We start from the raw sequence: 72,089 nt of genomic DNA on the forward strand, positions 1-72,089 counted from the left end.
AGAAGTTCCCACAGCAACACTGTTGTGAACATAGTTGAGCACATGTCCTTGTGGTATGACTGAGCATTCTTTGGGTATACCCCAAAGTGGTATTTCTGGGTCTTGAGGTAGGTTGTTTCCTAATTTTCTGAGAAATCGCCATACTGATATCCAAGGGGTTGTAACAGCTTGCATTCCCACCAGCAATGCAGAAGTGTTCCCTTTACCTCAGTCCTCTCCAGCATAAGTTTTCATCAAGTTTGATCTTGGCTATTCTTGCAGATAGGAATCTCGGAGTTGTTTTGATTTGTATTTCTCTGATGGCTAAGGATGTTGAGCATTTCCTTAAGTGTCTTTCAGTCATTTTAGATTCATCTTTTGAGAGTATTTAAATTGGATTATTTGTTCTTTTGATGACCAATTTCTTGAGTTCTTTGTATATTTTGGAGATCAGTTCTCTGTTCAATGCGGGGTTGGTGAAGATCTTTTCCCATCCTGTAGGCTGCTGTTTTGTCTTGTTGACTGTGTCCTTTGCTTTACAGAAACTTCTCAGTTTCAGTAGGTCCCATTTATTAATTGTTTCTCTCAGTGTCTATGCTACTGGGGTTATATTTAGGAAGTGGTCTCCTGTGCCAATACATTCAAGCATACTTCCCACTTTCTCTTTTATGAGATTCAGTGCTGTTGGCTTTATGTTGAGGACTTTGATCCATTTGGACTTGAGTTTTATGCATGGTGATAGATTTTCATTCTTCTACACGTTGATATCCAGTTATGCCAGCACCATTTGTTGAATATGCTATCTTTTTTCCAGTTTATATTTTTTGCTTCTTTGTCAAAAATCAGGTGTTTGTAGATGTGTGGATTGATATCCAGGTCTTCTATTTGGTTCCATTGGTCCTCTTGTCTGTTTTTAATGCCAATATCCGGCTGTTTTCAGTACTGTAGCTCTGTAGTAGAGTTTGAAGTCAGGGACTGTGATGCTTCTAGAAGTTCCTTTATTGTACAGGATTGTTTTGGCTATCTTGGGTTTTTTGCTTTCCATATGAAGTTTAGTATTGTTCTTTTGAGGTCTGTGAAGAATTTTACTGGGATTTTGATGGGCATTGCATTGAATCTGTAGATTTATTTTGGTAAGATTGCCATTTTTACTATGTTAATTCTGCCTATCCAAGAGCATGTTAGATTTTTCCACTTTCTGGTGTCTTCTTCAATTTTTTCTTCAAAGATTTAAAGTTCTTGTCTTACAAGTCTTCCACTTGTTTGGTTAGAGTCACTCCAAGATATTTTATGCTATTTGTGGCTATTGTAAAGGGTGATGTTTCTCTGATTTTTTTCCTCAGCCCATTTACTATCTGTGTGAAGGAGGGCTACTGATTTTTTTTTCAAGTTAATCTTGTATCCTGCTACATTATTGAAGGTGTTTATGAGTTGTAGATGTTCCTTGGTAGAATTTTTGGGGTCACTTATGTAAACTATCATATCATTAGCAAATAGTGAGAGTTTGACTTCTTCTTTTCCGACCTGTATCCTTTTGATCTTCTTTTGTTGTTGTGTTAGGAGCGGCAGGCTACTTTCCCGGCACCCTGCCGCCCGCATGGCTAGCTTTACCCGAAATAATTACACGGAAACTGTATTCTTTTAAACACTGCCTGGCCCATTAGTTCCAGCCTTTTATTGGCTAGCTCTTACATATTGACCTAACCCATTTCTAATAATCTGTGTAGCCCACGAGGTGGCTTACCAGGGAAGATCTTAACCTGCGGCTGTCTGGAGTGGGAGAATCATGGCGACTCCCTGACTCAGCTTCTTTCTCCCAGAATTCTGTTCTGTTTACTCCACCCACCTAAGGGTGGGCCTATCAAATGGGCTAAGGCAGTTTCTTTAGTAATTAACCAATGAAAGCAACAGATTAGAAAGAAGTCACTCCCACATCATTTTGTTGTCTTATTGCTCTAGCTAGAACCTCAAGCAATATGGAGATAGTGGAGTGGACAACCTTGTCTTGTTCCAGATTTTAGTGGGATCGCTTTGAGTTTTTCTCCATTTAGTTTGATGTTGACTGTTGGCTTGCTGTATATTGCCTTTATTATGTTTAGGTATGTTCCTTGTATCCTTGCTCTCTCCAATACCTTTATCATGAAGGGATTTTGTATTTTGTCGAAAGCTTTTTCAGCATCTAATGAGATGATCATGTGTGTTTTTTTTTTAGCTTGTTTATATGGTCGATTACATTGACAGATTTTCGTATGTTGAATCATCCCTACATCTCTGGGATGAAGCCAACTTGGTCATGGTGGATGATTTTTCTGATGTTGTTCTTGGATTAGGTATGCCAGTATTTTATTGAGTATTTTTGCATCAATGTTCATGAGTGAGATTGGTTTGTAATTCTCTTTCTTAGTAATGTCTTTGTGTGGTTTGGATATCAGGGTAATTGTAGCCTTGTAAAAAGAGTTTGACAGTGTTCCTTCTGTTTCTATTTTGTGGAACAATTTGAGGAGAATTGGTATTAGTTCTTCTTTGAATGTCTTGTAGAATTCTGAACTGAAACCATCTGGTCCTGGGCCTTTTGGTTGGGAGACTTTTGATGATTGTTTCTATTTCTTCAGCAATTATAGATTATTTAATTTGCTTATCTGATCTTGATTCAATTTTGGTAAGTGATATTTATCCAGAAAATTGTCCATTTCCTTTAAGTTTTCTAATTTTGTGGAGTATAAGTTTTTGAAGTATGACCTGATGATTCTCTGTATTTCCTCCATGTCTGTTGTTATGTCCCCCTTTTCATTTCTGATTTTGTTAATTTGGATATTCTCTGTCTGCCTTTTGGTTAGTTTGGATAAAGGTTTGTCTATTTTGTTGATTTTCTCAAAGAACCAACTCTTTGCCTCATTGATTCTTTATATTGTTTTCTTTGTTTCTATTTTGTTAATTTCAGCTCTCAATTTGGATTATTTCCTGCTGGGTGAGTTTGCTTTTGCTGTTGTTGTTGTTCTAGAGTTTTCAGGTGTTCTGTTAACTCACTAGTGTGGGATTTTCCAGCTTCTTTATGTAGGCATTTAATTCTATGAACTTGCCTTTTTCATTATGTTCCATAAATTTGGGTATGTTGTCTGGTCATTTTTATTGAATTTTAGGAAGCCTTTAATTTCTTCTTTTATTTTTTTATTGACCATTGGTGATTCAGGTTTAATTTCCATGTGTTTGCGGGCTTTCTTGAATTAGTGTTGCTATTGCATTCTAATTTTAAGCCATAGTGATCCGATATGATACATGCATTGGGTTATTCCAATTTTTTGTATCTATTAAGGTTTGCTTTGTTACCGAGTATGTGGTCAATTTTTGAGAAGGTTCCATGAGGTGCTGAGAAGAAGTTATATTATTTTATGTTTGGATGGAATGTTCTATAGATGTCTGTTAAGTCCATTTGTACCATGACATCTGTTAGTTCCCTTATTTCTCAAGTTTCTGTTTGGCAGAGCTATCCAATGGTGAAGCACAGCTCCCTAACTAATTTTCCTCAGCATTGATTCCAGTGTCCTTATCTGAACTCTTTCGTGAGCACAGAATCTTCCTAAAAGTCATGGTTTCAGGCTGCAGGGATGGCTTGGTGGTTAAGAGCACTTGCTGTCAGGGCAGAGGATCCAAGTTCATCTGCGAGCACCCACACGGTGGTCCACAACCACCCTTAACTCCAGTTCCAGGGGATCTGATGACTTCTTCTGGCACCAGGGACAAACATGGCAGATGTGCACATAAACACACATGCAGGTAGAACATTCGTTCACATACAAAAGAAAGGAAAACAACAACAGCAAAAGCCGTGGTTTCTTTCGCAGTGAATAGGATTCTGAATTTCAAAATCTTCACACACCCTGTGAGGAAAAGCGACAACAGACTGAAGAATCATAGGAATGAATATTAAAAGAGGGACAAGCGGCAGGAGGGATAGGTCTGTATACATAAGCACTTGCTGTGCAAGTACGAGGACCCGTGTTTAAATTCCCAGTGTCCACATAAAAGTCGGATGCTGTAGCAAGAGAATCTGTAATCCCAGTGTTCCTATGAGGAGATGGGAGCTAGAAAAGGGGAAATTGAAACTGAAATTTATGCCCTGGCAATGCTGAAGCAGGCATGGGCAGCCCATATATGGCGGTTCTGTTGAACTTGTTCATGCTGGGTTTCAGGGTCTAAGTTGGTGAGGACGACTGAACAGGTCTCATCTTCAAGAGGGCACCAGATCTCATTACAGATGGTTGTAAACCATTGTGTGGTTGCTGGAAATGGAACTCAGTACCTTTGGAACAGCAGCCAGTGCTCTTAACTCGTGGAGCCTGGAAAAGGAGATGCCTCAGAAAATACAGTGCCAGCTATCCTGGCATAGGCAGCATAAAAAAAAACAACCTGTGTCAAACAACATGGGAGGTTGTCCTTGGACCTCCACACAGGTGCTAGGACATGCATGTTGCCACATTCACACACGAATGTGCTCACACATTGTAGGTGTAATTTTCTGCCCCACCAGCCAACTCCCAAATAACCACACAGAGATTTGTTATTAATTATAAATGTTCATCTGATAGCTTAGGCTTGTTACTGACTAGCTCTTACAACTTAAATTATCCATATTTCTTATCTACGCTCTACCATGTACTGGTGCCTTTTCTCAGCACAGTATGCTCATCTTAGTTCTGCGTCTCCTGGTGACTCCTCTCTCCTTCTTCCCAGTCTGGTTGTTCTGCCTAACCTCTTCCTGCCTAGCTAATGATCAGTTAGCTCTGTGTTAAACCAATGAAGGAACATATCTTCACAGTGTACTGAAAGATTATTCCACGGCACATCATGTATGTACACACACACATGCACACGCACATGCACACACATACACACACACAATTCTTATAAGACCGAGGCAGGAGGATCACCATAAATTTGAGGCCAGACTGGGTCACATAGTGAGTTTCAGGCCATCCTGAACTACTGTGTAATTCTCTGTATAAAAAGAGGGCTGGGGCAGGGAGGTAGAGGACCTGAACACACAGGCACACAGGAACACACACTCACATACACCTACATATGTAGAACTGGCTTTCATGGCAAAGCAGAGAAGCTGGTGAGTCCTGGGCATGCTCAGAGGACTTCATTCTTCCTGGGAGGCAATTTTAAAACTCAACATATGAAATCCTGGCACAGGACTCCTCTACATTTGACTGAAGCCAAGTGTTACAAAAATTCCTTCCCAAGTCCCCAGCCCAAAAAAGTTCACCCAGGGGAAACCAATGAGTTTACTGGGCTTCCTGACAGAGCTTAGGTGAAGAAGGGTTACTTACAGGTGCCTGTGGATGCTCCTCCATGGATAGGTCGCCCCGAAAAGTCTTCCTGCAGCAGCGAGGAGGGCCTCCTCATGGGCACAACTGCAGAGGATGCTCTGCTAGGCTTCCCAGACTACCCATCCCTTCCCTGAGGTCACAACAGGTGGCAGGGTCTTGTGATCCTTGCCACTGCTCCAGGTGAGGGCCTGACTAGTCAACACAGCCAGCTGGGGTGATCTTTGTAAAGGGGCACAGATGAATGCCCCACGTGGGGTGGTTACTTGTCTTAGAGGACAGTCACTGAACACCAAGGATCTCTGTAAGTCAGGTAGTATCTTCCCCTTGTGAAATTCTCATGGTTTCAACAGCTTCACGGAGGCAAGACTCGTCCATCTCAAAGGGGTGACACTCCACTTGGATTCCAACCTTAGTACCAAAAGTAATGTAGAAAAATAAAGTGCACAAATGTTGGAGAGTTTCACAGTTGTGAAGCCATGATTAATTTTCCATTTTCATCACCCCAAAAGAAAACCTATATGCAGTGGCAGACACTTCCCGTTTCCTTCTGAGGTGTGACATGGCATACAAGTGTGACACATGCAGGTGTGACATGGCATACAAGTGTGATCATAGTGTCTAGTCTTTGGGATTTGCCTCTAGACACTTTTTACTTTTATTTTACATGCATTGGTGTTTTGCCTACATGTATGTCTGTGTGAGGGTGTCAGACCCCCTGGAACTGGAGTTATAGACAGTTGTGAGCTGCCATGTGGGTGCTGGGAACTGAACTGCTGAGCCATCTCTCCAGCCCCCAGGTTTTGTCAAACTTTTTTTTTTTTCAGATCGGGTTTCTCTGAGTAGCCCAGGCTGTCCTAGAATTAGTTCTATAGACCAGGCTGGCCTCAAACTCACAGAGATCCCTCTGTCTCTGCTTCTGGAGTGCTGGGATTAAAGGTGTGCATCATCCCATCCAGCCTTATGATGCGGGTTTTCAACACCACATCTGAGAGAACACGGCCTACCATGTGAGGTCATGCATTCTCCTTAAATCTTGCAGTTAGTTTTAGTCCTTACATGTAGGATCTGAATTACCTTTGTAGATTTAAGAAAGGTGAGTGTTTCTTGCCACATAAATGCAAGTGAACTCTTCTGTAGGTCACGCCAGTCCTTGACTGTAAAATGATGATTAAAACCAATGCTTCCTTGTTTGACGAGTTTCTTTTTTATCTTTAATTATGGATATGTGGGAGTCTGTGCGAGGGGGGGGTGGGGGGGGGGGGGGGTTATGTATGCGTGAGTGCAGGAGCTGGTGGAGGCCAGAAGAGGGCGTTGGAATGCCTTCCAACACGAGTGCTATCACCCAGACTCAGATCCTCTGCAAGAGCTGTACCGCTCTCGACTCCTCAGAGATGTTCCCAATCCTGAGCTTGACGCATTTCAAATGAGGTGATTTTTTTTTTCCGCCCGAGAACTTAACTATTCCTTTTCTAATGTTTGCCCATCACAAATACCTTATTATTTTAGAGGAACAGGGTTGAGTCCCCTTCTGTGTGGTAAAATGACGGATCCACGAGCAGAAGAGGGCACTGCTAGATCGTGGAGCAGCCCCAGCGTCTAAGGAGATCAGATTCCCCGTGGCTCCAGTTCTTCAGCGGTCATCAGAAGCATCTCAGAACCCCATCCAGGAGCCCGGTAGAAAGACAGATTCTTGGGCCCAGGAGGTGACCCTAAGTAGTGTGTGATCCAACAGGAGCTTCCGGTGAGCTGAATGGCCCTTGAGCTTAGTAGCACTGCTGAAAACACCAAGAGTTTTAGGCCTTGGTGACCAGATGGTCTCGAGTGCTTTGTCCTAGGAAGTAGTTGGATCGGGACTCGTGGCCACACAGAACAAAGCAATCCCTGTACTCGGTGTCAGTTCACAGCCGACTCTAAGAACTCAGTCAGAAATATTTAATGTACTCTTCTGAGCCAGACTCCAAAACATGTGTTACATATATGAAGATATGTATTTTAACCTTGGTTTCTATGACTGGGAGCTGGACTATGCTGGAGGGAGAAGCTCCTCCAGACACCTCGCTGGACTCTGTCCTCAGCGCTGGTGTGACAAACGCGCATCACCTTCCCGGCTGCCCCTTCGTGCTGAGGACGGAACCCAGGGCCTCAAGCGCACTGGGCAAGTGCTCGACCATTGAGTCATAACCCCGGCCCCTAACACTTTAATTTAATAGAGCTTATTAGATTTCAGCGTGAAGAATACACATGTTGCTTTAATAAGGCTCTCACTCGCCCAAATGTAAAATGCATGTTCTCATACGAAACCAGGTTTGTTCTTTCTCTTCGCACGCCCTGGTCTTCATTAGATGAGTCCAATTTTAATCCCACACTGAGCATTTAGGAATAGTTCCAGAAGCTCTCTGCTAAACGCATGCAACTACAATTTTAAGCACAGTGCTGAGCAGGAGGACCACGGCAATGATGGGCGTGGATGACTGAAAACTGCTCTGTGGGGGACCCACTCATGACCTCGGAGATGTGAATATTATCACTTGCCAGTAAACTCAGCTGTTCCAAGTCACACTGTAGGGGTTTTTCCACCCAGATTGGCCGGGAACAATCTACCTTCCAACAACACTGCACCAACCAACAGCCACTGGTTACTAGTGCCTCCTATGCAATAAAGCAACAATCGCAGTGGAAGTTATACAAACAGGATTCAAAACTAGTTCTCCGGGAACTGGGAGTTTAGCCGAGACAGTACGTACATCTCAGATAAAGGATCCTGTAAGTCTGCGGAAGTTAACCTTTGCCTTAGAGGATCAGGGAAGCATCACAGGGCGGGAAGGGTCCAGCCAGGCCATTCATTTATTTGTTTACGTTATTGAGATAGCTCGCGTAGCGCAGGCTGGCCGTGAACTTGCTCTGTACTTGAGGATGACTTTGAGCACCAGCTCCTCCTGCCTCTGCCTCTCACTCTGCCTAGGAGTGTCAACAGCACTCCTAGGTGAACTCAGCCTTGAACATCTCAATAGAGGTCAAATAAAATGTCTGTGCTGAGAAAGACAGTTTTCCTCAGAGAAAACTCCTGGTGTTTTCCCTTAAAGAAATGTTCTCTCGTGAGGTCAGCGTCTGGAATTTGGGTCTGAGGTCTAGGCCTGCAGTGTCTTACTCGTCCAGCATTAGCCACTGTGCAGAGAGAGCACCTTTGGATGGTAAGGTGACGAAGGCCATGTGGGTTTTGTCCGCTTACCTGGCAAGGTGCTTGTGGGCTAACATCATCTCCTCACCCTTGGGATATTTCCTCGCTGCTTGTTGGAAATGGCATAGAGCTTTGCTGGACACTCCCCAGATCATGATGGGTTCATGTACCCTGTGGAGTATGCTCTTCACACAGAAGGCTGAATACATGCTGCTGGCAGAGGGATTATCTACAAGAACTATCTGGAAAATCTCTCTGGCCGTCTATTTCAGTACTCAGCAGTGAAGGAAAAAGCCAAGAAGAGGTTTGGGAGGAGGTCAGCTGTGGTTGTGACAGTGCATGTTCTGCTGTAGCTAGTCAACCTGACTTTGGAAGCAAAAGTCAAAATAAGGGTAAAAGAATAATTTTGTGGGTTTTTTCCCCTTGCTTACTAATTTATTTTTGTTTGTTTGTTTGTTTGTTTGTTTATTTTGAGACAGAGCCTCTCTATGAAGCCTTGGTTGGCCTGGAGCTCACTATTCAAACCAGGCTGGCCTCAAACTCTTTTTGCCTCAGCCTCCTGAGCACTGGCATTAAAGGCACGTGCCACCAGGCCGAGCTAATTGTCTATTTTCCATTTTCTGTTGTATGGGATTCTGCATGCATGTATGTCTGTCATCGTATGAATGGTGTGCCTAGAGGCCAGCAGAGGCCATCGGATCCCCTAGAACTAGAGTGACAGATGGCTACAGATCACTTGTGGTTCTGGGAACTGAACCCAGGTGCTGCAAGGGTTAGTGCCATTAACCACTGGGCCCACTCTCCAACCTGTAAACGTATTTTGAGATTTCTTAATATTACACTTTGTGTTTGTGTGTGTGTGTGTGTGTGTGTGTGTGTGGGGAGAGAGAGAGAGAGAGAGAGAGAGAGAGAGAGAGCGAGCTGTGGTACATGTATGGTGATCAGAGAAGAAAGAATGATCTAAGGGAGTGGGGTCTCTCCTTCCACTGTGAGCCCCAGGGATGAGACTTGAGTCGTCAGGCCTGGCTGCTAAACCATCTTGCTGGCCAAATGTGGAATATTTAATACAAGAAAATCTGCATGCAGAGCCAAGTGCACACATGGGGACACAGAGGAAAAGTGACTGGGTCAGACTTGACTTAGGGGAAGCTAGGAGAGGCTCTCTGGAGAAAGGGGCATGCTAGTTGGGTCTCACAGGACTCTGACAGGAAAACTCCCTACAAAGAAACAAAGGACTGATGTCTTTTTTCAGAATGATTTCTCTCAAAATGATTGCATTTACTAGAAAATATATGCTAAATTATAAGAAGTGACAGATGGTGTTTTTTGTTTGTTTGTTTTCAGACAGGGTTTCTCTGTGCAGCCCTGGCTGTCCTGGAACTTGCTCTGTAGACCAGGAGCTTGCCTCTGCCTCCTGAGTGCTGTGATTAAAGGCGTGTGTCAAAGACTTCTTCTTCTTCTTCTTCTTCTTCTTCTTCTTCTTCTTCTTCTTCTTCTTCTTCTTCTTCTTCTTCTTCTTCTTCATCTTTTTATCTTTTTTAAGACTAAGTAACCCAGGTTGGCCTGACCATCCACTTTTCTTGCTTCCATCTCCTGGGTGTTGGGGTTGCGGGTGTGTGCTTCTGTACCCACTTTACATTGTGCTGGAGAGAAAACTGAAGGCCGTGGGCAGGCTAGGTATGAAGTCTACCAACCCAGCCATACCACCAGTTTTGTCTTGTTTTAATGCTGTAGAGACAGCATGACCATAGCAGCTCTTATAAAGGAAAGCATTTAACTGGAGCTCGCTTACAACATCAGAGGTTTAGTCCATTATCATCATGGCAGGAAGCATGGTGGCACACAGGCAGACATGGTGCTGGAGGAGACAAGAGTTCTCCATCTGGATCAGCAGGTGGTAGGAAGAGAGAGAACCTAATACTGGGACCAGCTTGAACATCTGAAACCTCAAAGTCCACCCCCAGTGACACACTTTTTCCAGCAAAGGCCACACCTTGTAAGGGTGCCAATCCCTATGAGTCTATAGAGGACATTTTCATTCAGACCACCACATTCCAGTCCCTGGTCCCCAAAGGCTTATAGACATATCATAATGCAAAAATGCATTCAGGCCAACTTCAGAAGTCTCCATAGTCTATCACAGTCTCAACAATGTTTAAAAGTCTAAAGTTCAGCTAGGTGTGATGAGTCACACCTTTCATCCCAGCACTTGTGAGGTAGAGGCAGGTGGATCTCTGTGAGTTCAAGACTAACTTGGTCTACAGAGCTAGCTAGTTCCAGGACAGCCAGGGTGACAGAAAAAAAACCCTGTCTTGGAAAAAAATTACATACTTCCAACATAAATATACATTACTGTTATGTATTTATGACAGGATATACATTACTGTTCCAAAATGGAGGGAAGGGAGCTCAGTGAGGAAGTACCGGACCGAAACAAGACTGAACCCAGCGGGGCAAACTCCAGACTCTGCGTCTCCATGTCTGATGTCAAAGCGCTCTTTATATCAACTCCTTTCTGCTTTGTTGACTGGGACACACTGCTTTCTCTTGGGCTGGTTCACTCCCTGTTAGCAGCTCTCCTTAGCAGATATCTCATGGCCCTGGCATCTCCAGCATCTTAGGGATCTCCAAGGCAATCCAGGCTTCATAGCTTCATACAATGGCTTTTCTAGGTCTCCATGCAGGGACACCCTGACACACATCTGGCCTCAGTGGCTTTTCTTAGTCACAGAGGGAGAGTTCACAACCCCTTTCTTCTGTCCTTGACTCTAAAGTCAGAACTCCGTGGCTGCAGCTACCAAGTTCTGCTGTTTGCTGGGGCTGGAACACAGCCTCCTTGTTCAAATACATTTCCACCAGCTCTCTGGTTTTGCTGGTTTCCTTCACTGACTAAGCTTGGCTGTCCTGGAACTTGCTCTATGGACCAGGCTAGCCTCCAACTTAGAGATCCACCTGACTCTTCCTCCCAAGTTCTGGGATTAAAGGTGAGCTTTAATTTCTCTTCAGAAACTGGAAGCTTAGCTGGGTGGGGTCTTGCCCTGAAGTCAGCACTCTATCCCATTAGCATCAGGCTTTTCTTCAGTTTGTTGAACTCCTTGAACACAGGATTTGGTGCTCCTTTTCTCCTCAAATTGTACATCTTATATTTTTCCTTGCTCAGCTTGCTCCTTCTTATTATAGATCTGCCCAGTGTGGCCACAGTCAATACAAGGCTGTCTGGAAATCTCCTCTGCCTATGCTGTTAATCCAAAACTCTTCACTTTAGCCTCAGGCAGATTTTTTTGGACAAGAGCAGAAAGCAACTATATACTTTACTAAAATATCACAAGAGTGATCTTAGGCTGCATCCTAATATTCCTCTCTAAAACCTGAGCCAGGTCCCTCAGTTCAAACCCCGCTCAGCACCATTGTCATCCATGCCTCTACGAGTGTGACCCACTAAGCACCACTTCAAGCATTCAACCGCTTTTCTTGCCCAGAGTCCCAAAGTGTTCCATATTCTTCAAAACGAAAGCACGGTCCAGCCTACCACAGTAATACCCTAGTCCCTGGTACCAATTTCTGTTCTAGTTAGAGTTTTATCTCTTGCTATGAAGAGATGCCACACCAGGGCAACTCTCCTAAAGGAAAACAGTTAATTGGGGCTGGCTTATAGTTTCAACTCTCCTAAAGGAAAACAGTTAATTGGGGCTGGCTTATAGCTTCAGAGTTTAGTCATCATGGCAGGAAGCATGGCAGTGCATAGGCAGACATGGTGCTGGAGAAGGAGCCGAGAGTTCTATATCTGAACCAGCAGGCAGCAGCAAGAGAGAGAACCAGACACTAGGACCAGCTTGAATGTTTGAAACCTCAAAGCCCACCCCCACAGTGACACACTTCCTCCGACAAGGCCACACCTACTCCAACAAAGCCAAATCTCCTAATAGACTCCCTGAGTCTATGGGGGGCATTTACATTCAGATCACCACAAGCCTGATAACATATTTTGAAAATTACTTATTATCGTATCTGTGATGTGTGAGTATGAGTGCCTTTAGTCTGTCTCCACATTTAACACTGATATAATTCTAGGCTAGCACAAGGCTCCTTGCAACATTAAGTAAGTTATTACAGAAAAATGAGAGTTCCTACAGTTAATGTCCTGTTAGGATATAACAGAATTGGACCTGGCTTATTGTTTTGTCCTCTTACGAGAAATTCTGGAACCAGCCAATGAAATAAATGTTTTAAAAGATTTCTAAAGCAGTTATTTTTAATTATGTGGCTGTGTGTAGGCTGGTGCTCATGTGTGGGGTGCCTGTGAAGGCCAGGGGCATCAAACTCCCTAGAGCCTGAGTAACAGGCAGTTGTGAGCTGCCTGACACAGGTGCTATGGACTGACCTTGGGTTTCTGCAAGACCAGTGTGAACTCTCTCCAGCCCTCCCCAAACTGTTTTAAACTATTATAACGGTTAAGGAACCTGAAATGAGATGTAACAATAGCATTAATATCATTTAAAATTTTCCTTGTTTTATAAAATGCCTGTAATTAATGTGTATTAACAGAATATAAAATGCACAATTATTTACATGTTGGAAAAGTGGTCTTTGTTCATTTATACAGGGTCTCACTATGTAGCCCAGTCTAGACTCAAATTTGTGTCGATCTCCCTGTCTCCCCTCCCAAGTGCTGAGAATACGGCATGTGCCACTACATTTGGCTGAAATGATCTTATTATAAGTAGCAGTAATAGTTCTGGGACTTTAATCTAAGGACTTAATCATAGCTGCTTATGAAACAATGTTCACATATGAGTTGTCTTGACTCATATCTTCCAGGAAAACAAAAGCAAGAGAAGCTTCCACGTAAACAACTTGTGAAATGGGAAGTGGGAGCCTATGGGGAGGGGGACACAGAGCTCACATGGAGCCTCATCTGGGCACAACCCCTTTAGAAGGAGGAAGGCAAGGCAACCCTGCTATATCTGGCTCAGCCTCAAAGGCTTCCTAGAACCTTGCTGCAAAGTCTCCATGACTCCATAACATGCAAAACCAGCACCGCATGGATGAGGCTGTCAAGTTCTGTTGGCAGCTTCATTGTAGCCCAGCTCCTATCCACCACAGCTGGAATGGCCTTTGAGTACCTTGGTGGCTGAACCTGGAGACTGTAGGACCCAGCCATGACAAGCTTAATAGAGGCCTGAGTTTCAGATTACCTGGTTCCAGAAAAGACCACAAATTGAGAACACCCGGGAACAAACCATCCAAAGGGAGAGTACCTAATGTTCCAAAGGAAACTTCTAACGTTTCAACCATTACAGATAGGCTTACCTGATGCCCCTTAGCCCAGCTCACACCCATCCCCTTCCAGCAGGGCACCCCTAGACACATGTCAGCCAATCAGAGGTCCTGAACCTTAGAAATCCCTCCCTCAATCTCTGCTATTATAAAAATCCTACCCCAACTGAGCTTGGGGTTCTCTGATTGCGCCAGTGCATTGGACACACGGAGAATCCAGGTTTGAACTTGAATAAAGGCTCTCTGCTTTTACATATGGGACTCAGTCTTCTGGTTGGTGTTTGGGTGACTGCGACCTGGGCATAACAGGGACACATCCGGAAGCAGTTACTCTCAAGCAGGGACTATCTTCAGCGCCATTTGCAATTGGGTCTCTCCCCTTTATGGGTGAACGTGCATTTTTACAAGCGCCGGTTGTGGGCGGGATCTTTCCTGTGGTTCCAGTGCTTTGTCTGCCTCTGCCCTGCCCGCAGCTTGAAGTTTATATTCCTTCCCTGCCACACCTCAGGCTTCCCTCTCTTTCTGCTCTGGCTGCTCTGCAGTCCAGGTGAGCGTGAGCAGGAACCACACCACAGCCTCGCACTGTGCTGTCTTGGAATTTGCTCCACCAAACAAGCCAGTCTGCCACTTTTGAATTCAACCTTACCAAGTCCTCAGGGTTCTTTGCCAGAATACAGCATGCATGATGGCCTCGGGTCCAGGTCCCGATGGAGTTCCCGTTCTCCTGACACATCCCGAGCTGGGGATCTCTGTCTGCATTTCTCTTGTTGTCCTGGTCTTTGGCACTCCATTAAGCTCCGCTTACAGTGCTCTGTTTCCTAGCCCTCCCGAAGAAACCAGTCTGGCGGTGACATCAGTGCTGCACTTCTTGGTCCAGCATTCTGTGTGAGTTACTGTCTCACCTCTGTGACCAAATACCCACCACAAACCAAAACAAGGGAAGAGAGGTTTATTTGGACTTATGGTTTGAAGGTGCGTCCTTCACGGAAAAAGCTGAGGTTACGGGAGTGTCAGGGAAGTAGCCACCCTTTATCCACAGTCGTGGGTGGTACAAAAAGGATGCTCCTGCAGCCAGTCCTCTTGATCTAGGGCATCAGTCCATGGGAAGGTGCTACCCATATTTATGGGGAGTTCTCCCCAAGTTGAAACTCTCTGGAGACATTCTCATAGATACATCCAAGGTGTAGCTCTGAGGTGATTCCAAATCCTACCAAGTTGGCATTGAAACCAACCATCACATCTATTTTTATCAACAAATGAAACCCTTTGGCTGCTTTCGGCAACAGAGATTGTGCTCATAACTTTTCTTTATTTGAGTCATGCACGTCCTGTCTCTCCCTTCAGTGTGCTGGGCTTACAGGAGTGTAACATATGCCCATTTAAGCATAGAACCCCAGGGTTTCCTGCATGCTAGGCAGACACTCTACCAACCAAGCCACAACCCCTGCTGATCCTCAGACTTTTTAAACCAATTACTAAATACTTGGTGCTGTGAGGTCAAAGGGGAAACTGTCTCAAATTTAAACTTATATACACATATTTGTTACAGAGACATATAATTTGGCTAAGGCTGATAAAATAATGATCAAAGAAGTAAATCGATTAGATTAAAATTTCATGGGGGAAGAATAGAAATAAAACCAAATAAAAACTAGAACTAATGTAAACTTCTAACTGTTAAACACGAGCTTTACTTCTGAAATTTACTTTGAATTTTTCAGTGTGGCCATATACATGTGCGTTTACTGTGCTAACCATTGTAACTGTGGTAAGTACATACACATCACTGCAAGCAACGTAAGAAATCTTTTCATCTTGCAAAGCTGGAAACATGTACCCATCAAGCAGTTCCTCATTTGCTTCCAGACTGGCAATCACCCTTCTTTTCCCCTTCTGAAATGTAAGTCTTGTTGGGTATATTTCATAAGTATTTCTATCCTAACCTGCTAGTCTGGGGGCTAGCGGGATGGCTCTGTGGTTAGGCGTGCTTGCTTCCCCATCATTAGACATGGAATCTGGGTCCTAGCTTATGTCCTGACCCTGGCATCCCCCACACCTGTAACTGTAACTCCAGAGGACAAAGATGAAGGATTGCTAGGGTTTGCTGGCTCCAACCTAGCAGAGATAATGTAGGTGCCAGATTCAGGGAGAGACCTTGCTTCAAAGGAGCAGGTGGAGAGTAATGGAGGACACCTAGTGCCTTCTTCTGGCCTCAGGTGCACAGAGACACTGGTATACACAAACAAATATACTTAAAATACTAATATATCAGAAATTAATTAATTTGCCATTAATTGAACTAATAATGAAAAATCTGAAAGGGTTTGAATGGATGTATAATTTTCCAAGTTTAGGAAGAATGGGGGTAAAATGAAAGCCCATGATCTTAACTCCGCTCCTTACTCATGGGACAAAGGACACTTATTGCAGTACGGCAGCCGGACTCAAAGCCTGGTTTCTTTAAAGTCATTTGGGCTGAGCCCTGGTTGGCCTGGTACTCTGTAGTTCAGGCTGGCCTCCAATCAAGGCAATCCTACCTTAGCCTCCCACACACTGTGACCACACACATGTCGCAGTGTCCAGCTCAAGAGCTGCAGAGTACTGACAGTCGAGTGTCCACGCCAAGCATAGACTCCATTGCCCACAGATTTTACACATGTGTCTTAGTCAGTGTTCTGTTGCTGTGAAGAGACCCATGACCAAAGTAACTCTCAGAAAGCATTTAATTGAGGCTAGCTTACAGTTCCAGAGGTTTAGTCCATTATTGTCATGGCAGGGAGCCCAGTGACATGCAGACAGACAGACAGACAGACAGACAGACAGACACGGTGCTGAAAAAGTACCTGAGAGTTCTATGTCTGAATCTGTAGGCAACAGGATGAGAGCAATTCTATGTCCAGCTTGGGCTTCTGAAACCTCAAAGGCCACTCCCACTGATGCATTTCTTCCAACACAGCCATACCTCCTAATCCTTCTCAAGTAGTGCCACTCCCTGGTGACTAGACATTCAAATACATGAACCTATGGGGCCATTCTTATTCAAACTACTACATCTATTTAGACTTTCTTCTTTTTTTCCAAAGAAGCTTTATTTAACATTTTGCATGTGGGTTTATGAGAGAGAGAGAGAGAGAGAGAGAGAGAGAGAGAGAGAGAGAGAAGATGTGTGTAAGCCACAGGTCAATGTTGGGTATCTTCCTACATTACTTTCCACTTTATTTTTAATTAATGTATGTATGTATGTATGTATGTATGTATGTATGTATGTATGTATGTGTTCTACATGTGTGTTCAGTGCCCACAGAGGGCAGAAGAGGATAGAGGACACCAGATCCCCGGAACTGGACTTATAGATGGTCGTGAGCTGCCATGTGCATGCTTAGAGTTGAACCCTGGTCCTCTGTAAGGACAGCCAGTGCTCTCAACTGCTGAGCCACCTCTCCAGCCCTCCACTTTTTTTGGCTTTGAGACAAAGTCTCTCACTAAATCTGAGCTCGCCATTGTGGCTAGACTGGCTGGCCAGCAAGCCCCAGGATTTGCCTGTCTCCTTCTGTTTCCATGGCTGGGGACACAAAGGGGAGCCATTGTACTCAGCTTTAAGTGGGTGCTGGGTACCAAACTCAGGTCCTTTGCAGCCTAGTCAATGCCTTACCCACTGAGACATCTCTCCTGACCCTATTTGCTTAGATCTTTCAATACTGTATTTACAACCTTATGCAGGCACACTGTGTGCGGTCAAGAATGCATAGTATGAAAAAGAAAAGAGTACATAGTATTCTGGAATTTATCTGTAGTATGTTAGACTTTTATATAATGGATTCAAATAGATAAGCCTTACTTGGTAATATAACTGCTGTTAAGTAAGACAAAGTGTATCACCCTATAAACGACACCAATAAGGACTCGCAGAGGAAAGGAGCCTTTAGAAGTCATCCAGTCAGAAAAATGTCGAAGAATAAATCAGGGCACAGTCAATTACCTTCCAACGAGGCTCCAGGAATTAGGAACTGCATTGGGGATGTTACAGACAGGATCTGTGTAACCATCCACAAACACTCTTTCATCTTTCACAGAGATCCCTTAAGAAGTCCTGAAATAAATGAATGGAACCCAGTAATTTAAAACTCAAGTACTGTTATTTCTACATCATCTTGGATTACATGTTCATTTGTTCCTCAGAAGAAAAATCACATTTTCATTTCTTATATTTTATTTATATGAGAGTGGGCACTTCACTATTAACTCAAATATCTACCCATTAAATGCAAAAATGTTAATGCAATATTAAAAATGAAATTTAAATGAAAGCAAGGGAATATTACATTAAGGTTTCCATGGAAACACTACCCCACTTGCCAGCTTCTGAACTGTAATAATGTAGTTTAGTACCAAGCTCATATCAAGTGTAATTTTGAAAAAGGCTTAAAGATGTATAGGTTAATGTGTGTCAATTTCAGACCTCTGATGAAACGTAATAGCATCAGATTGAAGATACGCAAAACCTTAGCCTGTATTCCTAATTTACATAAAGCTAGCCAGGACAGAGGCGCACTCCCCGAGTTCTGTATGGGTCCTTGGCACCCACGACAATCACAGCAGTCTACAGTTTCCATTGCAGTAAAACCCAAGTCTCCCACCCTGAAACACTAACAGAGGAATCCTCACACTACAGGGAGAACTTCAAATCACAAACAACAAAGTTTGCTACTCTAGGCAAAAATATAAACTTGCTGGCTCATACAAATTAATTCGCCATAAATTGAATCCTTCAGATTCATGGATGCTGCCCAAACTCGACCTTTATGATGAGCCTGTTTTTCTTACATTTAACTGTAGAGATTACTGTATTGAAAACACAAAGCTGTCAACATCCTCTTAACCAAACAAGAGCCCCCCCCCTTTTAAATTTAAAAGACATAATTGGATTATCACTAAGCCATATATAGGGACTTAGGAAAAATATAAACAAATTCAGAGTCCATCAGTAGGGGTGGGGTAAGCGAACATTAAGCTTTGTAAATGATTGACACATACTGAAAAAATGGAGCGTGATGGTGTACACCTGTGATCCCAGCACACAGGAAGTAACGTAGGAGGAGCAGAAGCTCCAGACCATCTTAGTGAGCTTGAAGATAACTTGGGCTAGGGGGTTCTATCTCAAAAACAAAACAAACAAAAAACAGGGCTCAGAGATGGCTGAGCTAGCGCAGAGCAGACAGAAAGCAAGAGTAGGGACGAGGAGCCAGGGGCTGGGGGAAAGGGCACTGGGTGGCAATTAAGAGGTTATGGAGGGTTGGCTCAGGGCTGAAGAGCATCTACTGTTCTTGCAGAGGGTCTGTTCGCTTCCCTGCAGTCACATGGGAATTAAAGACCAGCTGGATCTCTGGTTACAGAAGCCCTCTCTGGCTTCCACAGGGGTTGCACGTACACACACACACACACACACACACACACACACACACACACACGGAGGCCAAAACATCCATGCATAAAAAATAAACACTAAGAAAATCCTAAAAGAAACTATTCTAAAATGAAATGATTGCACAGCTCTGAACACTAAAGCCATCAAAGTCTGTACTTGTTTGGTTGGTGCCAGGAATCAAACCCAGGGCCATGCATATGTTAAATGTGCCCTACCACTGAGGTAGACGGTGATTAGTGTACTTTAAGTGCATGAGCTCTGTAGTCGATGAAATACGTCCTGTAAGGCTGTCAAAAAGTATTATTTGGGGAGGGACTTGGGGGTTGAGGGTAAGATGGGGGCAGGAGCTAGGAGGGGGTTGCAGCCAGGATATAAAACAAACAAACAAACAAATGCTAAAACCATTCTCAGCCACTGAACCATTTACAAAGGAATGGCAAATTCATTTACTCCATAGCCATGCATGCTCTAGATCATCTGAATTCAATAGAATAAATATTTTTACACTAACAGAAAAAGGGTTACTTTGCCAGGCATGTTAGCAACTCTCCCCTCCCCCAGCTGTTCTTTATATTTTATTACCATTGGATTTGGGTGTCAAGTAAAGATGACTCCCATGGTTGAAGATACCTTGCTAGAAGGTAAAACTTGCCAAGTTTTGCTCAGATATTAATTTATGTTAACAAACTTCAAGTTGCACTTTTTTTGATATTTTCTTTTTTTAAAGAAACGATCTTTTACTTTTGGCGATTATAATTGCATCATTTCCCCCTTCCCTTTCCTGCCTCCAGACCCTCCCACAAACTCCTTGCTCTTTCAAATGGCCATCTTTCATTAATTGCTGTTCCATACACATCTGTCTATACGCATATATTCCTAAATACACAAGTAAAACCTGGTTAGTATATCTGATGTCACTGTCTGTAGGCTTTCAGGGATGAGTATTGGAGATTGGACAAACAATTGTTGTGCTCTTCCCTGGGGAAGGCTACCCCCTCCTACTCCACCCCCAGTCATTCCTTAGCTGTCTTCAGTTCTTTGTGTAGGGTTGAGGCCTCAGGGGCTCTGCTCATCCACTTTAGCAGGTCTATTGTTGTTCAGCTTGGGTTTAAACAGTCTTGTTGGTGACTTATGGATGTAGCTTCTGACATTGCTAGGAAACACAATCTCACAGTAACTCCCCAATCCTCTGGCTCTTAAAAATCTCTTGTTTCTTTCTTTTTTTTTTTTTAATTGAGAATAGGAAAAAAAAGTTTCCACCTCCTCCCAGCCTCCCATTTCCTTCCCCCTCCCCCCACTCATCTCCCCCTCCCCCCACTCCTCTCCCCCTCCCTCTCCAATCCAAAGAGCAGTCAGGGTTCCCTGCCCTGTGGAAAGTCCAAGGTCCTCCCCCCTCCGTCCATGTCTAGGAAGGTGAACATCCAAACTGGCTAGGCTCCCACCAAGCCGGAACATGAAGTAGGATCAAAACCCCTTGCCATTGACCTTGGCTTCTCATCAGTCCTAATTGTTCGCCATGATCAGAGAGTCCGGTATTATCCCATGCTTTTTCAGTCACAGTCCAGCTGGCCTTGGTGAGCTCCCAATAGATCAGCCCCACTGTCTCAGTGGGTGGGTGCACCCCCCATGATCCTGACATCCTTGCTCGTGTTCTCCCTCCATCTGCTCCTCATTGGGACCTTGGGAGCTCAGTCCAGTGCTCCAGTGTGGGTCTCTGTCTCTAACTCCATCCATCACCAGATGAAGGTTCTATGGTGATATGAAAGATATTCGTCAGTATTGCTATAGGATAGGGTCATTTCAGGTTCCCTATCCTCAGCTTCCCAAGGGACTAACTGGGGACCTCGCCTTGGGCTCCTGGGAGCCACTCTAGGTTCAAGTCTCTTGCCAACACTAAGGTGGCTCCCTTTACTAAGATATGTGCTTCCCTGCTCCCCTATCCAACCTTCCTTTATCCCAGTCTTCCTGTTTCCCCAAGTTCCCCCAATCCTCCCCTTCTCACTTTTCTCTCCCCGTCCCCCCTTATCCCAACCCATCCCACCCATTTGTTTTTCAAGACAGGGTTTCTCGGTCTTTTTCAGCTTTAGAGGCTGTCCTGAAACTAGCTCTTGTAGACTAGGCTGGCCTCGAACTCACAGAGATCCACTTACCTCTTTTAGCCTACTCTTCTGAATGACCCGTGAGCCTTAGGTGTGGGAGTCGTTATGCAAATTATCTGTTGGGACTGGGCTCCACAACTCAGCATTTTGATTGGCTGTGGTTTGCTGTAATGGTCTGTCTCTGTTACAGAGAAGTTTCCTTGATGAGGGTAAGAACTGCACTTCTCTGAGGGTGTAAGGACAAAAATCTAAAATACAGTTAGGAATTATGCGATTTTACTACAGTGGAGGTTGCAGGTTCCTCTCCAAGATCCATGACTTCACGAACCTGGGACATTTGCTAGATTTCTAGGCATAGTTCCCTCTTGTTGAGTGGGTCCTAATTCAATCAGAAAGCTGTTGGTTAACATCAAGGTGTGCAGTGACACACTCAGCACTCAAGAGGCAGAGGTAGATGGGTCTCTGTGAGTTCCAGGCCAGTCAGGGATACATTATACCAAATGCATTCTTCTACAATACCCAATAAAAACCTTGAGATTTCTGAGTGTTTGAACAACCTGCCATTGGACCTCACTCTATGAACACCCTGTATGTCTCTCGTTCTGCTGTGGTTTTGGTTCATTTGTCTCTTGCAGTTATAAACAACGCTCATCAGCATATTGCTGTCTTCTCTATGCACAGCAGGATTTCCTTCTTTCTTTTTTTGAGGGGGGGGGGTGTCGAGACAGGGTTTCTCTGTCGCTTTGGAGCCTGTCCTGGAACTAGCTCTTGTAGACCAGGCTGGCCTTGAACTCACAGAGATCTGCCTGCCTCTGCCTCCCGAGTGCTGGGCACAGCAGGATTTAAGGACATCCAGCTAAAGGTCCACGGGTTTAACTTCTGTTTCCCATGGGCTTGAAACAAGCATAGCTCTGCATCCCACCACCCATCAATTGGGGCCTTTCTTCCTGTTATCAGTAGTACACATGGTGGCATCTTATTGAGTTCTTGATACATACTTAAATTTTTTTATTTCATTTCTTCAGTGTGTGTTGGGGGGCGGTGAGGATGCCACCATGAATAAATAAAGGTCAGAGAACAACTTGCAGAAATCACTTCTTTCCTTCTACCACGTGGGTCCTGGGGATAGAACTCAGGCTGGTAACAAGTGCTTTTGTCTTCCAAGCTCTTAATTTTCATTTTTAATTACTGGTGACATTAAATTTTATCTTTATATTTTGAAAAGATTTTACTAATGTATGAGTGTAGTGATATTTTGTTTTTAACAAATAAAGAGAAGATCAGTGTGCAGAGCTAAGCCACTAGTGGTGGCCCACACCTTTAACCCCAGCACTAGGGAGGTGGAGACAGGAAGGCGTGTGGCTGGATGGAGAGAGGAATATAAGGTAGGAGGAGACGGGAGCTCAGTCCAGTCTGAGGTCTGGTGGAGGCAGTTGCAGTCTGGGGATGCAGTCTGAAGCAGTCATTCAGAGGACGCAGTCTGAGGTCAGGATCGCCCCTTTGGTCTGAGGATTCGGTAGAGGTAAAAGGTCTCTCTAGTGGGGGGGCTGCACCGCTTCCCTGATCTCTCAGCTTTCACCCCTAATATCTGACTCCAGGTTTTTATTAAGAACAATTAGAATTTGTACGACATGAGTATTTGCTTGCATGTATGTATGTGCCCATGAATGCCTGGTGCCCACAGATGGCTGTGAGCCCCATGTGGGCGCATCTGCAAGAGCAGCTACTGCTCTCAGCCACCGGTCTCTCTCTAGCCTCATGATTCAGAAACACTTACCACTTTCAGCTGGTAAATTTGTTAAACTTGCAGTCCTAACCATCTCTGTGCAGATGATTTTGGGTTTCCACGCACACAATCATACAATCTTTAAGTAATAACTTCTTTCTTCAGAGGTGAGGTTGAAGCCACCTCACACACACTAAACAATTCTACCTTTGAGCTTAGCCTCTCAGCCTAATAATGATCATTTTGTCCCTTCTTCATGCCTCTCTGAAAGTTTTTATTAGTGTGTATTAATTATATATATATTTTTTATAAAAACTTTTTTTTGTTTTGTTTTGCTTTTCGAGACAGGGTTTCCCTATGTAACCCCAGGACTCAGCTCTGTTCTAAGATCTGTTTTAGGTGCAATAGGATATTGGAAGCATTATTTTCAAATTGTAAGTTTAAGACTAGGCTGGCCTCAAACTCAGAGAACTGCCTGCCTCTGCATCCACAGTGCCTGGCTTATTAAATCTTTTAAAAAATTAAATTTTATTTTATGAGCATTGGTGTTTTACCTTCATGTATGTTTGCGTGAGGGTGTCAGCTACCCTGGAACTGGAGTTACAGTTGTGAGCTGCCATTTGGGTGTTGGGAATCGGGCCTGGGTCTTTTGGAAGCATACCCAGTGCTCTTAACTGCTGAGCCATCTCTCCAGCTCAACTCAACACAATTAATGACATTTCCTGTAGGGAGTGGAGGAAGCTGAGCGAATTAACTCTTTAGTGAATGAGCACTATTGACATGGCATGGCTGTGTTGAGGACCCCAAGGCCTTAGGCCCATGGGAAATTGGCAAAGCCATTGTCCTTATGGACCGGGCTTAGGAGAAGTGGCCAAGTTTTCCTCAGGAATGGTTATAGTTGATTGTCCAGTGTGTGCAAGGACTAACTTACCTGCAAAGGTCTCCTACAAAGATGGCTACCAAGCCCTGTTAATGAGTAAGAATGCTGGGTTTGCGGTAGAAGCAGACTCCTACCAGACTCCAGCTTCCCTGTGTCTGTCTGTCCTATCTTCATTCCTTTGCCTAGCTAGGGTTCCAAGACTCGAGCTACATGGTTGGTAACAGTTTCCGTTCATGTGTATGTGTTCTGTTCATATTCCCATCATCCTCACTGTAGTCCCCCCCCCCCCGCCTTCTCATCCCTCTCTTTTCTATTGCTCCCTCCATATGGCTTTTATCATCTTCCATATTAGAATTTGTCTCTTCTCTTAGCTGAATCAGTTGAGGAGCTGTCCCCATTATATGCAGAAGCATACTGCTGACAGGGAGTTCTAGATGCAGCAGGGTACTGGAAGTATTCTAAATTATTGAGCCCGTACCATACCAGTCCAGGTACCAGGACCTCCTTGTGTGGTCTTGCACTCCGCATTTTCCCAACAGGACTGGATGTTTGGCATGCGGCACGTTGTTGTCATTGTGGCTACCCTCGACAAGGTGGAAACCGTACAGGTCCACACTGCACAGAGCACTGGGGTCAACGCCACACTACTGCCAAGGAGCCAGCAGTTGATGGGAAGTATCTAGCACACTAAAGCCCCGCCTTCCAGTGGGCACGGTGGTGCACACCTGTAATCCCAGTACTCAGGAGGCAGCCGCAGGGAGACTGTAAGTTCTAAGCAAGCCTGGAGCAGTCGCAGCCACGCGAGAGATGGCTCTGAGGTAAGTGCATACTGATTTTGTCAAGGACTTGAGTTTAGCTGGCAACAGCCACATCAGGTGGATCACAACTGCGGGTAAGTTCAGTGCCAGGGGATCCAGCAAATTCTTCTGCATTTACATGGGTACATACCACCCCCACATATATACTTAATTTAAAAATAAAAATATATATTTAAAAAAATCAATAAAACTCTTGTTTCCTACTCTGGAGATTAATTTGGCCTTCAGGTACAGTATCAATTTGAGTGAATTTCATTTGTTTTTGTTGTTTTGAGACAGGGTTTCTCTACAAAGCCCTGGCTGTCCTGAAACTCACTATGTAGGCCAGGCTAGCCTCAAACTCACAGAGACCCACCTGCCTCTGCCTCTCAAGTGCTAGGAGTAAAGGCGTGTGACAATATGCCTGATAAGTTGAGGCAATTTTAAAGGCACATGTTCAACATTTCTCTCTTAAATAATATTTACTGTAGGATTTTAATACATACCTTTAAATAGCTCTAGGAAATTATCCTCTATTTCACAGCAAGTTACCATTATTTTCTGTTAGTGAACTAAAAACTATAACTAAAGGCTACCTGAGATATTAACCAACTACTTCTGTGTAACATGCATTGCATGTAATAAAAATATTCAGAAAATGCCTGTGAGGTGGTTTTAGGTAGAGGTGTTTATGTGTAGGTCTGATAACCTGAGTTTGATCTCTGGATCCTACAAGGTGGCAGGAGAGACCCAATCCCTGAGAGTTGTCCTCTGAACTCCACACCCTTGCCTGCACACACAAGAATTTTTTTTTAATTAAAAAAAGGAAAAACAGAAAAATCAAATACACAAATGTTTAAAACTATATTAATAAGCCACCACTTTATTAAACCAGCATAATTCGTACCTGTATTGTAAATACAGAAAGTATAGCTCTCGACCCTCAGCAAAGAAACTTCTCTTTGTAACACAGACCATTACAGAAAACCACAAGAATCAGAATGAAGAGAAGGAGCCATCACGATGTCCTGCCCCAACATCATCGTCTGTAACATAACCCTGCAACTACGGCTCGGGGTCATCTCAGAAGAGGGGGTGGAAAGACTGTAAGAGTCAGAGGACCAGGACGTCTGCTGTGAGGCTCAACGGCAGGTCTGCCGAAACAAAACCTCAACACTGACACCACCAATAAGCATGCTAATACGAAGGGAGGAATCTCATGGTCCCGACCCCCGGAGAGAAAAAACTATGGGCAACCAAAGAATGCCGAGAGCAGAAGCAACAGCCCTTCCCAGGAAAGAGCACTCCCATTGGCTGTCCAATACCAAGTAGTCAGTCCTAAAAACACTCATACAACATTGAAAAGACCCAAGGGGGTTGTATACTTAGGAGTGTGTGTGTATGTGTGTGTGTAGGACAACTTTAAAAGAGGCCAGAAGCCATGAAGGAAACTGGGAGAGCAAGAAGGGCGGTGCACACGGGAGGGTTTGGTGGAAAGAAAGAGAAAGTGGAAATTATACAATTGTATTTTTAAAATTATATTAGTGGGCCAGGAAGGCGCAGTGGTACACACCTTTAATACCAGTACTTAGGAGGCCAGCCTGGTCTATGTAGTTCCAGGCCAGCTAGAGCTACACAGTGAGACCCTGGGTCAAAAAGGAAGTTTCCTGCTTGGTGAGGGAGCAATCCTACCAGGCTCAGCAGAGTCAACTGAGGACACACAGGGAGGGAAGGATGCTGCCCACAGGCACCGGGCGGGCACAGCCAGCAAGGCATATCACTGTGCCTTCATCATCAAGAAATTCAGTCTCAGCTTCTCTAGGATGCATTTTAACTCGTAAACCTCTGGAAACATAAATGAACACAAGAACACAGCTACATCACCACTGGGAAGCTTCAAATGTGACATGTGGTATAAACAGGTTTGAGAAGAACAGCCAGCCTGAGTGAAGACACCTAAGAGATGCTTCCAAAGCCTTCTTCCTACACTTCAGTGCTGCCTAGTTAGGGTCATCAGGGATGAGGGAGCCTCCAAAAGATCCGGCCATTGGCAAGCCTGTAGGACATTTTCTTAATTAGTGATTGATGCGGGAGGGCCCGGCCCATTGTGGGTGGGGCACCCCTGGGCTGGTGGTCCTGGGTTCTATAAGAAAACAGATAGAACAAGCCATGAGGAGCAAGAGTAAACAGCCCCTCTCCATGGCCTCTCTCTGTATTGACTCCTGCTTCATGAGTTCCTGTCCTGACTTCCTTCAAGGACGGACTACTCCCCAGCCTTCTTCAGGTCACGGTGTTTCATCACAGCCTAGCAGTCTGAACTAGAACAACTCCTTGCAGCACCCTGTCTGATCGCAGTGGCCTGCTCCAGATAGGGAAGAAAACACTAGTGATACACAATTTTAACAGTTTCAGAATCCACCATTTAATGAGATGAACATTCCATAATAAATCTCAGAGTTCTTACATGAGTACATCGTTTCTCCAGGTTTGAAAAATCACACAGAACCAAGCAAATGGAAAGCCATCTTGAATTCAAGTGTAACTCAGATCAGAATTCTCTGGCTCTGAGGTGCAGTGCAGCACTGTGTGCTAGATGTCCTGGTTACTGCAGAAGCTGAGGCAGAACTGTGGATGAAAGCCAGCCTGAATTATAAAGGAAACATTGTGACACCCTCAGAGGGGTGGCGGGGAGGGGGAGGAGGAGGAGGAGGGCTCAGACAGTCCAGCTTCATCTATCTGTCTGTCTGTTTACTGGTTGGCTTTTTGAGACATTATGTAGCCCTGGCTGTCCTGGAACTCACTATATAGACCTGGCAGGACTTGAACTCACAGATCCACCTGTCTCGTTTTTCCAGTGCTGGGAATTCAAGGTGAGTGAGTACACCACACCCAGCCTACTCCAGCTTCCAGACAGAGGCAGCTGAGCAGGTGACCCCTGTGCTCATTTCTTTGAAGTAACAGCTCTGCCCACCCTCTCCAGCCACAGCTCTTCAAGGAGGCCAGGATCAGCAGTAAACCCTTCCTAAACACTCAAAACATGACTTAGTCTGAAACATGTATCATTTACTGAGTTCCAAAACAAGCTCAGTGGGGTGCAGCGTGCTGACACCTTCCAGAGCCTAGAGGGACAGTGGGGTGCAGCGTGCTGGATGCCTTCCAGAGCCTAGAGGGACAGTGGGGTGCAGCGAGCTGGACGCCTTCAAGAGCCTAGAAGGACAGTGGGGTGCAGCGTGCTGACGCCTTCCAGAGCCTAGAGGGACAGAGAAGCTTCAAGCTTACTGTACTGTTTGTATTAATTTCCCCAGAATCAAAACCTTCAGAATCAAACCACTTTAGCCTATAGAAGACTTTTAAAGACTTGCCTCAGAGCTCTCGAAAGCCTTTTTGATGACAAATCAACAAAACTCCACCCCACTTTCTCTGATCATAAAAGTGTGTTTTTTTAAACTGTTACTTTTTAAATGATGTGAAACCAACAAGAAGCGGCTGCTCTCTGACTGGTCTTCTCTGGAGAAGATGACTCTGTGCTTCACCGCCTTCTGCCAGGCCTTGCAGAGATAGGCTCTGTAGTCCAGGGCCCCGTCGCCTGGAAGCTTGGAGGGCCCCTGTGCCGGGTCCGAGGCTTTCTGCATTAGACTTTGGGTTGTGGCGACAAGCAGCAAGCGGTACTGAGTGACGAGTCTCTCTAGGAGCTGAGAACACTTCTTCAGAGTAGATTCCTGCAGGGCCACGCTTTCTCCTCCACTGGCGCGGTCTGTCCAGTAGAAAGCCGACAGGCTATCCACTATGAGGAGGCAGAGGGAGGGGTGGCCACAGAAGAGCGCCTCCAGTGAGTGCAGCGTGAGCAGTAACTGCATGCTGCTGCTGCAGTAGGCCAGGAAGAGCCTTCCCAGGCAGAGCTTGATGGCTTCCTCCGAGCTCCGCGACAGCCTGTGCTCCAGAACCGTCACGAGGCGAAGCATGTCGAAGTGGTAGTCTGTATCGATAAATAAGACCTCTATTTGTAGTCCGCCCTCTGATTTTGGAAGTATGCACCGGGCTGTTAAGTGATAAAGCATTTCCGTTTTTCCCGTTCCTTCTGGACCATGAAATTCGAGAATATCACCTGTGTAAAATTCAGAACCATCAGTCAAGACGCAGCGGGGCAACAGCGAGGCACAGAAGAGTCTCAGACCCTTACAGAGAGCTGGACTCAAGTGCAAATTAAACACCTAAGTCCACCTGTTAGCGTGCAGCTGCACGACAAACACGGATAAATAAGGAAATTCATACAGTATCTCTGAGAAAGGACCCAGGTTGGTGCTAAAGATGACATCCAGGTCCTTAGCTGTGGTAGGAAGCAGCTCTACCACTGAGCCACACCCTCAGCCCAGCAGTGAGAGAGTAACCGGCACCAAGAGAACACACACACAGCAAGAGGGAAGCTCCTATGGGCCTGGGTGACTCAGGCCACTGCAGCCTCACTGCTTTCTGTGCTTGAGCCTGAGTTCGGGTCTCAGAGCCCACGTGACGCTGATGCAGTAGCATTCCTGTGGTGAAATGGGAGGGAGACAGAAGTCCCAGGAGCTTACAGTCCACCTGGCCTGCTGTACAGAGTGCTGACGTAGAAGGTGAGGGACACAGCCGACCATGCAAAAGCACAAGGCAGAAACCTACAGCAGGCGTCCCAAGCCTCTCAGGACCCTAACACTGATAGGAGACGCCACCTTAGCAGCTATGTAACTGACGTAACTGACGGCCAATCTTGGGCATCACTGACTGGATTTGGAAGTGTCTGGCCAGTGAATAACAACTCATGTCTGGGGAGAGTTGCTATCACGATGGGTCAAATCCCTTGATGACCTCATATGATGGCGTTTACTGGGAGGGGGAAAAAGTGGTGGGAGCTAGCTGAACAAAACAAGCCACTGATGTGTGTCTCTGGAGAATTCTTGTCCTGGCCACTTCCTGACCTCCAAAAGTGAAGAACAGTCTTTCCATGATGGTAGTACTGGGGCCAAGAACCCACTAAAACCATGAGCCAAAGTGAGTATTTCCTTCTTTAAGTTGTGTGTGTGTATGTGTATTATTTGTATATACAGGAAAAACTCGTCCATGTTTATAAGATCAGTAAAACATGTTCAAACAGTATGCTTTATAAATGGGGCAGTCCATGTATCTTCCCTTGAAGTTATGATCTTTGTTATGTTCGCAAACTGTCACACACACACACACACACACACACACACACACACACACACACACAGTTAGCGCCCTTATCCAGCCAAGTACAACTTGAAGCAAAAAGAAGAAAACAAGAAGAGGAGGCAGAGAAAAAAAAAACAAAAACCTGGAGCTTGGCACTTGAACAGCTGGGGAAATCTGGATGGTTTGGCCCTGACAGCTCCTCTTGAGTAGATGCAAGGAGTCAGGGCTAAGAGACTGAGGCAAGAGTCAGAGCTACAGCCTTCAGAATACCTAAGAAAAAGGCCACAGCAATCACTAGCCTAACTGTGGAGCCAATACACTGGATTTGCCGATCATAATTCCTAGTTCTGAGGACTCAGAAACTGGGCGGTGCAGAAAACAGCCTCCAGCTGCAAATGCATTAAAATGCTTCCACAGCGCAGAGCCCAAGGATCTTTCTGCACCATAAACTTCCCGTAACAGATGCTAGAACCCCGTCTAGAACCCCGTCTTTGGTGTGTGCTGTGTCAGCTGAGCTCCTGTCTAGTTTTACAGCACATTAAATGTAAGTACACGTTGTTTTGGTAGTGACTAAACATGAGGGTGTTTCTATAACATGTGATGCAAAGATATGCTACAAAGCCTTGCCCTAACACACGGTTGCTTTCCTAAGGCCTAACTTGTGAGTATGAAATGACATGCTTTCCTATGGAGTACAGGGACAGAGATCTGCTGAACCAGCAATCCCAGAGTCCTTTGGGCTGAGGGAAAGGACAGTAGACAGTGGCACAAAGTCAGACACAAAGCAGCACAGGAATCGTGAGTGTGCAGACGGCAGAGGAGAGGAGGAGTATGTTTATGTCACCCTTCTGCCTGTGCGCACTGGAGCTGCTGAGTCCTGCAGGATGTGACCCTTACATGATGACATCTGGGGCCAGCTGGACAATCAAATCACAAATCAAATTATTTCCTTGCCTTAGTCCTCAAACTATTTTTCTTTCCAGAAAACTTACTTAGTATCCCTTCACTTGCATTTCTACTCACCAAGCACAAATTTGGACATTGAGATTCCTAACATAACATTCCCTTTTGAAATATTCACATTAAAAAATGAAAGCAAAACACCTTTAAGCTGGGTGTGGTGATAGACACTTTTATCCCAGCATGCCTGAGGGTCAACTTCAGCTACACAGTGAATCTTAGGCCCACACTCAAACAGACAAAACCACAGAGCCCTCAAACCTGTACTACTATTTCCAATCACTTTCACGCAGTAAAATGAAACACTCTGGTGGACACATGTGCACAGATATAATAAGAAAGAGCACAAAGATGGTGAAGACTAACTAGACCTCCACAGCAGGGAGTGACTAACAAGCTGACATCAATCCAAACTAGACTGTTATAAATTAAGACATTAATTAATGACTAGGAAAATAGTTTTAAAATTATGAAAGAGAGTAGCAAGGGATTTAAAATAGTACAGTAGAGGAACTGGAGAGATGGCTCAGCAGTTAGGAGCACTGGATGCTCTTCCAGAGGGCTCAGAACTCAGATGGTGGCTCACAACCACCTACTACTCCAGATCCAGGGAATTCAACACCTTCTTCTGGCCTCCATGGGCACAGACTTATAGGCAGGCAAGATAGGTACACATATTATATAAAATAAACAAATCTTAGAAAAAAGATAGTATGCTAGACTAATCTATTTAGAACAAAACAACAAAAACCAGAAAAGGAGAATTAGTGAAACAGAAAAGGTATAAAATACAAAACAGGCTGAAATTGTTATAGTAATACCACACACAATGAACTTTTAAAACAAGAGTTATTATTTGGAATAGTGTGTGCATGCAAGTATGTGTAGGCTAAAAATATATGAAATAAACTAGATGTGTTGGTTATTTGTAATCTCTGAGTGATGAATGTTGAGGCATTTGAGGGCAACTACAAGTTCAAGGTCAGCCTGGGCTACTTAGTGAATTCCGGATCTTGCAAAGCTGCAGCTCTGTATCTGTTTAAGTGCTTTTAATACCCCAGGTAAGAAAAATCATGTGGTTTGTCTTAGTTCATCTAGTCTATCAGTCTTAATTTTTTTTTTCAAATTATATGTATATGTGTAGGAATGTGTAGTGAGGGTGAGAGCCTAGGGGAGCCAGAAGTGTCAGCCAGAAGTCCCCTAGCTGAGGGGGTTACGAACTGCCTGATGTGGGTGCTGGGAACCAAACTCTGGCTCCCTGGAAGAGCAGTGCAAACTCTTGACTGCTGAGCTATCTCTAGTCCTGGTTCTTAGGTGTCATCCACATTGTGTGTGACAGGGTTTCACTGCATGCATATCATCCACATTGTGTGTGAAAGGGTTTCACTGTATGCATATACTGCTTTCTTGTTTATTTGTGTCTAAATTTGAAAGTCTCACTTTGTAGCCAGGCTAGCCTCAAACCTACGGTGACACCTCCTCAGCCTGTCAGTCTGGGATTACCCTTTCAACCCCTGATGGACATTTGTTTGCTTTTTGAAGATGTGGCATCATCGTTCCACTAACTTCTGTGGAAGCTCTATACTGTCCTCGGTATCGATTGTACCATTTTCCCATCTTAGCAGAGATACATGATAATTTTGGTTTCCTCACAGTCTTGCCAACACTTAGTTTTTTGCATTTGTTTTAAATAATATCATCCTAATGTATGAGGTATAAAGGACACATTTTATAATGATGAATGAGTCAGTCAGCAATAAGACATAAACAATAATAAACTTTTGTATGCATAATACTCAAAGCCCTAAGCCCAGGAAGCCAGATAGATGGAACTGAAGGGAGAATTAGGTAACAGCCAGATGTTAATAGCTACTCTAGAAACAGAACAGCTGCAAACAAGTGCAGCAAGGAAGCAGAAGTTAGCACTAAAAGCCAGAACCAAGAGTCATCTAGAGAGCACTTGGACCAGGCACAGGAGAACACACAACCACAGTGCACATGGAGTAATAAACCACTGGTCAGACCACAGCACAAGCCTCAGTATATTTAAAAGGTCTCGAATCAAGGAAGCATGCATTTCTAACCAGAAAAGAATGAAAACAAACTAATGACAAACTAGAGATCTTCTTGTTTATTTTTTGAGACAGGATCTTGCTACACACAATAAACTAGCTTCAAACTTTGAACTTCCTGCTTCAATCTCCCAAATGCTGGGACCACCTGGCTGTACATCTTTCTGACCTTGGAACAGGGACTAAGAGTCTTGTACAGGACACTAAAATAAGAACAACAGAAGAGACATTAAAATCTCAAAGTTAACCATGCCGTGCCTCAAAGGAAATCAACACAGTCCAGACAACGGGTGGACAGGCACAGTGCAGCTTCATCTACTGGATATGCATCTTCTACCTAAAACATGTAAAGGCCACTACAATGCGGTAATGAAAGGGAACTTGGTTTTAAAATCAGCAAATATCTGACATTTCTCCTAAAAGGGCGGGCAAACTTGAGTGAGCTCAGGTGGAGGCAAGCAACATAGCCAGCCCCCAGGGAAGGGCAAAGAAGCACAGCAGGGTGTCACTCTGAACTGAGCAGGATGCTGTAGCCACAAAGACATATTGATAATTAGGCCTAGGACGTGGGGGATTAGGAACAGATGCTTCACTGAAGGTCACAGGTAAAACATGAAGCTATTTTAGAAATCACTTTGGCTGTTTTTTTCAAAGATGAAGCAACACAGCGTTGCCTTATAACCTAACAATCTCCCCTCTATGTGCTACTTAAAAGAACCCAAACCCTATGTATCCACAGAAAAACTTGTCCATAAAATCATGGCAGAACCGTTCAAAGCTTCCAAAAATTCAGAAGCAAGCAATAGTGTAGTCTCACAGTGGGACTATGCAGCACTACAGAACTGGCTACTGAACTGGAGTCACGCTCAGTGGTTAAGAGTACTTGCTGCTTTTGCAAAGGGTCTGGGTTCCATTCACAGCACCCACATCACAGTTCACAGGCATTTGTAACTCAAGTTCTAGGGAATCTAACACCCTCTTCTGATCTTGGCAGGGACCAGGCACCCACGTGCACACAGACATACAAATTGGCAAAACAATCATATGCATAAAATAAATCTTAAAGGGGGAGGGAGTGTGCTACTGATACATGCTACAAAGACAGACGTGGAGGGCCACCTTAATTACACAAGACCGCCAGAAAGGGCAAGTCCACAGAGAAAGCTGGCTGTGGTGACCCAGGGCTGACTACCAGTACAGATGGGTTTCTTTCTGGGGTGACAGTTAAAAAAACTGTGAGACTATATTAAAGACAACTCGATTATTGTGGAGACTCAAAATGTGAGCCCATTCCATCTTGTCTGAAGGTCAGAGAGTTTGAGCTTATTTTTGTTCTTTCAAAGTTGTCCGCAACAAGTGTGGCTACAAAACAAACTATCCTGACCTAGGGTGTGCTTACTTGGTGTTTTGGACGTTAAGTATAGGTAGATCTGATCCACCCTAACCAAAGGCCAGAGAATTCAAGCATACTCTGCTCCTTCTTTTGAAATAGTGTTTTTTTTTTTTAATATTTATTTATTATGCATATTGTGTTCTGTCTGCATGCATGCCTGCAGGCCAGAAAGGGACACCAGATCTCATTACAGATGGTTGTGAGCCACCATGTGGTTGCTGGGAATTGAACTCAGGACCTCCGGAAGAGCAGCCAGTGCTCTTAACCTCTTAACCGCTGAGCCATCTCTCCAGCCAGAAATAGGAGGTTTGATTTAGGGAGTGGCTACCTGCAGGATACTTTGTCTAGGCTGGGTTCACTGCCCCAAACATCAGATACTTTTCTCAATAACTAACGGCTTAATGTCTCAAGTAAATGACGGAGCAGACGACTGTTCTGGTTGTCCTTTGGGCCATGTGTCCATGTGTCTTTTTGTCTTCTTCCCCCTTTCGTACTGGGGTATAAAACTGTGAGGAAATTAAGCACGGGCAAACTCAGAACTTACAACTCGGGAATTCCGCTTTCAGGATCTGCTGAGTTGCCCTCCTGGCACTATCCCGTGTCTTTCATATCTCTTTCATATCTCTGTTCCCCTACCTAACATTTCTAATCCTCAAACCCCCACCCTGGAATGTACGAACACACCACGGCTAGGATCACGGCACAAGTCACCCCAAAAAGTGGCTCACAACCAATTAGACACCCAAATTCTATGCATTACGCTATAACTAAGCTCAAGTACTCAACGTTCCCTGTAAACTTTCCTGCTTTTTCCTGCTGGAGAAACATTAAGAGAACAACTGGGAACCTCAGGACTCTTGCAACTCTGCAAATGTCTAATGAAAAAGAATGAAAACTAGGCCAGGCAGAATTCCCATGAATACCGTGTGCTGGGAAAGAGGCCAGTGTGTGTGCTGAAGATGGTATCCTTGACAGACAGGAGGCCTGGAGCTACCTACCACCTGTGCTGGTGTCCTTCCTCTAGGACTAGGTGTGGACGTGGAATGCAGGTGCCCATGAGATCGTGTGCAAACTGGCCCCACAGAACTTCCTCCCACAGGCTTTCCCGCTAAGCGCTGTGTTTTACCATGCACTGGTGACTCCTCATCAGCGAACAGGTTGGGTTCGAGTTCTTTCAAGGAGCTCCTTCCTTCAAGTCGGGCAAGGAGCTTACAAAAGAAAAGGAGGAAAATTCATTACTTAAAAGGATACAACATCCTAGGAATACATATTTATGTAAATTTTAAAAATCTTTACGATCGTAATTTGAAGATTTAGAGGAAAATACTAACAGGGGAATATAATTTAGGAGAAGCACTATGTTTATGTCTAAAGACTTCATATTTATGTATGTGTTTCTATGCCACGTGTAAACAGGTGCTCCAGGCCAGGGGAGGGGTTGGAGTTAACAGTGGAGTAAGTACCAGTGTGGGTGCTGCAAACCTATTGGGGCTTCTGCTGGAGCAGCAACATTTACCTGCGGAGCCATGTCTGCAGTCCCTGGTATGTAGCTGGCTTGCTGTAGACATCAAGTTGGCCTAAAAAGCTCACAGAGACCCCCCTGCTCTCTGTCTCCCAAGTGCTGGTGTTAAAGGTACATGCCACCATGCCTAGGTCTGTTCATTTATTTTTAAAATATTTAATTTTTAATTTATATATCAGATCTACTGATGCAAAATAAGTCTGACCCTTCAAAGGAATAAACAGCAACTGCAGGTCATAAGACAAGCTATTTACCATTGGTGTATTGGACAGCAACAGTTTTTGTACTTACACCAGTTAGTTATACAGTGGTCTGGTTTAATTTGCCTCATTTTATCATTTTGTCTTTCCCCAAAGGGGGAAGGCAGAGGAAAGGTTCCCTAAAGAGCGCTAGACTTAGCTGTATTTAAAAGTAAGTAGGAGTCCAAGTACCCGGGCCACAGGTGGTGCAGCAGGCACAAGAGGGTGCAGCCAAAATGCATGAAGAGCACGGCTGCAGGCAGAGTGAACGCTGATTTGAGCTGCAAGAGCTTGTTGAATGAAACAGGGGGCTTCTCGATTGGGGTAGAACCACCAAGGACATACACCTCTGGGCAGGTCTATGAGGGTGTTCCAGTGAGGTTCAACTCAAGAGGAAAGAACCTCCGTGAATGTGTGCAGTGCCACCACAGGCCAGGGTAGCAGACCGGGTAAGAAGGAAAGTAAGCTGAGCTGTAGGGTCCTAGTTTCCCTTCCGCTGCTGTGTTAAAACACTGACAAACGCAGCTTAGAGGAGGAAAGGATTTACCTGGCTTACACTTCCAGTCACGGTTCATCGCAGAGAGAAGCCAGGCCTACAAAAGCAGACACCAGAACCAGAAACCATGGAGGAACACTGCTTGTTGCTCTCTGCCTCAAGTTCAGCCAGCTTTCTTAAACAGCCCATGGCCAGCACCTATGGGCCCCACAGGATCAGTCAATAAGCAAAACAGCCACAGCCAGCCCACGGGGCAGTCTGATCTAGGCGATTCCTCAGCTGACTCTAGGCTGTGTCACACTGACACAGCTAACAAAAGCAAACACCTTGCATCTTCCCTTAGTTCCTGGCCAAGGATGAGTTGTGACCAAACCCCTGCTGCCATGAGCTCCCCACCACGATGAACTTAAAGTGAACTCTTAAGCTGTTTTTGCAGGGTATCTGGTTGCAGAAAAGAGAAAAGCAACTAATACAGAAAACAAGGGTGTGTGTGTGTGGGGGGGGGGTTGGTTTGCAGGAGGAATGTGAAAGAGTTCTGAGCTACGGGCAGAAGGGCAGAACAGCTCTAGAAAGCTGCATGCAGAGCTTGACGGGTCATCCCGGCGGGAGTCTGGAAGGCCAGACTGAAGAGAGAAATGCAGACAGTGAAGGCCCACTTCCCACTGGAAATGGAGCTAGATCATTCAAGCTACATTCTAGCAAAAAATCTGGCTGCATTTCGAACTCGGTGAGCCTGAATATAAAAGTATGTATTTGTTTGGTGGCAGAAATCTCAAGATGGGGGAACATTTAGGCCATGCCCTGGTTACAGGCATACAACGGTGCCTGATGCTATAGGGACAGAAAGCTGTGGCGACCAGCACTGTGTGGCAGGTTTGGAGGTCACGATGTGAAGCTGTGATGATGAAGTCTAAGTTTCAGTAGAAACCTCAAAAGATGCAAGACCGTGAAACATCCCCTAGGAAAATCTACAGCATGGAGCGGCTCATGAGAGGAAGCTATGTGTGCTGCAGGCCAGAGCTGAAATGCAGGGAATTCCCAAGTCCTTTGGAGCTGTGGGGACATGACAGTCAGCCCTACACTGATGACACAGAATGAACGACTCTATCCCAGCCATTAGACCTGGGTAATAATTTACACAGATCCCCTGTGAGGACTAAAGAAACCTGATATGGATCCAGGCGTCCCTTAAGGGCCTGTGACCTTTAGCTCTGGAACACCTGGGAGAGATAAGAATAGGATAAAGGGCTGGGAGGCATTGACAGCTGCCTTTGCTTCTGTGAAACCTGCTGGTCACTCTGGGAAAGGGATGGTCTTTTTATTACTACATAGTGGGAAAGCAAGAAACAATGAGGGAAGTAAAGCAATGTTCTTGCCCGCTGTAGTTTCTATGGAGAGCTGTAATGCACACCTTTCTAATGTTAAAACCCCACCTTAACCCCATTGCAACACAGCATGCTGTTTGGCTCCCAGGCTGCTGTCCTTCTGCTAGCAGGAAGAATAAATTCATTTAATCTGGGCTGGAGAGACGGGTCAGAGGTTAAGAACACTGGCCGTTGCTCTTCCAGAGGTCCTGAGATCAATTCCCAGCAACCATATATTGGCTCACAACCATCTGTAACGAGATCTGGTGCCCTCTTCTGGCCTGTAAGCAGACATATAGGCAGAACACTGTATACACAATAAATAAATCTGTAAAAGAAATTCATTTAATCTAAATTTGAACTGTGCCTTAGTCTTTGGTTTGTCCCGGTGGATTCAAACATCACAACAGAGACCCGAGTCCACCCAGAGTGCCAGGTGCTAGACATGGAGCTGCAGGATTTAACATTTGCAGGGCTAGGCTTCGGTCTTGTTTTGGTTAATCTTTCCCTGTACTCCCATTCCTCATTCCTCTCTTTTGTCATGGGAATGTTCACTCTATTCCTTGTATATTAGAAATATGTTGCTTGGTATTTGATTTTATGGGAAGGGGGGTGTCAGAATTAAGAGATTGCCTTAAGTCTCAAAAGAGACATTAGCCTTTGAACAGTGTTGCTGCTGTTAAAGATTCTGATCTTTATAAGATTCTGATATTGGAATAAATGCTGATTTGTACTGTGAGATGACCCTAAGGCACTGGGGACCTGTTGTGGAATATTAGTTTAAGATGCGTTACACTCATTTATGCTGTGGAATATTTGTTTAATGAGGTAAAGATATGTTGCATTCTTTTATGTTGCATTTGTTTAACTCTGTGAAGCCGTATTACTTTGCTTGCCTAAAACACCTGACTGGTCTAATTAAGAGCTGAACAGTCAATAGCTAGGCAGGAGAGAGGAATAGGCAGGGCTGGCAGGCAGAGAAAATAAATAGGAGGACAAATCTAGGCTAGAGAAAAGTGAGAGTGAGCAGGAAAGGGAGGAGCAAGAGGAGAGGAAGAAGAGTAAGAAGGAAAGAAGGATATTTAGAGAAAAAAGGTAAAAAGTCCAGAGGCAAAATGTAGTAGTTAAAGAGAAATGGGATAATTTAAGTTAGAAAAGCTGGCTAGAAACAAGTCAAGCTAAGGCTGGGCATTCATAAGTAAGAATAAGTCTCCATGGATTTGTGAGCTGGGTGGTGGGCCCCCAAAGAGTAAAAACAACAGTAAACCAGGAGCAGATTGCTTTCACCTGAACATAAAATGTTCCCCACTCCCATGAACTCATGTTTCTCGACACTTCATCCACAGCTGGGGATGAACCTCAACTGAGGTGAGGCCTGGCTGGAAGAAGTGGGTCACTGGGATTGGACTTTAAGGTTTCTTGTCCTCTGGTACCTGTTCTGCCAAGATATGAGTGCACACCCCTGCCAAAGTGGGACTTCCTGCTGCCATGTCTTTCTCTGCACGGCAGACTGTACCCTTAAACTGTAAGCTGAAACACACTCTTTCTTAAGTTGTTTATCAGTGGTTACAACAATGAGAAAAGTCACTAATCCACATCTGAGTAGACAAAACAAAAGGTCTGAACCTATGCAGCAAGAAGCAGTCTTCAGCAGTTAAAGACAGACTGCAGAACCAGAAAGCCAGACCACTTCTGCAAACTTGAGATTTCTCTTCCATTAAGTGAGGAAAGCAAAAAATACTTCCTTGTGAGAGACAGAGTAACTATGATGCAAGTATGAGCTTATCGTGGTCATTTCAACACACCACCCTGGCGGCTACCACGTAGAGAGGCTGGGCTCTCGCATACTCCTCTCAACAGCTAACAGAAAGCAGAATCAATGATTTACATGTCAATGAGGGAAATGGAATCAAAGCTAGTTTTCAAATTATTAGGAATAATATTTGACAGTCTTGGCTACCATGGGCACTGGTACACATGTATGGTGCATGTACTCACGTGCGCGTGCACACGGACAAACAAAAATTAAAAGCAAAACAAAAACCTAACCTTCATGGCTAGCAAGATGGCTCAGTTGGTAGCCGCGCGTCACCAGGCTGAAGATCAGTATGTGCCATGCTTTATCACTATTACTATGACAACAGCTACTGTCTGTGTTTACTGTGCTAGCAGAGTCTGTGTGTCCTTTAACTGACACAGCAGTCTCATTTATTGTTATTCCATTTTTTATATGAGAAAACTTATAAATTCCAGAACTAGGATTTAATCAAAATCACTTTGGTTTCTAAAACTTAGAATTCTCTACTCTGCCATACAACCTTGGAGTCACTGCCAAGGGCTAATGAGATCTATGCACAGGCGCTAAGCTGAGTTTTTGAACCGATTAAATGGGGGTCAAATCAATCCTGCTGAGACAACTGCTTTTTCCTTTTTTCAGGCATCTTCACAGCTGAAACAAACACTGAACCTTTCTAGTAAAGGCACCATTCCTGCAGCAGAACCCTCTGTAGCAGGACAGCACTTCCCGTACAGAGCCCATTTTAAGTGGCTTATAGGCTGTGGTCTGGCCAGCCCAACAATGGCTGCCCCTGACAGAAAGGCCAAGAGTCTGGTAAGTTGTTCAGTCCATGAAGCTGGATGTCTCAGTTGGTCTTCAGTATACGTCAGAACCTCAAAGAAGTAGGTTCTAATCCCAATAAAGGAATGCCTTAGTAACAGGACAGAAGAACTTGCCAATGGGAATGAAGGCAAGCAGGCAAAACCCAAGAAGCTTCCTTCTTTCACGCCCTTTTATGTGGGCTGCCAGCAGAAAATGTGGCCCAGATTTAGGGTAGGTCTTCCCACCTCAAAAGGGTCAATTAAGAAAAATTTCTCACAGGTGTGCCCACCTGCTTGCGTTTTAGTTGATTCTAGATATAATCTAGATGACAACCAAGATTAGCCATCGTAGGCCATACTTTGTCAACCTGACTCACAATCACATCTATGTCATGCTTAATATCCAAATGAAAAATAATAACTAGGTCATAATTCTGCCTCGTATGATATAACTATCCCATGCACAACTGCAAACATATAGTTTAGAATAGATGACAATGTCCCCTGATAAATGTTTTAGTCTTTTAGTGCTTCATAAAATAAACGATAACCACTATTGTCTCAATTGATGTCACATTATTTGAAATAGAGGAGAGAAAAGACAACTATTATTTAATGCAGGTGTATATATGCATAAACACGTTCTTAACAAAATACAACAGAAACACTCACGCCAATTACAATCTACGTGTCTGCAAATAGTCTCCCGCCTTAGCTGGCTCTTCTCTCTGTTTCCTCTGCTACCCATCCTGTTCTTTCACCCCCAGCAAGCTCCTGGGAAATCTGGGCAGGAGTGGTTGGCGAGGTCAACCAGCACATCTTAACTGGCAAGTTCCAGGTCCCAGGGGCAGACCTGGTCTCAAAAAACAAGGTAAACAGCTCCTGTCCAACAAGACCGGAAGCCACCCTCTTCCATCCATATAAACAGGGAAAGAAATGGCGGGGAGGAAGAAAGGCGGCTGGGATGGGCAGTGGGCAAAGGTGGGAAGCAGTGTGGAAGTTTGGCTTTATCACAGATACTAAAATCAGAGGATGTGCTGGCTAAGTTTTGTCACCTTGACACAGGCTAGAATCATCTGGGGAAAGGAAACCTCAATTAAGAAATGTTATCACTAGACTAGCCTGTAGGCAAGCCTGTGGGGAGCATTTTTAAATTAGTGATCGAGTGGGAGGACCACTGGACCACCCCTGGGCAGCTGGTCCTGGGTGCTGTAAGAAAGCAGGCTGGGCTAGCCAATAAGCAGCACTCCTTCATGGCCTGAGCTTTTCCTGCTGACCCCCTACTGAGGGGCTACAAGCTGTAAATGAAGTAACCCTTTCCTCCCCAAGTTGCTTTTGGTCCAGGAATAGAAAGTAACTAAGACAGAAGACTAGAGCTAGGCATGGTGGCCCATGTCTACAGTTTCTAATACTTGGGAGGTTTAGGTTGGCGGAGCTCAAGTTTCTAGTTCTGCGTCGACAATACAGCAAAAATCCATCCCAAAAAATTTAAATTTAATGTAATAAAATCAGAAGACTAATTCTTTCCACATGTGAAATTAGACTCCTCAGTCACTTCCAAAATTCAATTGTCCTTCAGGGCATAGACTCAGGCTTGGATCTTGAACAAAGCATTTGTCTATATTACACAGAAAGACAACTGTTACTCCAATATGATATGATTAAATCCCAGGGTTCTAAATGTATTCCCAGCAGGGCTGCTGTTTTATAATTACCTTTTAAAAGCAATCATTCTATAAGAGGAAGAGGAAAGACAAATCCATGAAAGTCAAGAAAAACTAAGATATGCCTTAAACATTGCTTCCAGAGGCAATTTATAGACTAACATTTAAACTTAATAAATCAGCATTTCATTAGGTATATGATTAGGCTTTAATTGGGAAAGGTACTCAGAGATGGCTCAGCGGGTGAAGTGCTCGCTGTGCAACCGTGAGGACTGCGATGCAGACCCCCAGACCTACGTAAAGCCAGGCAGGTGCAGGAGTGCACATACGTAACATCTGGGGGTGGCAGGTGGGTGGGTAGGGACCAGACGATCCCTGTAGTTTGCTGATCTGTCAGTCTAATTGGCCTCTGCATGCAGTATGGAATATGTACACGTACAAACAAACACAGATTTCGTTAGGAAGTTACACCAGACTATGCTTTAAATTTTCAGCTAGAAAGAAATGTCTATAAGATCCGAAAAGAGCTGGGAAAGTATGGTATTGACTTTTTAAAACCCCGCGGCTGACACTGAGTATGCTAGGTGTGTGCTGGTTGGTTCTTTGTTAATTTGACACAATCTAGGGTCTTCTGGGAAGAGACTTCAATAGAGAAAATAATGTCTATTGGATTGGCCTTAGACAAATCTCTGGGGCATTTTCTTGGTTAATGGATAATGAGGGAGGGCCCAGGCCACTGTGGTGCTAACCCCAGCCACAGGTCGTCCTCCAAGGCCTCTGCTCTGATTCCTGCCTTGGCTTCCCTCAATGATGTGCTGTAATTGCCAAGTGTAAGCCAAACAAACCCTTTCTTTCCCAATTGCTTTGTCATCACGTTTTATCACAGCAAATAGAACAATACACTAGGCCGCACTGTCTGCCCACACTGAGCCTTTCCGGTGTGACAGGGATAGACACTGTTCCTCCATCTTGTATTCTTGCTGAAGCCATTCCAGGTTTAACTAGAATCTGATCTCCTCGATGGAGAATCCCATGGAAAACAACTCAACTCTGTTCTAGGAACCAAAAGTCAGGATGTCCTCGCTGAGTTATCTTAGCCTTTGTTAAAACTGCTTGCTCATGAGGAAAAAAGCTGGAGGGGTCCAGCTAACTGTTCACCTTAGTTGCCTGTTTGCTCAGGAACACCATCCCTCCCCTCTTTCTCTCCTCCCAACTCTACCCCACTTGCCCGCTAATTAGTGGCGTGTAGCTTCTGTTAAAATTTCTCACTTCAAATTACTTACTTTGTGAAACCCGCCTGCGGCCACTAAGGGAGAAGCCTCGATGAGGTCTCTGCCCTTAAAAACAAACCATATTCTGGACACTCCTAGGTGCACCCGCAACACCTGGGTGTGGTCCCAGACAGCAGGACTAAAGACTTTCAGCTGGTTATAAACTGTCTGAGTGTCCATCTCTGGTCGGCTACCAGTATCAAAAGGAACTTGGAACTTTTTTTTATCACATTGATTTAAGTGTGCACATTCACGCACATGCAGGTAAGACATGACGCACGTGTTAAGGTCAGAGAACAGCCCGCTGAAATCCGATCTTTTACCATGTTGGTCCTAGGGTTCAAAGTCAGGTTGTAAGGCTTCACGGGAAGCCCTTTGCCCAAGAAGGCGCTCGCCAGCCTCCACCCTCTTTTTTTTTTTTTTTTTTTTTTTTTTTTTTTTTTGAGACAGGGACTCGTGTAACCCATGCTGGCCTCCACCTCGCTCTGTAACAGGACAGCCTTGAACGCTTGCCTGGTTGTACATGGACTGGAGATCAGAGCCAGAGCCTGGGCATGTTAGGGCAGCACTCTGCCGATCAGTGAGTCACAGCAGCAGCTCTGCAGGGACTTTCAGCGGAGGCATCGTTTTGATACATTCTCCCGTCCCCTCTATATTAGTTACTTGTCTCAATTGCTGAGACAAGAGCACCTGACAAAAAGCAGCATAAGGAGGAGGGAGGCCTATTTTGTCTTGCGGTTCCGGGAGATACAGACCATCAAGGCAGAGCGCATGGTGGCTAAGGCATGGCATCCAGTCAGGAGCACTGGTGCTCAGCTCACTTTCTTACTTTCTCCTTTGTATACAGTGTGGTGATTCTAAAACCCATCAAGCTGACAATTAGATAAACCTTCATGATCTAACTTTTTTTTTTTCCAGTAAGGAAAAAAAAATGCAGAAACCAAGCGTGGTGGTACACGTCTGTAATCCCAGTGCAGTGGCATCATGAGTTCAAAGATATTTTAGCTACACAGTTCACAGTCAGCCTGGACTACATGAGACCCTGACTCAAAACAACAACGACAAAAGAAGTGCAAAAAGAAATGGCCATAGGAGCAGCCTGGTAGAATCCTTTCCTCTTTGTTTTAAAAAAGTGTATTTTAGCAGGTGGTGGTGGTGCATGGCTTTGATCCCAGCACTCAGAAGGCAGAGACAAGTGGATTTCTGAATTAGTGGATAGCCTGGTCTACAGAGTGAGTTTCAAGACAGCCAAGGTAACACAGAGAAACCCTGTCTCCATAAAAACAAAACAAAAACAAACAAACAAAAAAGTGTATTTCAGGGGCTGGAGCAATAACTCAATGGTTAAGAGAACTTGTAAACTCAACGAAAAAAACCAGCATCTCATTAGATGCTGAAAAAAGCCTTTGACAAAATTCCAACACTACTTCATGATAAAAGTCTTGGAGAGATCAGGGATACAATGAATATACCTAAACATAATAAAAGCAATATACAACAAGCTGACATCCAACATCAAATAATTGTAAAGACAAAGCAATTCCACTAAAATCAGAAACAAGAAAAGTCTGCTCAGTCTTTCCATATCTATTCAAGTTGAAGTTCTAGCTAGAGCAATAGGACAACAAGGGGAGATCAAGAGGATACAAACTGGAAAGGAAGAAGTCAAAGTATTGCTATTAGCTGATGACATGAGAGTATACATAAGCAGCCCCCCCAAAATGCACCAGGAAACTCCTGTCGCTGATAAACACTTTTAGCGAAGTGGCTGGATACAAGCTTAACTTAAAAAAAAAAATCAGTAGCCCTCCTATATATAAACAATAAACAGGTCGAGAAAATAAATCAGAGAAACAACACCCTTTACAATAGCCACAAAGAATATAACATATCTTGGGGTAACTCTAACCAAGCAAATGAAAGGCCTGCATGACAAGAACTTCAAGTCTTTTTAGAAAGAAACTGCGGATATCAGAAGATGAAAGGATCCCCCACGCTCATAGATTGGCAGAATGAACACAGGAAAAATAGCAATTTCAGTGTCAATGTGATCTCCATCAAAATTCCAACACAACTTTTTACAGACCTCGAAAGAACAATACTCAACTTCATATGAAAACAACAACAAAACCCAGAATAGCTACAACAATCTTGTACAACAAAAAAACTTCTTGAAGCTTCACCATCCCTGACTTCAAGCTCTACTACAGAGCTATAATAATAAGAACAACAAATGGTGCTGGCATAGTTGGATGCAGACACGGAGAAGACCGCACATAGGTCCATATCCATCATCCCGTACAAACTCAAGTCCAAGTGCATCAAAGACCTCAACATAAATCCAGTTACACTGAACCTGAGAGAAAAGTGGGAAATAATAGCCTTGATCACACTGGCACAGGAGACATTTTTTTTTTTTAAAACATACCAATTCCAGTTCCCCTTCCCTCTTCTCCTCCCATTCCCCAATCCCTTTTCAGGAGACAACTTCTTTACTAGAACACTAGCACAGATACTAAAACTGATAATTAATAAATGGGACCTCATGAAATTGAAAAGCTTCTGTAAGGCAAAGGACACTGTCAATAGGACAAAATGGCAGCATACATAATGGGAAAAGATCTTCATCATCCTCACATCCAATAGAGGGCTGATTTCCAAAATACATAAAAAACTCAAGACATCAGGTCTAGACATCAAAGAACCAAATAATCAAATTTTAAAATGGGGTACAGATCTAAACAGAAAATTCTTAAAAAGAATCTCAAATCTTCAAAAACAGAGAAACACTTAAAAGACATGTTCAACATCCTTAGCCATCAGGGAAACACAAATCAAAATGATGCTGAGATTCTTGTACCTCTCAGAATGGCTAAGATCTAAAACACAAATGACAGTTTACGCTGGAGAGGATGTGGAACAAGGGGAACATTCAACCACTGCTGGTGGAAGTGCAAACTTTGGAAATCAGTATGGTAGTTTCTCAGAAAATTGGAAATCAATCTACTTCAAGACCCAGAGATACTATTCTTGGGCCTATACCCAAAGGATGCTAAATCATACCACAAGGACACTTGCTCAACTATGTTCATACAGCTTTATTTGTAACAGCCAAAACCTGAAAACAACTTAGATGTTCCTCCACTGATGAATGGATAAAGAAAATGTGGTACATTTACACAATGGAGTACTACTCAGTGGTTTAAAAAAAAAAATGACATCATGAGATTTGAAGGCAACTGGATTGAAGTAAAAAAAAAAAATCATCTTTAGTGAGTTAACCCAGATCAGAAAAACAAGCAAGGTATGTACTCACTTATAAGTGGATATTAGCTGTAAAATAAGGATAACCATGCTATAATCCACAGACCCAGAGAGGCTAGGTAAATAGGAGGGCACAAGGGTGGACGCATGATCTCCCCAGGAAGCAGAAATAGGAGAGATCTCATGGTGGACTGGGGGTGGGAGGGGATGGAAACAGGAGGGATTGGGTTGAGGGAGTGGCTGGAGGATGGGGGGGGGGGGAGACCCCTGGTGCCAGGAAAACTTCCAGGAATCTACAAGGATGACCCCAGCTAAGACTGTTAGCAACAGTGGATACATACCCTGAACTGGCCATTTTATGATCCCAGCTAAGACTCCTAGCAACAGTTGGATACGTAGCCTGAATTGGTCATCTTCTGTAATCAGATTGGTGACTACCCTAATTGTCATCAGAGAGCCCTTCATCCAGTAACTGTTGGAGCATTAGGCCAAGCTGGAGGACTGCACAAGCCAGGGGGGGTCAAAGACATCACAAGAAACCCCACAGAATCAACTTTCTGAACAGAAACAGAGGAGGAGTGGATTGGTGGGGGAGGGGAGGAGTAGCTCCCTACAATGGGAAGAAAGGTAGGGAAAACAGGATGTAAAATAAATAATAAATCTATTTTTTAAAAAAGGAGTACTTGTTGCTTTTGCAAAAGGCCCAGGTTCAATTACTATCCAAATGGCAATTCACAACTGCCTGTAACTTATTTCCAGGGAATCTGATGATCCTTCTGAGCTCCGTGGGCCCAGGCACAGATGTGGTATACTCATAAACATGAGACAAAGCATTCAAATTAATAAAATAAAAAACTTAAAGTTTATGTCTGTGATTACACAAAACTAATTATACTTAAGTAAATGCTATTTGTCTTTCTTGATATTTGTCTCTGGCAAAGGGGGGCTATCTTGTAGCTTTTTTTTCCCCTATGAAAACCAGCAGGGGCTGGAGAGATGGCTCAGAGGTTAAGAGCATTGCCTGCTCTTCCAAAGGTCCTGAGTTCAATTCCTAGCAACCACATGGTGGCTCACAACCATCTGTAATGGGGTCTGGTGCCCTCTTCTGGCCTGCAGGCATACATACAGACAGAATATTGTATAATAAATAAATATTTAAAAAAAAAAAGAAAAAGAAAAGAAAATCAGCAATTGTTATCAATATTTATAGTGTTTACTATGCAGGGCTATGAAATGCCTGGAGGGGGAACTGGGAGGGAAGCGGGAAACAGTGTCTTTGTTGGTGTCCTTTCCTGTGTCCGTGAGTGCACCCCTCCTTACCCTGGGAGACACATCCTTCACTATCTCTTAGAGCTCGCTTCCCAACATTCTCTGTGTTCCAACTCTATAGAGACACTGGCTGTTTCCTAAAGCAGTGGTTCTCAGCCTTCCTAATGCTGCAACCCTTTAAGACAGCTCCTCATGTTGTGGTGATCCCCAGCCTTAAAATTATTTAATTTAATTATAGTTACTTCATAACTATAATTTTTCTACTATTATGAATTGTAATGTAAATACCTTTGATTTTGGAGATAAGAGTTTTGCCAAAGGGGTCACAACCCACAGGTTGAGAACCCCAGCCCTAAATGTTGCCCTTGGTAGATTCAGACCATGCCTGAGCTACTCCCTCTGCTTAGACTGTCACCTCCTCCTCCTCCTTCTCAGCAAACTACTTCAGATGGTCCTTAAAACGCCAGTTCAGGGGTTGAAAATTGTAGCTCTGGTGGTAGAGCCATTGCCTAGTATTCATGAATTCCTGGGTTCCATCCCTGGCAGGGCATAACCCAGTATACTCTCGGAAATCCCAGCATTTGGGAGGCAGGAGGATCAGAAGTTGAAGGTTAGGAGTTGGAGAGATGGCTCCGAAGTTAAGATTAGGTACTGCTCTTACAGAGAGCATGAGTTTGGTTCAGGTGACTCAAGTGATCTCACACCTTTTTCTGTCTTCCAATGCATCTGCACATACCAACCGACAGACATACACACATATACATAATTTATATAAATAAACAAAAGAAGTTTAATATTCTCCTCAGTTGCACAGCAAGTTCAAGGCCAAGAATGAGCTATGTAGATCCTGTCTGAAAACATCTAAGTATCTCCTCCTATAATTTGTCTTACAGACCCGCTTTTGGTTGGCATGCTTTTACCATCTACTTTACCTTTTAACACAGCTTCGATTATTATTGTTTATTTGAGAGAGTCTCACTAGCCCCGTAGCTTGCCTGGAACTATCTATATAAACCAGGTTACCTTCGAACTCAGGGAAATCTGCCTGCCTCTGCTTCTCTAGTGCTGGGATTAAAGGTGAGCGCCACCACGCTGGTCCACTTTTTATTGTTTCTTACTCCTAACTCTTAGCTACACAGTACTTGAGTCATTAACACCCACAGTTAATAGTTCTATTCCTGAATGAAATGGCTTGCGAGGCTCTAGAGAGACAGACCACAAATGTATTCTGGGATAGCGAGGGTCCGATGCCACAGGCAGATTAGAGAGGTGAAACAAGATACCTAAACATCACCTATCCCAGAAAAGTCTTCAGATGCTCAGCTAGCGGCCCGCCCTTTCCCCAGCTCGGCAGCACAGCGCGCCATGGAGAGTGTCGCCGCATCCCCACGGTGGCCCTGGACGCCGGGTGACCTCCCCTAGTGTTGCGCGGCCCTCCTACCGCCCCGCGGTTTTCACCTCCGTCCCGGATTCGGCTTTGAGAAAGTCGCTACACATCGCCCCGCCAGCTCCTCAGGCTCAACTTTGCCGCCAGCAAAGCCATTTGGCAATAGCCAGTCAGACTAGCGAGCCCTGTACGCGCATGCGCTCTGTGAGGGCCGGGGGGGGGCGGGGCGCGAGCGTGCGCAATAAAGCTGCACCGCCCTCTCGGTGACGGCAGTCTCATGCGCCGCCTCTTTCTCTTCGCGCTCCTTGGAGACCTGGAGTCTGTTCTTACCTTTTCTTTCCTGTTATTAAGCTCGACCCGTCTTTATTAGGCAAATTTAACAACATGCACTTGATTTTTAAGTTGTGTTTTGGTTGTGAAGCCCTGGCTGTCCAGAAACTTGCTCTGTAGACAAGATGGCCACAAACTCAGACCCGTCTGCCTCTGCCTCCCGAGTGCTGGGATTAGGATTAAAGATGAGCCACTACCGGCGCCTACTTGTTTTTAAGAAACTATTAAAGTAAATCTTCCAGTTGTGATGGTGCACGCTTATGATGTTAGCACTGGGGAGGCTGAGGCAGAATCATCTAGAGTTAAGATTAGTCTGGGCTTTGAGAAACAACAGCAAACAATTAGGGGAAAAAGCTCACTGATTTGGGCTGTTGGTGCGCCAGTGGCCCCAACAATTCGTGAGGACATGGGATGGTCGCTTGAGCCCGGAGACCAACCTGGGCGGCACAGAGGACGCATACTAAAAAGAAAATAACGTTACTGAGCAAGCAAGCTCTTTTGTCTGTTCTTGAGGCACAAGCCTCTGGCTGGGTGTGTTATTTGTAGGTAGTTGAGAGAATGGGACAGAAATATATGTTGAAAAGAACTGTGGAAATATACCGAGCCTGTGAATGTATCAAGCTCTTGGTTTGATTAGTTTATTTGCTTTTTCTAAATAAATAAATAAATAAATAAAAATACTAGAAATACGGGCCAGCACCATGCCTGTATGTGGTTTTGGATATCAATACTGCTAGTTAAGCATTCTTCAATTGAACTATATTCCTTGGTCCATTTTGTTAAGCTCTTGAGCCAAAGAGGGAATAGAGTAATTTTAGCACTATTGGCTGTCAAATGCCCACTGACTAAATACATATAGAATGTTTATACTTGGTATATCTACAAACACACATCTAATATACACAGTACACACTAATGTAATGAATGTACAAGACAGACTATTTTCCACACATCAGATCTGTGCTAGGAATACGTCACAGGAGACATGCCTGAATGGAGTTTACAACCTATTAGGTCAGTTACTAGAACTCTCCTGAAAATTCACTTTCCACCAGACATGTAGGTTGTTTCCTTGTGAGAAAAGTGTGATGTTGTGTCTGTCTCTTGTCATACTCTTGAAGCTGTGTAATCTGTGCTGGCTAGTTTTAGGTCAATTTGACACAAACCAGAGTTATCTTAAAGGAAGGGACCTAAATTGAGAAAATGCCTCCATAAGATCGGACTGTAGAGCATTTCTTAATTAACGATTGAAGGGGGAAGCCCAGTCTACTGTGGGTGGTACCATCCTTGGGCTGGTGTGTACGTGTCCGTACTACTACATGTACTACGGTCCTGTAGCACCTGTACTACATGTACTATGGTACTATGCCTGTAGCTTACTGCTTGCACTAGGGACCACTTGCAAGCCAGGCAAGGGGCCTGGAGATTGACACACACAAACAGAGACAGAGACTTGGGTCATCCTTGAATTCCCCAAGAATGCCCCCTTTATTGTGTTCAGGGGCAGCTTATATAGTGCTTGAATGCCCCCTTTATTGTGTTCAGGGGCAGCTTATATAGTGCTCTGGCCATGTCCCAGCTCTCGGGATCTTTCAGCTTCAGGGCCACCAGAAATCACTCCCCTGCCATCAGGGTTTCATGCTTAGAGCAGCTGTAGGCTGCTCAGAGCAGAGGAAAACAAGTTGTTTACAGGAAATTCAGGGTTTGGTGGTCCGCAGTCCCCAACACCAGTGGTTCTGGATGTATAAGAAAGCAGGTTGAGCAAGCCATGATGAGCAAGTAAGTAGCACTCCACTATGGCCTCTGCATCAGCTCCTGCCTCCAGGTTCCTGTCCTGCTTGAGTCCCCGCCCTCGCTGCTTTTTATGGTGAACTGTTACCTGGAACTGTGAGTTGCTTTTGGTCGTGGTGTTTCACTACAGCAACAGTAACCCCTAACTAAGACACGAGAGTGCTTTGTAAATGCCAGCTACTGTTCTGAGTGCCTTAGAGACACTCCCTGGTCCACCTGCTCCTCATTCCTGCGGGGCAGGTGCTGCTATCATGCACATGCAATAATAGATGACGGGACTGATCGCAGTTTAGCTCATGTTACTTTATGATGACACTGTAATGGGTTGTCGGACTGATGCTAAGCAGGAAGTGAATACCACATGTACAAACTGAAGGGCCTCTAGTCAGCCCAAGCATGGCAAACATGGCTCTGGGAGGACTTGTTCTCCTTCATTTCCTCTGCCTCGCTAGATTAAATTCCTAAAGTTAGCCACCAAGGCCTATTCCCTTATTTGTACACTTTCTCTTCCTAAGGCTACTACCAAAGTCCACTATCAAAGTATTGAAGTTCAGAAACCAAAAGTCTTTTCTACTTACCTAATCAACATGCCCAATTAAAACTGAACACCTCATGCTAACATGGGCTTCCCCATGTACCTTTATAAACCACCATTTACCTATGGGTCACATCCTCTCTATTCAGAGGCAATCCTCCCCCCACTCCATACACAAAAATCCCTGCGCCCTCTTCCTTATTCCCTTTCCCTTCTCCCTTCTCCCCTATCTTCTGTCTTTGTGTCTTATTCCCTGCCATTTGTCTCTCTGGGGTAAATAAATCTCCTTTGTGCTGAGAAGTTGGCCTTCGGTGTCCTGAGCTGATCCTCTCATGAATAACACCTTAAAAAGCCTCAGTGTGCTGTGATGACACCCCTTTATCCCAGGATTCAGGAGGCAGAGGCAGATGGATCTCTATTGAGTTCGAGGCCAGTGTGGTCTGCAAAATGTTCTAAAACAGCCTATTACACAGAGAAACCCTGGATCGATCCCTCCCCTCCCCACAAAAGCCTCCATATGAAGGAAAGAGATTTTTTTTAAATATACATAAGATCTGGGGAGGTATGATGTGGGATTCCCCTCTGTTTGTTTGGAATACCACCAGTTAATAAAGGAACTGCTTTGGACTTATAGCAGAGCTATAGGGGAACAGACCTAGGTGTGGAAAACTAAACTGAATGCTGGGAGAAAGGAGGCAGAGTCAGAGAAAAGACATGTAGCCCTGCTGGAGACAGACAGAACTTTAGCTGGTAAGCCATAGCCATGTGGCAATACACAGATTAATAGAAATGGGTTATATTAAGATGTAAGAGGGGGCTGGAGAGATGGCTCAGAGGTTAAGAGCATTGCCTGCTCTACCAAAGGTCCTGAGTTCAATTCCCAGCAACCACATGGTGGCTCACAACCATCTGTAATGGGGTCTAGTGCCCTCTTCTGGCCAGCAGGCATACACACAGACAGAATATTGTATACATAATAAATAAATAAATATTAAAAAAAAAAGATGTAAGAGTTAGCCAATAAGAAACTAGAGCTAATGGGCCAAGCAGTGGTTTAATTAATACAATTTCTGTGTAAGTACTTTGGTTCTGGGTGGCCAAGACGAACAAGCAGTCTCCTCCAACAGAGGTGTGTGTGTGTGTGTGTGTGCTTACATCGTAGTCTAATATATGGTAACACATACCTATAATTACAGAATTTGAGGTAAAACAAACAAAAACAACCTACCAGATACTTCCTAAAAACATTTTTTTAAAAAAAGTGGTCAATAAGATTGTTCAGTGGTTAAGAGCACTTGTTCCTGAGGCCGATGACCTGAGTTCAGTCCCAGGACTCACATGGTGAAAGGAGAGAACACACGCCTATATACATACATAAGCACACAAATACAGGTAAAAAATAACTTTAGAAAGAAGGGAGGGAAGAGGGAAGATGGGAGAAGAAAGAAAGAAAGAAAGAAAGAAAGAAAGAAAGAAAGAAAGAAAGGAAAGAAAGACTACTACTCTCTTTAAAAAATAACTTAAATCGTATTTGTATGAGTGCTCGCCTGTGTATATGTCTCTACGCCACATGTGTGTCTGGTGTGTGCAGAGGCCAGAAAAGGATCCCCTGGAGCTAGAGCTAGAGATGGTTATAAGCCACCATGTGGGTGGTGGGAACTGAACCCCAATCCTCTGGAAGAGCAACATGCAGTCTTAACCACTGAGTTATCTTTCCAGACCCAAAAGACCATCCTTGATCTGTTCTAGTATGTAGAGGAGGAGTTAAGAAGACCTCGAGTATCAGGCTAATGTCATACACGGCAGGAGTTACTTCATTGAACTCCCTATTGCACTGTGAGCGGTAATATTCCGTAGTCACCGTACTGCCCCATTGCACAGCTTTTCTCCTTTCTCAAGCTGGTATACGTACACTGGTGCTTATTATCCTACATCCCTAGACTGTGTCCCCAGACTAAGTGATGTGTGACTGTGGTAGCTCTGGCCATCAACATCAAGATGACAAAACAACTTCTGGGTTAGAAAAGCCCAGATTCATATTTTTCATCCCTTTGTTCTTCCATTTTCATTACAAGCCTATGGAACAGCATGGGCTGTGGTTTTCATAAGCAATGCTAAAGCTGTTCCATAAGTAAATCACAGCAGGCTTGGTTGCAAGTTACAGAAGATGCTGGTTCTATTTATTTTTAACAATAAACGGGATGGGAGAAGGCTCAGCAGTTAAGAACACTGGTTGATCTTCCAGAGAACCTGGTTCCATTCCCAGTACATACATGAAAGCTCACAACTGCAAGTCCAGTTCCAAAGGCCCTAACAGCCTCTTCTGGCTTTTGTGAGCATCTGCACATGGTGCACAGACACACATGGGCAAAACACCCCCTCCCACCATGTGGTCACTGGGAATTGAACTCAAGACCTTTGGAAGACCAGACCATGCTCTTAACCGCTAAGCCATATCTCCAGCCCCAAAACACCCACACACGTAAAAATAATTCTTAATCGGAAACAATGGGACTTGCTGAGTCATGTAGAAGGAAGTCCAGAAATAAGGCGGACTTAGAGTTAGTTAATGAGATGCTCAGCTAGACAAACAGTGCTGTGTAGCAAGATCTGACTCAGAAAACAGCAAGATGGATGTAATCACAGAATATAGACTTGTAAAAGGCCTTTGACCCCTTGAATCATCTGGAAGCAAGTCAACAGGTTAGGAGGCCCAAGGGCTCAGCAGTGAGGTAGACAGAAGTTCTGTTTGTTGGCCCCAGACTTAAGATGATCCTGCTGTCATCGCCTCCTGAGAGCAGAAACTAGAGGCTTCTATGATCATGCCCAGCTAGATCTGAGTTCCTTTCAGTGATGAAACGGCGAGAGCTGAACCTTTCTGAGCTATAGTATTGTCTCAAAATGGGGGTTGTATAAACCATAAAAACAAGCCATTGAGGCGGCTTAGGGAGAAACACACCTGCAGTGCAAGCCCGAGGACCTGGGTTCAATCCGCAGAAACCACATAAAGATGGAAGGAGAGAAACAAATGCTCAAAGCACGGCGATGTCTGCACATCACACACAGGACACTTTTTAAATTAAAAAAAAATAGGAGTTATGACTGCCCTGCAGCAAGGGTTATCTGGAGACAAGAAGGAGAGCATCCAAAACATGGTTCACTTTCAAAAACGGTACCTGTCACCTAGTCCCAAGGCCTCAGTTCACAGAGGAGAAACTAAGGCCGCATTAGTTACATTAGCTACTTTTCTATTGCTGTGGCAAAACACCATGACCAAGGAAACTTGTAGAAGAAAGAATTCACTTGGCTTCCTGACTCCAGAGGCCTACAGCAGCCCATGATGATGGAGCAAAGGCATGGCAGCAGGGGCAGGAAGCTGCGGCCGCACATCTGGAATGTAAACAAGACACAGAGAGAGCAAGCTGGGAATGAAGAAGCTTTTTTAAAAAATATTATTTATTTTACTTTATGTGTATAAATGTTTTGCCAGTGTGTATGCCTGTACACTGTGTGTGCACCTGTTGGATCCCTTGGAACTGGGGTTGCAGATGTTTGTGAGCCACATGTGGGGGTGGTGGGAACCACAGAGCTCTTAAGATATGATGTCTTTAACCCTAAAACTCCACCTCCAGCGCTGTACTTCTTCCAGAAGGGACACACCTACTACACCTCCCCAAATGATGCCACCAAACTGGGAACCAAGTGTTCAAATACTAGAGCCTATGGAAGACATTTTCACTCAAACCACACAAGGACTTTGGTGTCTTAGAAGTTTGATACTTGGCCCAGGATCATAGAGGGAGAGGCAACCTGATAGCAAGTGTCCTACCTTTTGGCTCACTCCAGGACCTGTGGCCTTACCCCTCTTGATCTGATTGCTTTGAACCTTACAGATGCAAAGCCCAGCATTCATTGACATTTCAGGCAAAGCTTTTAGGTTGACCTTTCATTTCTTTCTGATGAATTTGAGCAAATTAATTTGGAATCAATTCATACTAATGCAAATATCTTTAGGAAAAATACCTAAAGTTGCTGGTATATATTTCCTTTTATCGAAGACTTCCTCTCATAATTTTTGTTGTTGTTGTTATTCGACACAGGGTTTCTCTGTGTAGTCCTGGTTGTCCTGGAACTCCCTCTGTACAGCAGGCTGGCCTCGAACAGAGATCCACCTGCTTCTGCCTCCTGAGTGCTGGGATTAAAGGCATGCACCACCACACTTGGTTTTTCCTCTCATAAAATTTAGAAAACACTGACAACATATTTAAATTTCATGCCTGGGTCTGGCAAATAAATCACCTGCTATAAAGGTGCCTTCCACCAAGTCTGACAACCTGAGTTCAATCCCCAGGCCCCAAGTGGTGGGAGGAGAGAAGTCTCCTGAAGGTACCCTCCGACCACTGGTGCACTGTGGCTTGGGAGCACACCCCCACCCCCTGCATACATATATACAAGTAGACAAATACATACACAGCAGTGGAAAGAGAGAACTGACATCCAAAAGTTGTCATCTGACCTTCTCACACATGCGCTCTTAGTTACATTTATTTGGCTTGCAAATTAAGGTTAGAGTCCATGATGGCAGAGCAGAGATATGGTGGCAGGAACATCCTCTTCCTCAAGAAGGAGGCAGGGAGCACGCTGGGAATGGCATGGGTTTTCTGAAAGTACAAAGCCCTGTCCCCAGTGACACATCTCCTTCAACAAGGCCCTATTTCCTAATCTCTCAAACAGTTCCACCAACTGGAACCAAGTATTCAAACATGAGCCCCCCCCCTCACACACACACACACACACACACACACACTACATAGATCTTCGTACGTGAGAGAAAACACATTAAAAACAAATATAGAAGAAAAAATTGAAAAAAATAAAATAAAAAAATAAAAACAAATATAGAATGTGGTGAGGTGGCTCAACTGTAAAGGCACCTGCTGCCTGGTCTGAGGACGTGAGTTTGATCCATTGAACCCACATGTGGAAAGAGAGAAGTGACTCCTGCAAGGTGTCCTCTGACCCCCACATGATGCTGCAGCTTGTCCATACAAACAATAAATAAACGTAAGTTGAAAATGTAAAGCCAAATGCCCATAGATTGTTGATTGACTTGCTTACTGATTGTTGGTTGACTGTGTGTAGCTGCATGCGATCCGGCACTCACTGTAGAAGACGGATTGATGCATGGAGGCGGAAAAGAAACAGCATTGTTCTGTAGACAGAAAAACTCTCATCGGGGCATGCTGCAGTGGAGAACTGAGACCAGCAGCTGTGACCACACCCTTAGGGTTCAGGACAAAGGGCACGGCTTCAGAGCAAGTGTGGAATCAGAGGCAGAAGTAAGCACCAGAGAGGCCAGAGGTCATCTTGTCAACCTCTGAAACTGACGGGCAAACTCGCCAGTATCTGAACCTGAGCTCCCTCATGAGCAGCCAGCATAACTCTGCTTTGCTTTTAGTTGGAAGCTAAAATTGAAAGACAGAATTGAAGCTAGGTATGCACGTCTGCAGCACAAGGCTTGGAAAGTAAAGGCACGAGGGTGCAGAGGTCATTCTTGACCACATACCATGCTGGAAGTGAGATCTTGTCTACAAAAACAAAGACAAAAACAAAACCCAAAATACTACAAAATACGTAAACTACAGAAGGACTAGTAGGCTGGATTAGTGGGTGGGTTTCCTTTTCCTGAAGAACTGAAGTACACAAGGAGGTAGGAGAAACTGGATTCCTTCAGATTGTCCCGGGGTGGAGGGTCTTGCTCTCTAGTCTCCCCATGTGCACATCCATGTCCACACACACACACACACACACACACACACACACACACACACATTTTATATAAACACACTATATATACATATATTTATATCCCCACATACATAAGTAAAGCAATAGACGAAGGTAATTTTAAAACAATACATATACACATATACGTTTTATTTGTAATTTATATATAATGAATATACATGCTATAGGTACAGTGTAATGTGACAATAAATATACATAATGTGAAAAGAATATCAGACTGGGTAGTGTAGGGTACCCCTCTAATCCGAGCACTCATGAAGTGGAGGCAGGTGGATCTCTGTGAGTTCCAGGCCAGCTAGTGCTCCACAGTGATAGCCTGTCTCAAAAAAAAAAAAAAAAAAAAACTCAATACACACATAAACAAGCCACATTGTCCCTGTCCTTACCTGGATGCTTGCCCACAGCTGTAACTGGGCCTGAAGGTTGATGAAGGACCCAGCACCCCCTGGAGCCATTGTCTCCTTTCCTGTTTAACAGTTTACCAGGGACTCTCAGAATTGTGATTGGGGATTTTTTTTTGACATTATGATTTATGTATATAATAAAGACGAAAGCCAGTCTTGTGTGATTTATGGACTATACCAGGAAGTATGCAAGAGGAGCTCAGAGCATCTTCTGGTGATAAAATGCAATTAAGTGCTATAAAAAACCCAAACCAATAGCAACCAAAACTTCACATTGATGGAGGTTGGCACACAGGAGCCAACTGATGGCCCCAAGTCCCGGAGCTGGGATGATTTACCAGCAGAGTGTGCTGGATTATGGCCCAAAGGGTAAAATAAATATACACAATATCATACTGATACGTGAAAATGACTGAGTAAATGAATAATTGGGGGTGATAGGCAGATCTTCAATCAGAAGGCTTTCAGACAGCTCACGCTGATTCTCTGCTCTCAACACGGAGAGCAGTACACATCATGAAGGTAACAGACAGAAATCCTCATATTGGGAAGGCATTGCATGGAGGCAGGAGCAGGATGACTACATTTTCATCCACACGCAGGAAGCAGAGGGCACAGGAAGTGGAACAAACCTGTTCTGTTGACATACTTCCTCCAGCAAAGCATTGCATCTCCCAAAGGTTCCACAGTGCTCTCAAATAGCGCCGCCAGCTGAGGATGAAGACTTTAATTAAATACGTGAGCCCGTGGGGGGGGGGGCATGTTTCACTTAAACCACCGCACCTGGAGAGCGGCGCCTGTTCATCACCAGGTGTCACAGCAGTAAACCATGCTGATGTGTGGCTCCTCGATAAGATGGGCTCCTCTTCCAAACCCATGACCCCAATCTAATCGTGAGAAAAAACTTCAGAAAAATTCCAGGGAGGGGCCATCCTATAAAACACCTGGCGGTGTTATGAAAACTCTGTATAGAGGAATCCGGACTGGAACAGTGCACTCCTACAACCCCAGCGTTCTGAGGGCTGATATAGGAGGGTCACCGGGGACTCGAACCCACTCTCAGCTATAGTGCAAGTGCCAGGCCAACCTGAAGAAAATCCATCTCAAAACAAGCAAACAAAAACAAGCCTACGAGGGCAGTCTGCATGCATCACGGGCAAGAGAAGACAGAGGAGCCCGTGACGACTTGACATGATTCCCTGGGTAGGAACCCTCAACAGACACACAGACATTAGGAGAAAACCACGGGAATGAGAATAAAGGATAGACTTGGTAACAATGATGAGGTAGCTGTGGCAGGGCACACAGGGGCCTGAGGCAGCTTGGGCTACATGGTAAGACTTTGTCTCTCAAGGAAAAAAATATTAATTTGTATTAAATGTCATAAGTATACTATATGAAGAAGCTAATATATGGAACTGGGTGCCTGACACATGTGGATGCTTGGTGTGTTTTCTAAGTTTTTCTTTGAATATAATTTGTTTTAATTTAATTTTTTTTAATTTCGGGGGTTCAAGACAGGGTTTCTCTGTACACAGAGGAAAGTACCTGGCTTTATTTTTAATTTTTAACCTTTATTTTTATTTTATATGTATGGGTGTTCTGCCTTTATGTATATTGTGCACCATGAGACCAGAAGAGGTTGTTGGATCTCCTAGAATTAGAGTTATAGATGTTTGTGAGCTGCCATACGAGTGCTGGGGATAGACCCCAGGTTCTCTGGAGGAGCAGCAGTTACTCTTAACCACTGAGCCATCTCCTTAGCCCCATAAAATTGTTTTTTAAAGTTGGGTGGTGGTGCTTTAATTCCAGCACTTGGGAGATAAAGGCAGGCAGATCTCTGTGAGTTCGAGGCCAGCCTGATCTACAGAGCTCCTTCTAGTACAGCCAGAGCTGCAACACAGAGAAACACTGTTTTGAATGCCCCACCACCCCTCCCCCCCAAAAAGGAAAAAAAAATAAAGTCTATCAGGAAGTTCTGGGTTTGATTGAGATCCTAACTCAAAGAATAAGGTAAAAGAACACTTGAGGATTGTTTTCAACATCAACCTTGGGCCTACATGTGCACTTAATCCCCTATGTGTGCCCACATGAATGCTAATATGTATACACACATGTACCACACTCACATGAAAAATAAGGTCTGTTAGAATGTATTCACATAAGCAGTACTATAATTCCAGTGTTAGGGATGCAGAGGTAGAAGGAGTTAGGCTATCCACAGCTACATAGCAAGTTGAAGGTCAGCCTGTGCTACATGAAATACCAAAAATAAAAGCTCAGGGTCTGGGAGTGGTGCCACTCACCTGCTATCCCAGAACTTGAGAGGCACTGAGAAGAGGGCCAGTAGTTCCAGGTCATCCTTGGAGGCACAGTGATTTTGTGGCCATCCTGAGCAACAGGAAATGCTGTCTGGAAAGAATGAAACCTGATCCAGTGCTTAAGACTGAATGCTGCTTTTGCAGCACTAAGTTCAGTTCCCAGCACCACATGGGCAGCTCATAACTGCCTGTAAAACAAACAAAAAAAATGAAGCTCTAACCCCCCCCCCCCCCCCCCCCCTCACACACACACACACACACACACACACACACACACACACACACCATCCACACCCAAACCACACCACACCGCACCACACCACACCACACCCAGGGAGGCGGGTGTGGTGAAAGAGAAAGAGAAACCCCCCCCCCCCCCCCCCCCCCGAGATAAACACAACAACCCTCCAGAAGTGTGTGTGTGTGAATGAAGAAGTTTAAGGGAAAATGATGCCATTTATAGTGGCAACTTAGAGTGTTTTTCGCTCTCTCTATTAGACAGAAGTTGGGCACGTGTGTGGCAGAGACCACAGCACATTTATGTGTGTGTTGAAGGATCCTGAAGATGTTCCTGTTAAACAGCTACCGCATTCCACATACATTATAAAATCCTTATACTGTATATATCTGTAGCCACTGGTGGTCTATTCTTCGCCTTGTTTCAATACCTCACAGCGGAATCGGAAGCCTTGTTTTTGTCCATTTTGTCCTTTCGACTAGAAGGTTTGTGGTTCCTGGCAGTCTTCTCCTACCTCTTGTCAAGCTGAAATAGACAACTTCTCCCTTTGTTTGATCTTAGCATTTGTGATGGATAAATAATTGATCAACACAGGGATTCTGGCAATCTATTTAGCTGCTGCTCAGCACCCTACTATTTTTAAATGTCCTCGGGCATCAACTCAGAATGACATGCGAAGGCTGTCAGCTGCAGACAGAGACAGTGACAAGTGGCAAGCCTGCATTAGGATCATGAGACGTGGAACGCCATGGGAGCAATGATGGCTGTCAGTTTCACTGCTGCCTAAAGAATCGGTCTACCTTGTGTTTTATAAAAAACCCTGTAAACGTGTCTCTCGTAAAACCATAATCTCTTTGAGGGCAGAATCCTTCCAGTCTCAACAGAGTCCAACTTGGAACAGAAACTTCAAAAATAAGTTGAAGGGAAAAAATATGTAAAATTTAAATATTTAAATTTTTGTTGTCAGGATCCACATAAAGCAAGGGGTGGTCGAGCCCATCTGTAATCCTATGGAGAGATGGGGGCCCGAGACAGAAGAATCCCGCATGCATGGTGCACACAGCAGTGAATAACCAGAGACCCTGTCTCAAGACAATGCCGATGGTGAACGCCAACACCAAATTAGGGTTCAACCTGAAGGTCAGAAAAGCAAAATAGTCAGCCATTGGCTCTTACCTCGACCTCGGTCTGTAATGGCTATCCTGTCTCCAGGAATCTCAGAAGGAGACTGTGTGTGAGAGCTGTCTTCTCCTGTTTTATAATCCTCTCTAGGGCTAGAATTAAAAGCTTGCACCACTACCGCCTGGTTTCTATGATAAACTAGTGTGGCTACTGGGATTTAAAATGTGTGTCACCACTGCCTGGTCTGTAAGGCTGACTAGTGGGGCTGTTTTACTTTCTGAACTTCAGGCAAGCTTTATTTATTAAAATACAAATGAAATGTCACTATGGAGTTTGTCATTGACGGACCTCCACATGTGCACAAGGGCACAGGGGTCGAACTCTCACACACAAACATGGGCACAAATGCATATGCTATACCTACACATAGACATGAGTTAAATAATACATACATACATACAAAGATTTTATTGTGCACTGGATGTGGAGATGCACTGCCTGTAATTCCTGTGCAAAAATATCAAAGTCAGGGTTATCCAAGGCTATAATGAGTTCAAATCTAGCTTTGGTTACATGAGACCCTATACTCTTCCACCCCAAATAAATAAAATTAAATTAAAACAGCAAACCAAATTGGGATAAAAATATTTAACATGAGTATATAAAGTAATATATAATGTAAATAAAATATAATATAAATTAATATAACATAAATATACTATTCAGCATTAACTATTGGAACAGCATTACACAGATACTCTTTGGAATTTACCTTACATAATTGAGAATTGATACCTACTAGTTAATAACTTTGTCTTTCACTTACATGCAGCCCTTGACAGCCACCACACTACTCTGATTTTTTTGAGTAGTTTTGATACCTCATCTTATCAGTTACTTGTTTGTTGCTATGAAAAAACACCTGACAAAAGGAACTTACGGAAGGGTTTATTCAGACTCAGGGTTCCAAAGCCCCGCCAATTATGGCAGAGAAAGAATAGTGACGTGCGCTTCAGGGAACTGGCCAGTTTGTGTCCAAAGTCAGGAAGCAGGGAGAAGTGGATGCTGGTGCTTGGTGCAGTTTGCCCTTTTTATTCAGATCAGGACCCCAGCCCATGGAATAGTGCCACCCAAATTCCTGGTGGGTCTCCACACTCCAATTAACATAACCTAGATAGTCCCTACTGTTATTCCTGGAAGCCAATAGAGCAGGCTCTTAGTGTGTAGTTCTAGTGGACAACCACAAGCAATACCAATAGCTTATGTTGTTTTGGGTGCATCTGGTCCCTCCTCAACCAATAGCTCATAGAGAGGTATCCCACATCCTGGCATTGAGATTTTCAGTTGACAGCACTTCTTCTGAAGACTTTACTTTGTAACATTTAGATTTCTACATAAAGGCACCCACTGCAGAATGAGTCTTCAATGATGACCTGCACACACAGTGTGTACCATGTGGCCCAGACGTGGGGAAAACCATATCATCAAGGTCTGTGTGAGTACCCTGCTATAGAAGCACAACAAAAGTGCCTAACGATATCTCAGGACATAGCCCACTGTTAGTCCAGGCCTGGCTGTGTTTATCAAAGAATACCTGAAACTCTTCATTCAGAAGGTTAGTTTTACTCTACTCATGGCAGAACTGGAACAAAACTAAGAATAGCGTTAAGTCAGGGGGAACTTGATGATGGCATAGTGGTCAAGCTTGTTCCTCCTGTTGGCCAAAGTCAACACCCTCATAAGGCCCGACGGAGAGAAGAAGGCATATGTTCGGTTGGCTCCTGATTATGATGCTCTGGATGTTGCCAACAAGATTGGAATCATCTAAACTGAGCCCAGCCGGCTAATTCTAAATATATACTTTTTCACTATATATATATATAAAAAAAAGAATAGCGTAAGTCAGAGATGCCTCTGTTGTCTGTTCTCCACGAGACAATGCAGCCTCCTCGCCCCAAGAGTAATACAGCCTCTTTGGTTTTCACAGCACACTCGACAGGTACGTCTGGTCCGCTCAGGGTTTTATCACACAGATTTCTAACATGATTCCATTCAAGACCTGTGCCTGGCTTCCTTACTAAGGGACTGTGCCCTGGTCTCACTACCCTGCTGAGGCTTGACTGGGCCTATGTATTCTTCACAGAGGCCACACTGAACCCTCTGAGGCCAAGTGTGCAGGGCCTTAGCCACTGTTCTATTGCTAGAAGACACCATGACCACGGCAACTCTTAGAAAAGAAAGCATGTAGTTGGGCCAGGCTTACAGTTTCACAGGCTTAGTCCACGGTCATCCTGGCAGGGCACACATTCTGTTACAGCCCACAGGCAGATGTGGTGCTGGAGAAGTAGCTGAGAGTTTTACATCTGTATTGACAGTCGGCAGCAGGAAGGAATACTGGACTTAGGATCTTCCAGGCTTCTGAAACCCCAAAGCCTGTCCCTAGTGGCACATATTCTCCAACAAGGTCACACCTCCTAATTCTTTAAATCCTTTCAAATAGAGCCACTCCCTGGTGACTAAACATTCAACTATATGAGCCTATTTTGGGCCATTCTTATTCAAATCACCACACAGATGTAGGGGCAAACATGTCAACCACACTGTCAGGGTCTGGCAACCAGCTTCCAGGACTATGCATTTCTCAACCAGTGTTTTATAAAGCATGTGAGCTTTATAAAAGATGTAAACACACGTCTCCCATCTTGGAGTTCTCTTCTCAGTCCACAGTGGCTGGAGATACCTTTCTGGCCATTCTTCATAGATAGTCAAGTGCCCCACCCTTAACATCTCATAAGCCCTACAAACCAAGCCTCTAGTTATACTGGTGAGTGCAGATCAGGGATCCAGATGAGTTCCCTCATGCTGTGAATCCCAGCTTGGATTTAGGATGTGCTATGTATTAAGTAGCAAGGAAGTTGCAGGAAACTTAACTAAATAGCAGACTCCTTTGCCTTCAAGCTGGCACCAGTGCTTGCGGAAGAGACAATGTTGCACCTGAAGCAAAGTTTTATTTTATGGTTGTGCCCCGGGGAGGGAGACTAGCTCTTGCCAGTGACCTGTGTGTGTCATTCACTAAGTGCCTGGGTGCTTACCATCGATCGTCAGTTTGACAGGCTCTAGAATCATCCAGAATACAACCTTCTGGGCTTCCCTGTGAGGGGTTCTCTGCTCATTTAGGGTGGGAAGAGACCCACTGTGACTGTGGGCAGTGCTGCTACATGGCCTGGGGGCCTGAACTGAACAGAAAGGAGAAGGGAACCTGACCTCCAGCCTTCATGTCTCTCTGCTTCCTAACTGTGCAGTGTAAACAGATGTCTCAAACTCCTGCCATCATGCCTTCTCTGCTGTGATGGGCTGCACCGGGGAACTGGAGCCAAAATAAACTGTAAACGGAGACTGTTCATTTGTTCCCGACTGCCCAGACCGGAATAATCACACAGAAACTATACTAATTACAACACTGTTCGGTCAATTGCTTAGGCATATTCCTAGCTAGACCTTACATCTTAAATTAACCCATTCCTTTTTTTTAAAATTTATTTATTTATTAAAGATTTCTGCCTCCTCCCCGCCATCGCCTCCCATTTCCCTCCCCCTCCCCCGACCAAGTCCCCTTCCCTTATCAGCCCGAAGAGCAGTCAAGGTTCCCTGACCTGTGGGAAGTCCAAGGACCACCCACCTCCATCCAGGTCTAGTAAGGTGAGCATCCAAACTGCCTAGGCTCCCCCAAAGCCAGTACGTGCAGTAGGATCAAAAACCCATTGCCATTGTTCTTGAATTCTCAGCAGTCCTCATTGTCCGCTATGTTCAGCGAGTCTGGTTTTATCCCATGCTTTTTCAGACCCAGGCCAGCTGGCCTTGGTGAGTTCCCGATAGAACATCCCCATTGTCTCAGTGTGTTAACCCATTCCTTTTAATCTGTGTATTGCCACTAGGCTGTGGCTTACTGGCACTGGCATGTTACTCCTTTGGCAACTACATAGCGTCTCCTTGATTCTGCCCCCCCCTCCCTATCTCTCTTATCTCTCTTCCAGCCTGATTATATTCTGCTCTGTCATGAGCCAAAACAGCTTTATTCATTAACCAATAGGAGCAACACATATACCGAAGGACATCCCACATCAATAAACTTTCCTTCCTTCCTTCCTTCCTTCCTTCCTTCCTTCCTTCCTTCCTTCCTTCCTTCCTAAGTGTGCTGACTGGTTTTATGTCAGCTTGACACAGGCTAGAGTTATTTAAAAGGAGAGAATTGAGAAAATGCCTCCATAAGATCTGGCTGAGGGGCATTTTCTTAATTAGTAATTAATGGGGGAGGACCCATTCCATGGTGGATGGTGCTGTCCCTGGGCTGGTGGTCTTGGGTACTACAAGAAAGCAGGTTGAGCAAGGCATGAGAAGCAAGCCAGTAGGCAGCACCCCTCCATGGCCTCTGCATCAGCTCCTGCCTCCAGGTTCCCACCAGGTTTGCTGCTCTGATTTCTCTCAATGGACTGTGACTTGGGATAGACCCCTTCATCCCCAAGTTGCTTTTGGTCATGGTGTTCTGTCACAGCAATAGTAACTATACCTCAAACACAAAGTTTCCTTTGTCACTCCAAGGAGACAAGTGACAACTAATATCTAGCCTATCATAAGTAGGACCTTGTTGGCCACCTGGGGATATGGACAGGATTGGAAACTTCTTTCTGTCCTGCAGTAACTTGAAGAACATGTGGGGAGACACAGGTCTAAGGAACAAATGATATATCAGTGTATTTGGAGTCAGGCTCTGTGGATGTTCAGAGAAAGCTGGAAGTCCTCTGAGGAGCACACCCAGCATCCTGGTCCCACACCTGTCCCATCACTCTCCTTCCTCGCGGTGACCCCCACACCTCGAGTCCTATCTTTTTCTCTGAAACTGCTCTGTAACGTGTAGGGATGCCATAGCAACTGTATTTGTTCTGATCTCGACCTCTGCACCGAATCAGATGTGAAGGCCGGACTGGCCCACACAGGGCATCTCAGCACTGGAAGGTTACTGCTCTGTCCCTGTGTGTGGATGGGCCATGAAGCATATAGATTCAGGAAGGAAGTAGTGGCCTTGTGCCCAGAAAAGAAGATGAAGTCTTTGGAAAGTTTCAGAAACTAGGACCTTAGAGAAATGTAAATCATACCGTATTGGTGGAGGCCTAACGATTGTTTTCTGATGCTGTTTTTCTTTCTTCTCTATGGCTTAGAATAGGTGATGAGAGTCCCTCGGTCCATGCCAGGCTCTTGGCGGGTGCACTTAACTCACAAGAACTTCTAGCACTTGTGATCAGCTAGCCAGCATTTATTATTAAGCAGTCACTCAGTAGGCCAGGCGTGGGGGATGCACCGTTGTCCTTGTATGCATTTAAATCTTCACTCTTGAGGCCCAGAAGCCTTCCACAACTTGAGAGCATCTTCCTTATTATCCTGAATCTCAAAAATTATTAACTAGAAAGTTCTGTGCTATACTTAGGGATTTCTCTCAGCTGTCTTACCGCTTGGAAACAGTTGCTGCGGTGACTTGAATGAGAACTGTCCCCCTCGGACTCACGGATTTGAATACCTGGGTCCTGGTTGGAGGTGTCATTGGAGAGATTTCCTTGCTGGAAGGAAGTACGTCACCGTGGGCGGGTCAGGTCTGAAAGCAGCTTTACCTCCCAGGCTTGTCTGGCTCCCCTGCTTTGTGTTTCCTGTTGGAGGTGTGGTCTCTCTGCTTCCCACTCCAGCTTTCTGCCACCATGCCTCCCTTGCTGTTAGGGATTCCCACTCGGGAACCATAAGCCAAAATAAATTATTTCTTCCCTAAGTTGCTTTTGGTCCTAGTGTTTTTACCACAGCAACAGAAAACGCAATCAATGTACTTGTTATGTTTCTATTGGTGCTGTCAGACGCACGAGGGCAATTTTATTAGCGTTTAAAATAAAAACCACAGGGCAGGCGAGCAGTGAAAGCTCAGCTGCTGCCCTGAGGACAGTGGAAGAGAGAAAGGAAAAAGCCATTTAAATTGGCAGAGGTCAGACACATGGTGGACAGGCAGCTACATGACAGGGAGGGGAGATTTGGAGAGAAGGTAAGGGAGCCGGGAATGTTGGGGCAGGGAAAGCACCGAGTGTTTAGGAAAACATACTTGGAAAAGTGACAGAAGAAAAGGAAAAGTTGTGCTTCTCCGAGCAACCCAGAAAAGCTGACAAACATCTGGCCTTCGTGTGGCTTTGGTCCCTAAGCTAGAGCCTTAGCTGCTGTTTTATGCAGGGTTTTACATAGCTGACTGGCTTGGGACTCCCCATGTAGTCACATACAGTCTTAAAGGGATGCTTCTGTCTCTGCCTGCAGAGCACTAGATGACAGGCGTATCCTACCATGACCACCTTTCATCGGCTCCCGTCTGAACAGGGTCGGTTCCCTTGGAACTCAGGCTAAAAGCGGACTGCCACCATGGAGGTGCTGGGAGGTGAATGGCTTGCTCAGCAAGACCAGGGCCTCCTTGCTGGGCTGACAAGGTGGGTTGCACAGTGAGGTCACTCCTTGAACTTTGTCACGCCTCTTGGCCTGCTTTTCTGCTATCCATGGTGCGGTGCACAGCCTTGCCCAAGTGGCTGTCCTGTCTTGGGGGTCCAGCACCTAGAACCAGGAACTAAATGGACTTCTTTCCTTTAGAAACCTTCTAGGATCCGGTATCTTAAGATCAGAGACCCTGGCTTAGTGGTTTGCGTTAGAAATGCCCCCCATAGGCTCAAGTATTTGAACACTTGGTCCCCAGCTAGCATTGTTTTTTGGGGTTGGGGTGATTGGAAGGTTTGGCCTTGCAGGAGGAAATACACCCGTGGAGGTGGGCTTGAGAGTTTCTAGCCTCACCCTACTTTCGGTTCACTCTGCTTGAGACATGAGCTCTGGAGCTTCCCGCACCCCCATCATGCCTGGCGCTTCTGGCATGCTTCCCCACTGTAAGCCGTACTAAATTCTTTACTGCATAAGTTGCTTTTGGTCACTGGGTTTTATCACAGCTACAGGGGAGTGACAAAGACAGCAGCCGGTGGCACTGAGTGGGCGGCTGCTGTGAAGAACCTGACCTCGTTGGCGCTTAGAGCACGGTGGAAGGCGTTGGGACTGCCGACTAGCAGAGTGGCTAAGGGCCGTCTGCAGTTAGCGGGGCTGTTCTGGCAGGAGCCTGGAAGACGGCAGTGCCGAGAGAGATGCAGATGGTAGAGGCCCAGCTTATGCGTTTCGGAGGGAACACAGTCTACATGGGCAAGTGGGCCGGACGCCATTTCTGTGGTTTCAGCAAATCATCTGGCTTTGTTTTCAGACCACCATGCCAAATGAATGGGCAAGACCATTGCTCATAGCCTCCCTGGCTACCCCAGAGGGCAATGGTTTCCTTCTCTCATTGTTACATCAGCAATTTTTCCCAGTCCTCCATAGCTAGGAAGAAAACAGCATGTCTTTGGAGATGTCTTCCAGGGGCCTTTGTTTGGATGGTGTCCACCACCCTGGGGGGCTCCCTAGGGAAGCTCTTCAGCAATGTAGGCACGTCACACATCAGTGCACAAATGACCGAGACTGAGTACTGTCACTGAACTTTGTGAGCCAAGCACCACCCCCGCCCAACAATGTCTGGCCGTCCTGGGAAAACAGTGACCCTAAAGCCAGACACCCCTTGATGGTTTGGACCCTGGACTGCAATGCTGTAGTTCTCTGTGTGCATGTGTTTGTGCAAACCAGAAGTCAGTCTCCAGTGTCTCACTTGGCCTGGAACTCTTGGATTAGGCTAGGCTAGCTGGTCACATGCTCAGTACTTGTTTTGTGAGTTCTTGGGGTCTAAGTCAGGTCCTCATGATTGTGTGGCAGACACTTTTCCACCTGATCCATCTCCCCACTCCTAGCCCTGTAATTTTTTTTTTTTTTTTTACTGTGTTATAATTTCCTCTGGTACCTCCAAAGAACATTTTCTTCTTACATTTTGTTGTTTTTCCATTTGTTTCTTTCTAGTTGCAGGGTGGCTCTGCCACTTTCAGAAGATGTGTACCGCAGGCCCTATTAAAATTTTATAAGATATTATAAGATAAGCACAGTAAACAAGATGTAGGCTTTTAGAAAGAGTAATGCCACTCTCTGTTTATTTTTTGTTGGCAAAGACGTTATTAAAATACTTTGTAAATGACTGAGAAGCAAGGCAGATGGGCAGTGAGGATAATCTACAAACGGCACAGTTAACCCTGAACAATGGAGATGAAAGAAACACTTACCAAATTAGTCTGAGCAGCTGCTCTGGCGGAAGGGCAATCCCATGTTCGCCGGCTAGCTATTGTTCATTCCCTGCGGCAAACTTCTCTTTATGTAAAGAATAAGGTGACCGGGCACTTCAGCAGGTGGGGTGGAGCTTTCCTTTCACCTCTGGGGGGGGGAGGTAGGAGTGGGAGTGTGGGGGTGTTGTAAGGACCTTATGTCACAGCAGGGGTGTAGGCAGGATCAGGCTGAAAGGACAAGCCAGGCAGGTGACCTTAAGAAGGCCTAGAGAGTCCGGTGGGATGACTCAGTGATACACTTGCCTTTGGAGTACCAAGACCTGAGTTTGATCTTCAGAACTTGCCAAAAACGAAACAAACAAAAATACAGTAAGGTGTAGGGGCATGCACCTCTAATCCCGGTGCTGCAGAAACAGTGATAGGATTCTTGGGGTTTGCTAGCCAGCCAGTCTGACCTCATTGATGAGCTCCAGCGCAATGGGAGACTGTCTTAATGGAGGTGGACGGCATTCTTGAGAATGACACTGAGGTTGTCCCCCAGCCTCCGTAGTCACACACGGGTGGACACGGATGAACCTGCACTCACATGTATCAGTATTAGAGCTGAGTCAGGAATCCAGACTGAATACCGCTGTGGCTTGGGCCAGGGTGAGCCAGCCAGAGTGGGTACTGCGAGGAAGGCTCTAAGACCCTGGTAGCTTCGCAGGCTATGGCACCCAGGGGAGGCCAGCCCACCTGGACAGCCGCTAGAAGCATTTGATGAGATGCTATAACTGTGGTTCTGCTTCTGTTTCCTTCCTGCCCAGAGCCAGCTGCAGTTTAGGTGACCAGCCCAGAGGAAGGCAAGGGCTAAGCAATTCATATTGGATTCTGTGGGCAGAGAGGGAAGGAAGATTACACACCTCCCAGAGAAAACCAAGACTAGGGGTATTTCTCCAGGTTCATCCTACTCCTCTTCCTTAGCTGACAGTTCCTTCAGGGCAGAGATAATGTTTGCTGAAAATATCTCCCAGGGAGAGGGGGTGGGAGGTGAATATAACCAAACTGTGCAGAATGAAATTCTCAAAGAATGAATAAAAAAAAGCATTTTTAAAAGTATAAAAGTGTCTTCCACTGTGCTGACTTGACACTAAAGCAGAAGAGTGTAAGTAAAAAGTGAAAAGCACAGACCAAATTGCTGGCTCTCTTTGCCTCTCATAACAATAACCTATTGTAGGCTGCTGTGCATCTATCTGACCAAAGGGAACAGGCCAGAACAAGCCTCACTCACTTCCCCGACTCCCCTACCTCTAAGGAACAAGCTCCACACAGCATCTCTGAGTTCAAGGAATCTGGCCTGATCACATCCTTACCCAAAGCTGAATTCCTTGCAAACACTCTCATCCACTGGTTCGCAAGACTGTACTGATAATGATAGGGCATTCCTTTTATTTAATCTTATTGTGAATTAAAATACACTCAGAAGCCAGGTGGTGGTGGCTCAGGACTGTAGCCCAGAACTCTGGAGGCTGAGGCAGGAGGATTGGGAGTTCCAGAACAGGGAGAATTACACAGTGAGGCTTCTCAAAAACAAAAACAAAAAGCAAAAACCAAAAAACAAACAGTAACCTGCCTCCAGAAGTCAAAGCAGCCATTGGAGGAGGAGAGAGGGGGTAGATTGGGAGGTTGGGAAGAGCAAAGGGATCAGCAGAGTGTGGGGAGAATGTAATGGCACCCACAAAACAAGTTGGGTGCTTCTGCAAACACTGTAACCTCAGCTGTGAGGGGGCGGAGACATAAGGGTGGCTGGGGCTTGCTGCTTTCAAGCTGAGCTGAGAAGACCCTGGGTTCAGAGAGAGAAAGTCGGCAGAGAATGATAGAGAACCCCTAAGAGAGACAGAGGACACCCAACACCAACTTTTGGCC

At 44.8% G+C, this 72,089-nt stretch overlaps 1 protein-coding gene across 1 annotated transcript; it reads right to left on the minus strand.

Annotated features, from left to right (window-relative positions):
- Positions 1–25,611: 25,611 nt before the first annotated feature.
- On the minus strand, positions 25,612–49,574 carry Xrcc2 (X-ray repair cross complementing 2). The gene is made up of 3 exons (XM_050123740.1): positions 49,452–49,574; positions 35,433–35,514; positions 25,612–28,799 (listed from the first exon to the last, which is right to left on the minus strand). Exons 1-3 carry the CDS (start codon positions 49,488–49,490, stop codon positions 28,090–28,092), a joined length of 831 nt encoding a protein of 276 aa, XP_049979697.1. The 5' UTR covers positions 49,491–49,574; the 3' UTR covers positions 25,612–28,089.
- Between the last annotated feature and the right edge of the window lie 22,515 nt (positions 49,575–72,089).

Source organism: Alexandromys fortis, unplaced genomic scaffold (genome assembly GCF_014885135.2).
Source record: "Alexandromys fortis isolate MF-2015 unplaced genomic scaffold, M_Fortis_MF-2015_v1.1 scaffold_217, whole genome shotgun sequence".
NCBI classification, from domain to species: Eukaryota; Metazoa; Chordata; class Mammalia; order Rodentia; family Cricetidae; genus Alexandromys; species Alexandromys fortis.

What these genes read in the sequence shown, in the direction of transcription:
- Xrcc2 (XM_050123740.1), bottom strand. Translation starts at nt 49,490, where the DNA reads ATGTGTAGCGACTTTCTCAAAGCCGAATCCGGGACGGAG. An exon ending in AAGCCGAATCCGGGACGGAG is followed by an intron (nt 35,515 to 49,451) that starts GTGAAAACCGCG and finishes TTCTTTTGTAAG; the next exon opens with CTCCTTGCCCGACTTGAAGG. An exon ending in TGAGGAGTCACCAGTGCATG is followed by an intron (nt 28,800 to 35,432) that starts GTAAAACACAGC and finishes AATTTTACACAG; the next exon opens with GTGATATTCTCGAATTTCAT.